The sequence below is a fragment of the Gigantopelta aegis genome, chromosome 10, assembly GCF_016097555.1.
Source record: "Gigantopelta aegis isolate Gae_Host chromosome 10, Gae_host_genome, whole genome shotgun sequence".
In the NCBI taxonomy this organism is placed as follows: Eukaryota; Metazoa; Mollusca; class Gastropoda; order Neomphalida; family Peltospiridae; genus Gigantopelta; species Gigantopelta aegis.
The window spans coordinates 27,425,863-27,497,951 of record NC_054708.1 but is presented as its reverse complement, the minus strand read 5'-3'; the positions used below and the strand labels follow the sequence as shown (position 1 = coordinate 27,497,951).

General features: G+C 37.6%; 2 protein-coding genes across 5 annotated transcripts in view; one reads left to right on the top strand and one right to left on the bottom strand.

Moving 5' to 3' along the window:
* Window positions 1-3,657, top strand: part of LOC121384516 (DNA ligase 1-like) — a 40,147-nt gene extending 36,490 nt beyond the window's left edge. For all 3 annotated transcript variants that reach the window (XM_041514933.1, XM_041514931.1, XM_041514932.1), the window contains 3 exons: window positions 144-1,276; window positions 2,346-2,423; window positions 2,997-3,657. In XM_041514933.1, the coding sequence (XP_041370867.1) occupies window positions 144-1,276; window positions 2,346-2,423; window positions 2,997-3,247 (1,462 nt within the window). In that variant the 3' untranslated portion in view covers window positions 3,248-3,657. The remainder of the gene's footprint in view (window positions 1-143; window positions 1,277-2,345; window positions 2,424-2,996) is intronic.
* Window positions 3,658-28,499: 24,842 nt separating this feature from the next.
* Window positions 28,500-55,766, bottom strand: LOC121383015 (NHL repeat-containing protein 2-like). 2 transcript variants are annotated; one of them, XM_041512750.1, is made up of 10 exons: window positions 55,588-55,766; window positions 48,026-48,586; window positions 44,425-44,556; window positions 40,485-40,617; window positions 38,881-38,965; window positions 36,220-36,439; window positions 35,429-35,545; window positions 34,146-34,355; window positions 31,210-31,285; window positions 28,500-29,526 (listed from the first exon to the last, which is right to left on the bottom strand). In XM_041512750.1, the coding sequence occupies exons 2-9, from the start codon at window positions 48,167-48,169 to the stop codon at window positions 31,226-31,228; spliced, it is 1,101 nt and encodes a 366-aa protein (XP_041368684.1). In that variant the 5' UTR covers window positions 48,170-48,586; window positions 55,588-55,766; the 3' UTR covers window positions 28,500-29,526; window positions 31,210-31,225. The 2 variants fall into 2 exon arrangements, with proteins under 2 accessions (XP_041368684.1, XP_041368685.1); XM_041512751.1 differs by having other exon boundaries at window positions 55,473-55,593.
* Window positions 55,767-72,089: the final 16,323 nt, after the last annotated feature.

Below are 72,089 nucleotides of genomic sequence, written 5' to 3'. Positions count from 1 at the left end.
AATTATCTTTTCTCAGTGGAAAATGCTTAAGCCTACGTTTCTTTCTTGCACTACAACCAACTTATTGGATAGGTTTTGTCTACAATGTATGATCACCATTATCATGACTTATTTTAGCTAAATTTGTTTTTGTTTCACTGCAGCGATGGTCGAAAAAAGACCAAACGTCATCAGCATGATCAAGAAGCAAATAAACAGAACAAGGAAGAAAAGAAATCCAATGGTGCAACGGACGGTCCTAGACATTTAGAAGGAAATGATAAAATGCAGCACGGCAAAGACCAGTACCACGAACAAAGCCCTAGACCAAAAGAAAAGCCAGTGGATATATTTCATGCCAGTAACCCAAACAAGGTACAATCACCCTCTGTCGAATCTCCATCTACACAAAGAAAGGTTAAAGTACCACAACATAAACCTAACCCTGTAGAAACGCAAAAGCATTCTCCTGTAATTAGTCCCGATTCAGAAATAGAAAGTAAACCAATGAAGCACAGATATCAATGGCGGGCGGACTTCCGACAAAGCGAACCGCCAATTCATATTTCCGAAAGAGAAAGCAGACGACAAGAAAGGGAGCTAACCCACAAGCCGACCCTCACCGACATTAAGGATATTTACAAGGCGTATATAGGTGTTACGAAAAGGAACATGAAACACGACTACGACAGAAATAAGACTTCGCACTCGGATTCGGAGTTTCTCGAACAGAAAAGGACAGTGCCTTCAGAGAAAGAGCACATTCTAAATCCCAGGGAAACGCATTCGTGGATCAAAATACATTCTGTGTACGGGTCCGATTCGTTTAAGAAACAAAGGAAACAGTGCTTTATTGATAAATTAGCTAAGGTTGAGATGGACATGATTAAACAAAACCAGATTGAAAATAAAGAGAAGGAAAAACGCAGGAACGAAGCGAAGATGCGCCAGCAGAGACAACTCATGTTTGTTCGAAAACGTTTCCAAGAACAACAATGGCGTCGCTTCCGGACGCAGTACGTCACAAGCCGCGTTCTTGAGCACGAACTCATGAATCGGCACAAATACGGTTTGCCGGAAGCCTACGGAGATGACACAGATAATAATAGTGCCAAACCGAGACGTAAAAAGAAACCAAATGTTAGTGATTTCGACGAGAATAAAGCCAAGCAGAAGTATGAGAAGAAATTCAAGGACATGTTCGATTACAACGCAGGACCCTCTTGGGATTCTAGCGGGAAAACGCCCAAGATGGAAGGCATTGACATTGTGGTAGTTGAAGTGCACGATACGGAAGGTTAGTGTTGAGTGTTTTAAAGCTGAAATATCAAAGAAAGAAAGAAAGAAATACCGAAAGAAGTGCTTTATTTAATGACGCACAACATTAATTACGGTTATAATGTTTTATATGGCGTCGGGCATAATATGGTTACAGTCCAGGGCTACTCTTTTTTCGATTAATTTCGTAGCAAGAGATCTTTTTAAGGGATTGTGCATATCACAGCCTTTGTTACTTACAATATCAAAGTTGCAAGTGTCATATTTCGCTAATTTTAAAGTTATTTGTGACGGATAACTACACATTAATCCATCCCATACATAATATTTGTGCTGTAAAATTAACTCAAGAATATCAAAATATTGATGTGCTGTCACTCAGCATACATATTTGCTTTCTTAAGAATTCTGGATAAAAATAGTAAAGATTAATTTTATAAAGTATAGTAAAGTTTGTTTTATTTAACGACGCCACTAGAGCACATTGATTTTTTATCTTATCATCGGCAATTGGACGTCAAACATATGGTCATTCTGACACTGTTTTTTTAGAGGAAACCCGCTGTCGCCACATAGGCTACTCTTTTTACGACAGGCAGCAAGGAATCTTTTATTTGCGCTTCCCACAGGCAGGATAGCACAAACCATGGCCTTTGTTGAACCAGTTATGGATCACTGGTCGGTTAATTTTATAAAGTATATAAATTAGCTCTTAGCTCTCAAAGAATGTTTGGAGAAATACATGATACCTGAAACGTCAAGTGCTTTTTAAAACCTGCCAGTCATCCTCAAAATATTTCGTTATAACGTTATGCTTCTTTTTCAACATTAAAAGTAGATGTAGTTATTGAAAGATGTACTTTTATTGTTCTGTGTCCTATGATAACTCGATAATACTGGGCTGGCTTTTGGTATTTCCCCTTCTACCTACCTATATATCTATACATGCATCCATCCATATGTATGTATGTATGTATGTATGTTTTTTATTTTTTTTTTATATATATATATATATATATGTATATATGTATGTATGTATATGTATATGTATATGTATATGATATATGATATATCTTTGTTAATTACAGGGAATGTGAAGCATCAAAAGAAGGATGTAAAGAAAATAGTCAAAGAAGCTAAAAACGCAATCAGTGTATCCAAGTCAGGTATGCATATCATTTAATATTAAATTAATAATTAAATTCAGTGGTTTGGGTGCTAGATTGGATGGGGACGTCATACTAACAACCAATTTAATCAATACATTGGTCGGATAACTGGGTTTTTTGATGTAGATTCCAATTGTTCTATATTACTATAGATCTCTAGAAAATACCTTCACCTGTCCTTGATATTTAAAGGCGCAGTCCCTAGTTTCAGCCCGTGAAAATGGACACTAAATTTATTCAATCCACAAACATGTAACACACATTTGGATAAGGTTATAACAGAGAGAGAAGCTAAAACCTGTGATGTTTAAACGGAAATGCCGTCTAAAAATAACCAGCGCTTGTCTCGTTAACCATTACTTCTTAAGACGAACGTGCCTTTTAGAAACTAGGGTCTGTCTCTTTAATTGGCTAGCAGTCATAAGCATAAACAAGAACGTATATCCGGCCTGGACAAAACTCCTTCTGTTTTTTGTTGTTTGTTTGTTTGTTGTTGTTTTGTTTTGGGTTTTTTGTTGGGGTTTTTTGTGATATTTTAATTTTATATATAATATTGTTTGTACATATCAGATGATGACGTTACGGACAAGTCTAAATCACGACTGACGCCGGGTTACCGACGTAGTAGGAGCAGGAGCAGGAGCAGGAGTAGGAGTCGAGGTCGGAGTGGTGACAGGAGCCAGAACAAGAGCAGGAGTCAGAGCTGGGGTCGTGTTTCGTTAGACTCTTTGGATCTCGATGACGATGACGACGATGATGACATTTTTGAAAGAGCCAGAAGAAAATACAATTTGAGCGTTGACGATGAAGACGAGGTCTAAAGCAGACGATTAAACTAGATCAGTTATGTAACTGCCTATTTAGAGTCCATTAGCAGTTACATGCCAAAGAATAGTTCTTAATTTATTTTATTATTTATACAGTGTTTTATACAGTGATACGTATGCATTAGTTTGTTCGTGAATCAGATTAGGTGGACCAAACCAACGATCGGGATGGGTTGGGGGATCTTAAACCTACTTCATATAAAAAAATTGGGAACGCCCGATTTCCTGTTAATTTAGGTTAGTGCTTATGTCTAAATTAAAGGTTATGATACACTTGTAATGGACCTTGGTTATCTGAGATGTTTGTTTGTTCAGGATACAGATTAACTGGTGGTGGTGATAGTGTGAGAGAGAGAGAGAGAGAGAGAGAGAGAGAGAGAGAGAGAGAGAGAGAGAGAGAGAGAGAGAGAGAGAGAGAGAGAGAGAGAGAGAGAGAGAGAGAGGGGGAGAGAGACGGAGACGGACGGAGACGGACGGAGAGAGAGAGGGGGGGGAGAGAGATAGGGCGAGAAACAGAGATCGAGATAAGATGGGAGCGAATGATGTAATGACCTTACATTTCAAGAGTCCACAACTGATCTAAAAACCCACTCTTGGATGGAAGCTGCACTAGACTATGAACACAACATCTAACCTAATGACTAAACCAGTGCTACTGAAGCCACCATATACATTATGTTCGCAAAGGGTCTTTTCTGATCAGACATTGTGAAACAAATTCAGCATTTAGGACATGAACTTCAAATCAGCACGTGTGTTCAGAAGGCTGCTCGTGGAGTACATGTGTTCGAACAATTCCGCCAAATTTGTTTAACCTATAAAAACTATATTTTCCTACCAAAACATAGGGGTGCTAAATCTATTTCGCCAGGCCAACGAATGTATGTATATATAATAACATAGTGCTAATTATTTTCTTGTGGATTCGTTTTGTAGTCAACTGTTTTTGTTAAGCACTTAATGTAACTGAAGGTATATCCTGTAACATCATCACCAAGAAACTATGTCAGCACAAAAAAGAAAGAAATGATTTTTATTAATTCATTTGATCCTTTGTAACAGCTTTCTTTTTCGATGTAGCATGGTATATTGCCCACGTAGAATACTGACCCCCAGTCACCTTTTTTACGTCATAGGAGTCCGTCATCTACAGTAAAAAAAAAACCACTCTCTCCTGAGAAGCCCGTAATACTACGACTCACGCACGTTGCAAACTGGACACCACCACCCTCCGCCCCCGTAGACAAAGGGGGCAGCTTTCTACGGAGAAAAGTGACTGGGGTCAGTACTCTACGGGGTCAAAATACCACGCTATACTTGCTGTTGCAAGCTATAAACCAATTTAACACACTAGTGTTTTAGGTTCAGGACTGTAATTAGTGGGGAAGGGGCGAGAATTGTTGTCTTCCTGGCAACACAGTTTAAAGATGCCATTTTAGTATAGAAGTTCCCTTTTTCTATTTAGAGAATGCCCTGTATTACTATGATGGTTGAGGCATAAATGTGCACTTTTAAAATATTTGCCTGGAAGTCTAGCCACCACTCCCCAATTTCTAGCTATGAAATTGCAAAAGTAAGATAACTATAGTCCGTCCCAGCAACGTCGTTTTCTTACTACTATCCTAACGTAACTATGGTATGCATTACAATCTATTTGTTTCTGAACCGACTGCCTTATAATTTTTTTTTTTTTATTCATTTACAAAACGCCTCTTTCTGTCAAATGGAACTGAATATAATAATGTTCATGGAGGCTGGGAATGACTATAGATGTTAAGACAAGCCAATCCTTTTATAGCATCATTTTCGTCAATTTCGTTTTTCTCTATTTTCACCTTAAAGCCAGTTTAACAGATCTTTATTTCTATTATGTACATGTCAATTGTCATTACACCTTATATGTCTAAACTAGTTGTTCTCATTAAAATGTTAGTCATTATATTCGACGAACTTCATCTTGTGTTATTAACAAAACGTACTCACAACAGTTGCAATATAATTCAGATGCATTGTAATGATGACATCATGTGAACAACAAAATCACAAAATGCTGTATCAGTCAATCAGTCAAAATACAATATTAATGCACCGAACTTTTGATAGAGAAGTTAACACCACAACTCCTATGATTGGTGGTAAATGTTAGTTTGTTGATAAAAATAGTTTCATCTGGGCAAAAACATGTATGCAATTGTATTTCATCTAGTACCACTGAGCTTTGTGCTTGAAACGTATGGGGTACCTGTAAAAAAAAGTACTCCAATTTTGTGCGGAACTAGGGTAGTCATAGACGCTACCCGTTATTTCTGAAATGAGTATCTTCACCCCAAATTTAAGGTTGAGGGGTGGTAGTACTTATATCCGTGGTGTTTATGCCGATTGATACGCTGCAGGTAGGAGTTTTAGCCACATGTTACTATTGTCGTCTATGGGATTTGATTTGGTAGTGTACACCCTTAAACCTCTGTATATAATTTATCATTTCAAAGAATTAAGCGTTATTACAAATCAAGTAAACCTATTATAACAAAAAAAACTAACAATAACCACGAATTTGCGTTTCTTTTGGTGTTTAGTATATTTGTATTATATCTGTGATATAATAATATATAAAAACTGTAACTTTGTGCTGCCTACTATTTCGAAACAATGATATAACGGTAACGAATCTCTTGAGCAATGTCTTGTGCGGATATCATTTTGAATGTGATAATAGTTGTTGCGATTATACTTGAACACCACAACTCAAATATACCTCATTCAAGTCGCGATTTGGACAGTTCAATGTAATATACTGATGAAAAGAAATGATGGAACGCATAGAATTGTAAACAAAATTTATTTTACAGCTAGTGTAGTAATATATGTATTTCATAAAGTTGTAATGTGTGACTGAATGTCAGTACACGGTCATCTTCAGACTCTATGGAGTGACTCTAGTGGTGTCGTTAAACAAAACAAACTTTAACTATGGAGTGAGAGTTTTGGAAGGAAGGAAGGAAATGTTTTATTTAACGAAGCACTCAACACATTTTATTTACGGTTATATGGCGTCGGACATATGGTTAAGGACCACACAGATATTGAAGGAGGAAACCCGCTGTCGCCACTACATGGGCTACTCTTTTCGATTAGCAGCAAGGGATCTTTTATATGCACCATCCCATAGACAGGATAGCACATACCACGGCATTTGATGTACCAGTCGTGGTGCACTGGTTGGAGCGAGAAATAGCCCAATGACGGGGATCGATCCCAAACCGACCGCGCATCAAGCGAGCGCTTTACCACTGCGCTACATCTCGCCCCTGAGAGTTTTGGTTGCAGTCATCAATTATGCTGTTTAAGCCCGTGTGCAGGAATCGTAGCGGGGGGTTGGGGTCTAGACTGGCGAAAGACGTTTATAAGGGATTAAGTCATGCGCCGCCGTGAAATATATTGAGAAAAAAATAGATTTTTGCTTGGAGCAGGGAGGTGTTTAGACCCACCCACCCACCCACCCCACCCCACCCCACCCCCACCCCCCGGACACGGACCTGCTGTTACTATTTATGTGTTCCCTTATTTCTTTCCATCAGTATATATATTTTTTTATTATTTACAAGCACTACAGTGATATACATATAGTCTAACCCCCAGTGGGAGCCGTGTCATGCAAATTGTTAACATCAAATATACATGGAAAGTTCGGACCTACTCAAAGTTTTGTGTTTATCAGCAGAACGAGATTTCCTATCAGCCAACAAGCTGCTATATACATCGTTTGTCAACGAACACAAACATTGAAAATGGTCCAGCGTGCCGGTTATTGATTAGAATGTACCCATAAATACATTTATACCCACGTTTTATGGTTGTAAATTACACAGTAATATACACAGTGCACAATCAATTATCGAGCATTCAGGGTAGAGAACGGTCGCTGTCTGGTGACCTTTTCACACTCATGACACAAATAGTGTAAGTTATATACTGACCGTAACGTGTGTGTGTGTGTGTGTGTGTGTGTGTGTGTGTGTGTGTGTGTGTGTGTGACAAAAAAGAAAAGAAAAACAATCGCCCAAACCTCTTAATTAGACATAATTATCATAAAAAACAATACTTATAACACAGGATCACTTATTATATCATTATCAATCAAATACAACAAATATGCAATTTCCACCAGTCTCTACTCAAGATTAATTGTCTGATTTCCCCGTGTTTTTTTGTCGATGCATCATCATCCGGTATCATTGCTGTTTTCAGTATCACGTTAGTGGAAACATCCCTTCGAGTCTATATTATATACATATATATAGCTATGATGATTTGTATCCACATACATGGCTGTATGAAGACGACAGAGGAACAAAGAAAACCATACGTTCCTTCTTAAGCAGGCCACAATTTTTCGATCCATCGTTTCATCCGAGACTGTCTTAGACTTGGATCTGGACATGGAATTCGTTTCAAAATAAACAATGTTGCCACGGTTTCTGCAGTCTCAGAGTCTGAAATCTAGAATATATAATATTCCATAATATCGTTTTCGTTGACTGACGAGAAAAGGTTACAGTGTTTGTTCAAAACGGGAGCCACCAACTGACCAAGGCCGTAACAGATTTGGAAGAACCGTCTTTTTTTCATTGACATCCTTTCCATTATAGTCCTTAAGAACGTTTCATCCCATTCTAACAGAATCCATTATCTGTTGATTTCACACTGTACGGTTCCACATCACTTCAACCACGACATACATGTACACCTGGGGCCTAATTCACAAAGGTCTCTTAGGCTCTGCTAGACAGCAAAGTGTCCTCTTTACATGTCTTTTAGAATTGCACTGCGAGATCGCAAAGTTGCGAGAGTTTAGTGAATTAGGTCCCTGTTTCTTATAGTCGTGCACAAGGGCAAAGTTGATGTAGCCTGTACAGAGCACACGTAGCACGTGCTACGGCCACGTGCTTTAGAGGGCCCCGCGGTGATGTGTACATTTATTTCCCTAGGTTGCAAAATATATATCCTTGGATGGGATGTTATTTGTGCTACAGGCCCCGCAGATGCTTAAACCGGCTCTGAGCCTATACAATTGATTGTAGAGTCCGCAAAGAGTTGTAATGAGCTTGGCTTATTAGCTAAAGCGACAAAGATAAAAACAGAGAACAAATGCAACAGTTCGTGCGATATAATGTCCCCGGCTGTAAATAAATGAAGATCGATAAAATATACCACTTCGACAACACACAAAAAGGCACTTTCCAAACTTCCGAACAGTTTGCCTTATGCATTCCACGATTTCACGATCCTTTATCCTTGGACTGCTACACACATGCACTGCTTTGTTTTAGACACCGGCTGCAGACCAGTGATATATTTGGTGCCAGCAAGACAAACACCCATATTGGAGTAGTTTGTTTTACGTTTTCAAATCCTTCATCTTATTTACAAATACGTTATTCTCAACAGAACTGTTATAGCTCCGCACGTCAGCACACAGATGACTACCAAGTAATAAAATATCTAGTTCGGTTTAACATATTTTGCAAATGGAGATCGTTTATCTATGCGGCACTCGCAAGAGACTCTGATTGGTTGAGAATAGAGTTCCCATTCGTCCGTCAAAACCTGGTCGCCATTTTGAATCACCAGCATGCAACTTCCCGCCTTTTTTCTCAACATTGTCATGTGCATTACTTTCTGGTGACACAACCCGTGAGCTGCAAAAGAGAACACATTAATGTACAACAAAGACAAATAACATAATCATGGTGTGTAATTAACTATGATGCGATGGGAAAATAATGTTGGTTAATAATATATCGATAAATTGTTTAATTAGACGCTAATTCCAAGCGCGCGCACACATACACACACACCCGACTTTGTGCGCGGGGGGTGGGGGGGGGGGGGGGGGTGTTTAACGACACCACTAGCGCGCCACACATTGATTTATTAATAATTAGCTATTGGATTTCAAATATTTGGTTGTTTTGACATTTAGTCTTAGAGAGAAAACCCGCTACATTTTTTTTGCCATTAGTAGCAAGGAACCTTTATATGCACCATCGCATAGACAGGACAGAGTATACCACGGCCTTTGATATATCAGTCGTGATGCACTGGCTGGAACGAGAAATAGCTGCACCGCACCGCTAATATGGAAACACACTATATTGATTTAAAAAAAAATCATTTGAATTTTCCTTTTCCTTTTAAACTTATTTTCATGCATATATCCAATTAATGTTCAATCACGCTATCCTGGGCATACACCTCAGTTGTTAAACTCGCTCTGGGTGGGAGTCGGTACCAGAAGGCGAACTCAGTACCTACCAGTCTTAAGTCCGATGGTTAAACCATTACACTACCGAGGCCGGTTTATTGATAGCAAAAGATTTTTTTTTTTTTTTTTAATGCACCCATTTTCTACGTTTCTACATCCCATGCCGCAAAGAAATAAAGATTCAATAAATCTCTGCTGACCACATTCATTCGTTACACGCGTCTTGAGTATGTGATTAGCCGTCTAAAAAAAATATTAAAAGAGAGAGAGAGAGAGAGAGAGAGAGAGAGAGAGAGAGAGAGAGAGAGAGAGAGAGAGAAGAAAGAAAGAAAGAAAATAACAAAATCCACGATATCCTGAACTTACGTATGGTGCCAGCAAACAGGCAGCCCTTGTCCGTAGCATGGCAGACGGCTTCGTTGATAATACGCGGGAATTTGTCGTCGCTTAGCGTGGTGGTGTGAGAGCATGTTGTACACAAACTCAAGTATCCATCCGTCGTCTGTTCGCCACGTGACGTGCAATACTCTACCCTTGATACAGCTCCTGGAATAAATGGTGGTATCGTGGTTAAGCCATCGGACATAAGGCTGGTAGGTACTGGGTTCGCAGCCCGGTACCGGTTCTCACCCAAAGCGAATATTAATGACTCGATGGGTAGGTATAATACCACTACACCCTCTTCTTTCTCACTAACAACTAACCCACTGTCCTGGACAGACAGCCCAGATAGCTGAGGTTTGTGTTCAGGACAGTGTGCTTGAACCTCAATTGGATATAAGCACGAATATAAGTTGAAATGAAATGAAATCAATCAATCAACCAATCGATCAGTCAATCAACGAATCAATCAAGCAATGAATGATATCTGTCTCCATGAATGGATGGGTGGATGGATGGATGAATGAATACCCAGTACAATGATACTGATGATTTATTTCCTCAGATTTGGAGATTGAAGCACGCTATCCTTGGAAGGCACCTCAAAGTTAATATATATTCAAGAACGCAATCATTGGAACATACCCCAGATTTAATAGAGATTCAAGCAAAGTATCCTTAGAACGCACGTCAAATTTAATAGAGATAAGGACGCTATACTTAAAACGCACCTCAGATTTAATAGTTAAGAACCGTATCCTTAAAACGCACCTCAGATTTAACAGAGATTCAAGCACAGTATCCTTAAAATGCACCTCAGATTTAATAAGAGTTAAGAACGCTATCCTTTAAACGCAGCTCTGATTTAATAGTTAAGAACGCTATCCTTTAAACGCAGCTCTGATTTAATAGTTAAGAACGCTATCCTTAAAACGCACCTCAGATTTAATAGAGATTCAAAAACGCTATCCTTAGAACGCACCTCAGATTTAATAGAGATTCAAAAACGCTATTCTTAAAAACGCACCTCAGATTAAATAGAGATTTAAGAACGCTATCATTGGAACGCACATCAAATTTAATAGCTATTCAAGAACGCTATCACTGGAATGCACCTCAGATTTAACATACATTCAAGAACGCTATCATTGGAATGTACCTAGCTGCCTAGATTGTCTATCTAGGATAGACGTAACTAGTCTTTAGAAATCAAAATAAAAAGAGTACAGATAAGGTACATGGTAAGCCCTTCAAAAGTAGGTCGCGGTGACCTGATTATGGTGTGCCACACACCGCTATTCCAAGTAGTACTGGCATGCAAGGTTTCATGCTCCTATATTAATTGATAAGGAAGATATGGCCCGGACATGGATTTTTTTTAATGTGAAGTAATGCGTGAAAAGTATGTCGCGGTGACTTAGTTAAGGTATGCCACACACCACCATCCCCAGTTTGATGATACAATACGAACTGATAAGAAAGATATGCTCCAGAAACGAAAAGTCTATAAACTTATAAAAACGGGTCGCAGCTGATTAAGATGAGAGAAACTACTCTCTTTTTTTCAGTATACACTGAAAACTTCATCAATGAGAGTAATATATCGTATGATATTTAACTTCGAAGTTTCTGATCAACACTGGAGTAATACATCAAACACATCTTTCAGTATGCAATTGCCATCAAAATGTAGTCAAATCCAAACATCACATATGTAGGGCGGTTAATTTGAAATGCACGATCTGACTGCTAAACGTAGTTCTTCCTACATGTACATCCACTGAAATTGTCCAGGGTTAAATAACATATATAATTATAAAATGTAAAATAATATTATGTTTAAGAATTTATATTTGTTGAACAAACAAACTTAATATTCTACTGTAAGCAACAAGTGTTTGTATTTCTCAGTCAAACTGAGCGACCATGATGTTTTCCAATAACTTTACTCGTCTTTCCACAAGTGCCTTTTTGCACCTCCCTCATGAGACAAGTTAAATATGACCCTGCTACAATGAACTTATTTTTAGAATAACACAATAAATGTCTACAAACGCCAGGCTATTGGATGTAAAAGGCATACATACGGATAACAGATTTACCTGTAGAGTCACGCTTTATTCGTTCATGTTCTGTATAAAGTTTGTGAGCCGGAACAACCTGGTCAAGAATATGTTTTGGTATCCAATTTCGATTTTTCAGCAGACCATTCCTTCTTCGATGAACATTTCTGTACCAACCATTATGTGTTCGTCTATGTCCCACTTCCGGTTCCGGTTGCACTTCCGGAATAACATGTTCAGCAGAATGGTCTTTTATATGAATCCGAGAATTCGATAATGATATTTGAAAAATATTTTTCAATTCAGTTTTATTCCAGGATACTTCGAAAGGAGTCGCATCTCGCTTCCTCGAGGTTCTCCTTGATGAATAAAATTCAGCGTATGCCTTGTCCAACTGCTCGATGAGTTTTGCTTTCGTTAGTGAATAATTCAATTTCCAGTTTTGGGGGTGTTGATGTGAACTATGGACCTGAAAAACAAAAACAAAAAAAGGACGTAGGTTAATTCAAAACCAACAAACCCTTGTTACCCTTGAGAATAAGGGAGATTTACCACGAATGTCATCATATTTATTTGCTGCTTTCACTTTGTTGCCAATTTAAATGTTACCATAGCAAACCATAAATGCTTGTGAAAGTGTAATAATTGTTCTTTAACACACACACACACACACACACACACACACACACACACACTATCTCTCTCTCTCTCTCTCTCTCTCTCTCTCTCTCTCTCTCTCTCTCTCTCTCTCTCTCTCTCTCTCTCTCTCTCTCTCTCTCTCTCTCTCTCTCTCTGTCTGTCTCTGTCTCTAATACGATTTTAATAACTTGTTGAGAGCATCACAATTACCGTATACATTCCATTTAAAGACATCATGTTTTTGAAATTTCTGGAGGCTTCTGTTTCTTTGACCGCCATATACTGAGGAACGTAGCTTCCTCCTCCATCAGTCAGGACGTTTGACAGATCATCGTCAGAGAGCTTTATTTTCCTCATGGCGGGTAGCAGGTTACACGGAACGGCCCTGGATATGATGGGCGTTGATGACTGAGCACCACTGGTTTTAGGCGACGTGTTAGGAGGTGTCGCTGCCGTTGATTTAGTATTTAGGTAAGGGAATATAAATCCTTGGGAGTTGAAATGAAAGTGTTGTTGCAGGGCTGATGGTAATGTCGGTATCCGCGTTGGAGAAATCGTCGGCGACGGCGGTTCGGCTGTTGGAATTGGATACGGCGTCCTTGATGCCACACCTAATAAGGGATCTGGATGGAAACGAAAACAAAAATGCAGTTAGGTTTTACACAGGGTTGGGGGTTTTTCCCAGTATAATGCGGGATTGGATGTACCTTAGTGTTAGATGCTTCGCTTGAAGTGCAATGGATTCCAGGATCGATCGCCTTCAAAGGACTCGTGTTTTCCCCGGTCCCGTCCAGTGATGCACGACTGGTATATCAAAACCCGTGGTATGAACAGTTCTGTTTATGGAAAAGCGCATACAAAAACATTCCATGCTGCTTTATCGATAGGAGTAGCCTATATGACTGTAATGGTATTAGTGTATCTCTATTGACTAAATGTAGAAATTTAGCCCTATGTAAAATACCAAATAGCTGTAGTTTAAAATGCGCTGACGTGTCATTAAATAAACGTCTTCTCCCTCTGATTAAAGGAGAATGGAGAAGAAAAGCAAGAGAAAGAAAAGGAGTGGAAAGTGATGCATTGAGGAAAAGAAACAAATCGCAGGATAACGGAAGCGAATAGAGGGTAAAAGAAGAAGAAATAATAGAAGAAAGGAAAATATTGATTGAACGTGTATCTCTTCACAGTTGACCGGCCTCAGTGGCGTCGTGGTTAGGCCATCGGTCTACAGGCTGGTAGGTATTGAGTTCGGATCCCAGTCGAGGCATGGGATTTTTAATCCAGATACCGACTCCAAACCCTGAGTGAGTGCTCCGCAAGGCTCAATGGGTAGGCATAAACCACTTGCACCGACCAGTGATCCATAACTGGTTCAACAAAGGCCATGGTTTGTGCTATCCTGCCTGTGGGAAGTGCAAATTAAAGATCCCTTGCTGCTAATCGGAAAGAGTAGCCCATGTAGTGGCGACAGCGGGTTTCCTCTCAAAATCTGTGTAGTCATATAACCATAAATAAAATGTATTGAGTGCGTCGTTAAATAAAACATTTTTTTCTCTCTCTCTCTCTTCACAGTTATTAGCAACAACATACCCCGAAACAACAGCCGTATTATTGTACGGCATTATATGTTACTTTAAAGGGACTATCCTCAGTTTACTGCATTGTAAGATGTGTTCGACTAGTAAAATTTGGTAATCACTAGTATTACATATTAAATATATTTTCTTGTTTAGAATAACATCAGTGTCTCTATACTTTAGGTGTTTTTGATCGTCCTAATATTTGTAAGTCGGCCAAACTGGATTTGGTATTAGTATAATTCCGTACGTACGAAAACAAAACTGTACATGTATTAGGAAACGAAATGAAGTTTGACCTAGTGCAAATACTAGGAAGATCAGAAACAAGTTTAATATATAAATACAAATATTTTATTTAGAAACATATATTTAATATATACTTACTGTCGTTAAAAAGGTTCTGTTGGTCGACATCATCTTAACAATCGCCGAACACTCACGATAGTTCCTTTAATTATCCATTCACACCTACCCAATGACATCTTCATAAATCAAGGCTAATATTCGTTCCTCGTATTCAGCCTTGATACATGTAGGCAAGATTACTGATATCCACTACTAGCGCCCTCTATTGGAAAACAATTTGTAACACCGATTATGTCCCTTACACGATGACATCGCTGACCAATCACAGCATCGGTAACATGTGACAATCTTGAAAGCAATATCAAAAATTAACCGCCGAAACCTTTTTTTTAACATATCGTGACAAACACGACAAGTTTCCACGGACGCTGACGCTGCCATCTTTGTTTACAATAACAAGGGAATCTATAAGGAGCGTTGCGATTCGTTGCAATCAGATCTCATCGCATCCAATGAAATTTAAGCATTTTGTGGCACGATTTCTTGACGACATGTATCAAGGCAATCTAATTAAAATTAGCTCCACTATTACATGTGGATCTAAAGACAGCCAGTTGGAGCTCATGTCCACCAATCAAAACCTTACTTGCAGAATCCTGCCAGTGATTTAAAAATAATTTGAAAACATTCCGAATTATCCTGAGGGTATACGACATGTTTCGTGTGAATTACGAATGCTTTAAAACATGTTTTATTTTATAAAATAAATAATTTGTAATGTAAAACTGAAGACTGATTTAGTTTTTTTTAATTTTATAAATAAATAAATAATTTTTAATGTAAAATTGAAGACTGATAACCCACCCCGTACGTATTGGTATAGTTCGCTGTACTGCGGCCACTAAAATAGACTCGCCCGATATTTTTAGAATTTGTATGCTCCCAAATAACGTTATAAAAGGCGAAGTGTGATTGGTTAATATTTAAATTATTATTTACAGACGAAATGTTACCTGGACATTGGGGACTACGCAGTGTTGTTAGTTTTAAATCACTGGCAGGATTCTGCAAGTAAGGTTTTGATTGGTGGACATGAGCTCCAACTGGCTGTCTTTAGATCCACATGTAATAGTGGAGCTAATTTTAATTAGATTGGTATCAAGGCTGAATACGAGGAACGAATATTAGCCTTGATTTATGAAGATGACCCAATGAAGGAACGAAGGAAGGAAATGTTTTATTTAACGACACACTTAACACATTTTATTTACGGTTATATGGCGTCAGACATATGGTTGAGGACCACACAGATATTGAGAGAGGAAACCCGCTGTCGCCACTTCATGGGCTACTCTTTTTCGATTAGCAGCAAGGGATCTTTTATATGTATCATCCCACAGACAGGATAGCACATATCACGGCTGTTGTGGTTCACTGGCTGGAACGAGAAATAGCCCATGGGTCCACCGACGCCTACCAAATGACGAAAAATGCAAGCTTGCTAACAGTCTCTATAAGATTGTTTGGCGGACAGTGTACTTACGGACAACAGACTTGGAGTTTACGTCACCTACAAATACCAGTAGCATCACTGCAATACACATTATTTTATTCATCGGCATCTACAAAAATGGAAATGGAATGAAATGAAATTGAAATGAAATAAAAATGAAAATGAAATAGAAATGAAATAATGTGTTTGTGGCCGTGTGCTAATGCTTGTATCAGTTAGATTTCATTTTTACCATAATATATATTTTTTTTTTTTCCTACATACGAAAATAAAATATAATTTGGGCTACTACAAACATTAGAACGACAACAAACACCTTTGTTTTATACATATACTGATGTTCTACAATAGACAAATAACTTTAATATGTAATTGTACTCATCAAAAAGGATATGTTAGTCGTTAAACATGTTACAATGGAAGCGAAATCAGAACGGCCCCTTCAAGAATGTCTGAAATCTCTCCTCGGTTCAACGGCGGTATGTTGGTATGTCTGTTTGTCTCAGATGCAATGTCAAATACCAGGTCTATCTTCAACACGGTAGTACAGTCCGATCCAGTGCACATGTGGAATCAGGAAATGTGCCACTCTGTGTACACAGCTCACGTTCAAAGGCGGCTGTTTACGTGTAGCTAAAGTGCTTGTTTGTATCAAAATAAGGATGTATCGGCAAAACGACTAGACAAGTTTTAATGGAATTTTAGATAAGTAATTTACTACATGATATATTTGCATATATGATTTTAATAAACATTATAAAATAATTCACAAAATAAATAAACGAAACACAGTAATTTATTCTACATTTAATTTTGTTTAAATACATAGTATTAAATATGTAAGTTGTGCCAACTTTACTAAACAACTATGATTATTCTGCAAATTAGTTAAATTTGCAGTGTGTTTGAAAAAAAGAAGAAGCAAGATATATAAAAATTAAAATGATGGTTGTACAGAAACATTATTTTTCTGTGAAAATATCGATTTTGATATAGCTCATTAATGATCATAATTATATGTTTCTGTTTTGAAATCGCGTCCCTTCGTTGTCTGTTTGTCATAGATGACTTGGCTGTTATTTTATTAATGTTACAAGAATGTGGTGGCTTTAAGCCTATATATATTTCCACTATATGTCGTCATACAAATCCGAATGTGAATCATTTATTTTAATGTCATCTTGCACACACTATCAACGTCTTGTTCATATTTAATTTAAATATTAGTTGCTGGACGTATGTGGTGTATACCTGTAGATTTAAAATGAAACATTTTTGTTTTAAGGTAATATCGTGAAAATATTTACTTATAAGATTTAAAACATTGTAAAAAAAAAAAAGTTCAATTATAATTATTTTGTTTGTATTTTTTGTAATTAAAAACATGTGGTCCCTACGCATACAATATAATTGTTTTTAATATATATTTAATTTAATATTATCGATCGCTGACAACCAGATATGGTTACGTCCAGATGATATAAAAATGACATTAGTCCAATATTTCGCAGGTGTTTTTTTTTTTGTGTTTTTTTTTTTTTTTGGGGGGGGGGGGGGTGTTCCAAAACGTAGTTTATTTTCAGAGAGTAGCAGTAGTAGGAGAGATAGAAAACTATATAATTTAAATACATAAATAAAACTGCTTTCTTTTAGGAATCTTCAGAATTTGTTAAATGTTGAAACTTGTTAAGCTGAAAACCACGACTAGTTCCGATTGTCAAGCCTAGTCATTATAATCCACAAACACATATATACATTAATAAATAATATATATAGACTATACCCAGAAAATATATTAATAGCGATCTCTGTTGAACATGACACATCCACATGTATTCACAATTTATACGTGTGAACATATAAAAAAAAAAAAAACTGATTCCGTATTTCAAAGAGCATGGAAATTATTGAACTTACCGTAAACATTGTAGAAAGAAATAAAGACTTCGTTTTTCACTTTACCCAAACGAGAAAAACTTCTCATGACAAGGGTTGTTGGTAACCCCGTGCATTTTCCCATTCAAATACACGTCTCTTGCACCTTTCGATATAACACAGACCCACAGCTACCAGCGGCCAAAATATCCCCCGGATTGCACCACATAGAGTGACTGACAGCTTAATTCAGGTTTCGTGAAAAATGTTAATTATATAATGCGACAGGGGATTATGCACCAACTACTGACTACAGATAAACTGTTTTTAATCTACTGTACACTGTAAAAATAATTTTTCTCTCTTCGACTGGTGAAAGGGAAATTTAATCTACGGAGGCATATTGTAATTCTGTCAACTATAGTGTCGAACATTCGAGACACAACAGAGAAAATAAAAAGAACATTCTAGACGCACCAGAGAGAATAAAAAGGAAAAGTGAAATGTTTGTTTAGTGTCACTGGCACATTTTAAAACACGCCTGTTTAGATTGTTATAAGTATATATATACATATTGATATTACAAATATATGATGGATGTACATTTTGTTAATAAAATTATCTTGTGTATGTATATATATCGTATGTGTGTGTATATGCTATGCTAATAAGCTCGTAGCAATAAACGAATTGAAGATATGATAATTGCAACACTTTAACCGCGTGCACCTCAGGTTCAATTTTTTTTTTTTACAAAAACTTAATTGTACCGATATGTATATATTTACGGGCGTTTGTAGCCTAAGAGAAAAAAAAGAACAAGAGAACAGCAATATAGGGCCTTCGGATAGATAAACAAACAAAAACAACAAAACAACAAAAACCTAGAAAAGAGCGGGGTTTCTATAGACAACGGTCCCTTTATCTCCACCCCCATTCTTGCTCGATACTGTATACAAATATGAACCAAAACGATAAAGGCTGATACATAGGAAACCTTTAATTTAAAGGTCTACGTGCTTAACATTTTTCTCACAGTATATACGATTACCTGTTTAGCATTATGTCTGGGATAAATCAGATACCCAGAAGTCAGTTCGACGTTATTGAAAGAATGCCATCTTAAGCAGGGCACTTACATTGATGGACGAGAAGGGTATTTTCAAGCAAGAGGCGTGTGTTTTACGACACCTAGACAGGTAAAACGGGTTCAGAAATTAATAACCCGTTAGCGAAGCTTTTAATATCGTATTTTGGGTGCATGTTTATTTAGGTAGGTAACTATTTTGAGAAATGTGTTCTTACGTGAAGGTGTGTACCTTAATACACTGTTTGACTCTCAGATAGACTTCATAATAAGATTCAAATAAATTATAACCAGAGATTTGTTGTTTCTTGGTTGATATATAAACTGGGTGTGTCCTTGTGTAGTGTTTAATTAGGACCAGCCTCGGTGGCGTCGCGGTTAGGCCATCGGTCTACATGCTGGTAGTTACTGGGTTCGGATCCCAGTCGAGGCATGGGATTTTTAATCCAAATACCGACTCCAAACCCTGAGTGAGTGCTCCGCAAGGCTCAGTGGGTAGGTATAAACCACTTGCACCGACCAGTGATCCATAACTGGTTCAACAAAGGTCATGGTTTGTGCTATCCTGCCTGTGGGAAGCGCAAATAAAAGATCCCTTGCTGCCTGTCGTAAAAGAGTAGCCTATGTGGCGACAGCGGGTTTCCTCTAAAAACAGTGTCAGAATGACCATATGTTTGACGTCCAATAGCCGATAAGATAAAAAAAAATCAATGTGCTCTAGTGGCGTCATTAAATAAAACAAACTTACTTTCTTTAATTAGATTTGTTTGAAGGTCAGTTATAATTCAATAAAAGATTTATCGAGATTAAAAAAAAAATCTTGCTCCTTTTTATATTATTTTGGTAATTAACAAGATGAAAACGTCCACAATGTTGGACACATTTTACTTTTCAGTATGCTAATATAATCATTAGGAATGCAGTTTCGAAAGTTCATTAAATTTGCACCCAGAAACCAAAAAAAGGAAAGAAAAGAAAGCAGGTAATAGATATACCCTGACTCACCGTCGCCAAAAAATAAAATAAAAGCTGTTCTACTTTGAATAAGATTCTGACTTCAATTAAGCGAGATTCTTAAAGAAATGTAATCATTAACTTTATAAAGGCAACTTCGAATTTTTGTGACAGTTACATCGCACTCGACTACTCGTCCATGGAATATATATATGCTCTTTAAAAAAAAAGTAGGGGAACCTGAAATATTAATGTTAATATCAACTATTAGACCGAACATACGTTTTGACCACAGACATGCTAGTAAACAACGTTCAGGTCTGTTTACCAACACACAGAAATACATTTCATAGTTTGCACGTACATCACGCAGTTGCCCCGTACACATGCGTGGGGTGTCATTCTCGATTTTGACCATTTCCAGGAAGGTCGATTAATCACTGTGGAACATTATTTCTGTTAATCTTTTTCATTCTGTTGATCATACAGTTTAATCGGGTTGCCAGATGCCAAACTTTGACATAATCTTGAACTAGGGTACATACAATGTTTTATGGTGGTTTTATGTCATTTAGGGTATCCTGAATCAGAAACTGCATGATGACACTTTGTCATCATTGAGCAATTTTGTTTACGGCCATTTTAAAAATACCTCCTCCAGGCTAAAAAATTAGAGTTTTTTAGTTAGGCCTACTGTGTCATGCCATAATGTCCTATAGGTACAAAGTTATTACAAGACCTCTACCTATTTAGATAACTTTTACAAACATTATATAATAAATAAAAAAATATATAGCAACATGTAAGTGGAGTTTACTGGTAGCCATCTTGGTTTTCAAAATGGCCGCCATTGCAAATTTAGTTTGTTCAATACTACCAAACACAGGCAAACCTAAACTTTGTTTTAAAGTGGTATAAAGGTAGTTAGACATGATTCCATGATCACTAGATATACAACCTGTATGTTATATATTAAAACTATTGTAATATAACAATTGTATTTATTGATTATATGTCCAAAAACAACTTGAAACAGCATCTTTCAAAAGAAATGTTACCCCAAAAAAATATCTCTTTAAAAAATTTAACAAGTAACTATATAAAATCATCTGCATCACATGTATGATATATAAGGTGAATTTTGTTACATATGTAAATGCAGGCATGTTAAAATAGACTGGTAGCTGTCAAATGTGATTGGCTAATATAACGTTTACGCGGTCACATTTTGCACATTAAACACGGTACAGATGAAATAACATATTTACGATAGTGCTTAGAAAGGGAAGTCTTTAATCTAAATCTGATCAATATTTTTGTAAAATATGTATGTGGTTCCTTGCTTTAAATATCATTCTATGCACATGTTTGTGCTCATTCAGATTTCCCTTTGTTTATGAAAGCTGTAGCGCATGTACTAGTGCATGCTAAAAGAAACGGGCAGTCTTACTACAGATGGTGTTGAAACCATACTCTGTAGACAAAACACTTTACAGTGATTCATGCTTGAATACACATTAATCTGCTAATGGCAGATTCGTAATCGTCACTTCACACACATTTAAATGTTGATACTACTTTTATATATTAGTAGGTTAACGCATATTTTTGTCTTTAGTCTTTTTAAAATAATCACCAAATTTTAATTAGTAGCCTCCTTCTTTGAAACATAATTTTTACTGTAAAATGTGATATGCATGTACGATGTCATTACTGTTCTTCATCAGTATAATTTTCATCATGCATAGTATTTAGGATTTATTTACAAATGTCCGGTGCAATACATTGTCAGAAAATCGTGCAATACATTGTCAGAAAATCGTGCAAGATAACTGTTGACATGAACAGTTATTCATGAGCAGGCATTTTCCCAAGTAATTGATTCAAAGGTCGGTCTCCTACTTATCCTGCTCTGGCTGAGCACATCACAAGCTAGCAAATCTACAAGACATGCTGTGAAAAGCTGCTGATCACCAGAACTGAATGTGAATATATCCGAAATTATAAACAGCATACCCAGTCATTGTACTGGTGTGTCTGCAGTGGTCCACCAGAGCTTATGGAAGTAATGGCATGTGTATGTAATACTAAAAATGCCTGCTTCAGGAATAACTGCTCATGTCAAACAGCAGAGTTAACTTGCAGCATTGTCTGTAAATATATGGCATAGGACATGCAACAAGCCTCAAACCATGCATGATGAAAATGACTGATGAAAAACAGTAATGTCATCATACATGAATATCACATTTCACTGTAAATTATGTATCGAAGTAGGAGGCAGCCAATTCAAAGTAGGTTGTTATTGTAAAGAGACTTCACCATTTAAACGAAACTTTTTTGTCCCAAGAAAATTGGTTCCAGTAATCCACATAACCAGTATAAAGATTAACAGAGTGTATGCAACACGATTGATGATTACAAATTGTCCATTAGCATATAAAAGACGATAACAGTATTTCTGCACAGATTTCAAAAGAGATTACGAAAGTTGCGAGGTTATACAGCCATATGCTAAACACCTTTATACAGCTTCCTTAAATGAAAGGACCTCTGAATCACCTCAGGGATGTGCACAGAACGATATTTCAAGCAAGGAACCATAAGAGTTTTAAAAAATATTTCTCAGATTATTTAGAGGAAAACGTCTCTATTATTATTTAATCTGTACCATATTTAAGATGCATAACGTAGCCATGCAATGCAAACATTCCATAGCAAATGAAATTCGACAGTTACCAGTTTATTCCTGCATTTACGTATGTAAATAATTTCACCTGATATCTGGTACATGTGATTTTATTAATTTAACAGTTACATTTTAAAAGTGCTGTTCTATCTCCAGGTTGGTTTTACACCAGATAACCAAGATATACAATTCTTTTAAAAGTATAGCCTGTTATATATTACAATATTTTTAATATATGACATATCAAAATTGGTAACATTTTGGGTGCTGGTTCTAAAGTTTATTAAAGGGACTGACCTGTTTTCAGACCTAGCAAGACTTCTGTTTGTTCCCATACGCGCACGTATCAGGGGGCAACTGCCCACCTTGTGCTGGAGAAAATCACTCAAATTTGGGCAAAAACAATAGAGATATTCGGGCAGAATGAGCTAGCCTGAAATGTATTTTCATCATTTTAACCACAATATTAGTTGTAATCTGTTTGACAGTAATGTTAATATAAATAAACGTTGGTATCCAGATTCGTGCATTTTTATTTAATTTGGGCAAACATCAGCCTGCCCCACCAACATAATAAACACACATCCTGCTTTTTCAGGTCTTTTAAAACACTATCTTACTTTAAAATGTTTTACATATAAAGCATTATACTAATAAATACATTCGTAATGACCTTTGGTCGCAATGTTTTAAAATTTCGTTTGGCTGTTGAAAAATATTATAAATATTTACCTTCAAAATTATTTTAGACAAAAATCAATATTGAGATACAAAACATTACAATGTCCAGAAATACATGAATTATAGAGATAATCATATTCTAAGCAAGAAAACATAAATTTTAATTTTAATGATGCATTAATATTTTATTTGTCGAAAATGTTGAAACGGCTACAAACTGAGGATAGTCCAATCCCTTTAATATAAGTATAGAATATTAGTCTGGCATAAATGCATGGAAATACTCTTAAAGTATATCATAGACATTAGTTAAAATAAAATCAATATTTAATTTCACAAATTATGCCAAAATATCATGTTCCTTGCAAAGTGTAAATTAGGTTAAATTGGGATTTTTATTTTTAAATCTGTTATTTTTAACTTTCTTCTGTGAAAATCCTCCACCCAAAATGTTACCATTTTTATTTTGACCAATACAGATTACAAATAGTCTTGCTTATGTAGTGAAAACATTCTCACCTACCTGTATATAACTTTAAACAATTGTTTTAGTTGCCTGGGTGCGGTAATATTGTAAAAACAAATGTTTAAATGGCGGCCATTTTGAAAACCAAGATGGCCGTCAGCAAACGCCCCTGAAATGTTGCTATAGTGTTGTTGTTGTTGTTTTGTATTATTCTGTAGTGTTTGTAAAAGGTATCCAAATACGTATGGGTCTTCTAATAATATTGTACAAATAAAACATTATAGCATAATGCAATGGGCCGAACAGAAAAAAAAGAAGTAATTTTTTAGCCTGGGGTGGTGCTTTTAAAATGACCGTAAAAAAAAAAATTGCTCAATGATGACAGTGTCATCATGCAGTTTCTGAATCAGCAGATCCTAAATGACATAAAACCATCATAAAACATCGTATGTACCCTAGTTCAAGGTATAACCCTTGTTCTGCCCGACTAGTTGTTATTGTTTTGTTTTTAGTCATTTTTATTGTTTGAATTTGCGATTTACTGATAAAAAAAACCCGTCAATTTTCAAATTTCACTTCTGACCCCAATCGTCCTTCAAGATTTTTGGTGGTCATAAAAGCTACTGTAATACTGAACTACCGGTTGTAATGTTTGCCCAGTTAATTCACTATTATCATACAACCATTCCCCACAGTTAATATACTTTACAATTTTGGCAACTGTAAATTCTTATTAGTTCCCCTACTTTTTTGAAGAGTATATATATAGAATAATACATTAGTTGCCGTTAGATACCATTTATCTCACGAGTTGTTTCAAAATGTGTCTAACGAGCGAAAACGAGTTTGATACGTTTTTAAACGAGTTGTGAGATAAATGGTATCGAACGGACACGAATGTATTATTCTATTTCTTACATATCCTCAAAAAACAGGTTTTAAGCAAATTTTAACATCTTTTTCGACTAAAATTTATTTACAGCCGTTGCACTTGTAGCTAACTTACGCGTAACAGACCCATGATTCTCAGGTTAACTATACGTCACAATGTAATCGATTTCCATCTTGCAATTTTTCATTGGATGTATGACAGTGAAGACCTGGTCATCATCTAAGAGCAGCCAGTTATATGACTTGAAATTGTTAACACACGTATGTGTGTAAACAACCATGTGTTATAAAAAATAAAATAATGCATGGTGTTCTCACCAACGGGTGAGTAAGAAAACAAATCCTTTCAGCTCAAAAATTGTATTCATGCGGTGACAATGACTCAAACTTGTACCGTTGATTTTTCCTTCTCAGTCACTCAGACGTTCTGTATTGAGAACATACTCAACGGTAGACTGTTTTTTGGGGAAGGGAATACAATTGATAAAAAGATACATTGGACCTCTTTGAGTTAAGGCGTCGGCGCGTCGCCACATGATTGCCGATTGCATAGCAACCGATAAAATCGTAATGTTGTCTTTTCACAATCGGCTATTCTCTGGCGAGGCATTCATATCGTATGACGTCAACTTTTGGCCCAAAACCACACCTGATCTGGATCGGACTGGCAAAGACACCATGTCTGGTGTATTTAGATGTAAGGGTCTGTAACTGTTACGCGTTTTCAATATACTAATGCGTTCATATTGCTGTGGCCGCGTCCCAAGGATATTAACAAAGTCCAGAGAATACAAATAACATCCACAGATGACAAAGACGAAGTGTTCCAGTTTTCAGAATTATAAATTTATTTAAAGGTGATGAGTAAATGGAAATAAAGTTAATGTTCACAGGTAAGTTTCCAACATATAGATACATCTCTTCCTTTCAGCTCTAGTTATATCAACCCAGTGATAATTGTATCTCCAATAAATGTAAACGTCGCTGAAGCTTACGGTTACTTGTAATTATTACTTCCATAAAACAAGCTGGACAAGGGGACATGAACTTACAGTTTGGGATGTCCGAGAAAGAGTGCTGACGTCCGGTCCGGTCAGGTCACAGGGTTTTACGTGCACATTCAGAACAAGCTGTTATAGCGCACGCCTGTCATGGGCACAAGAGCCGGCCTTGGCCGGCTCCTCCGTCCATGACAGGGTGGGTGGGGGGGGGGGGGGGGGGGGGGGCAGGAGGGACCGTCTGCATTGGCAGGTGCAAGGGAGCACCAGCAGCCCGACCAGATCGGTAGCAGGCGGGGTGGGTGTGGTGGTGGTGCTATGGAATTTTGAATGGAGCAATTAATATGCCAAAGAGAAAAGGTGCTGACGTCGGACTTTTATAGTTTTTAAGAAGTACCACAAGACGTCATAACAGCCAATCAGAAATTACGTTACGCAAGGAAGAGATCTACCTTTACAAAATAAATATAATTTCATTTAATAATTACGTTATGCACACACCTGCTCAATAAATAAAGTAATTGCTTTTTGGTCTAGCTTCCGTTTGCAGTTTACAGTTTGTAAATGCACACTCTAAATCCTAAGAAACTTTAACTTTTGTAAATACGTCAGTTTAGCCCCAATCTAGCCTCAGGATAATTCGGAATATTTTCAAATTATTTTCAAATCACTGGCATGATTCTGCAAGTAAGGTTTTGATTGGTGGACATGAGCTCCAACTGGCTGGTGTTAGATCCACATGTAATAGTGGAGCTAATTTTAATTAGATTGGTTTAGCCCATAGCAAAAGCATTACCAACTTGAAATAATTAATTCTGGGAATTTCTAAAACGCATAAACATAAAACTAACATTTCTTAATTGCTTTTTTAGTCTAAAATTTGCGTAAAACAATTTTACAGAAAAATCCTTTAGAATATTTATAAAAACATTATTATTAACCAGGCACAAACTTCAAAGTAATTGCCATAGTATAGATACCATACTTCACATTAAACAAAAACATGTCAAAAGATGCAACGAATAGCTGCAAACTGCCAATTAACCCAGAAGTGACGTAGAGAGTAAATGTTTTAAATCACTGATCCCATGGCTATTAGTACACAAAAAGTGGCTAACAGTTACTAATTTGACCTCCCAACAAGGGCGCCATGACTGGTATTTCAAAGGCAGTGGTGTGTGCTATCCTGTGTTAAAGTGCATATAAAAGATCGCTACTAATGGAATAAATGCAGCAGCTTTCTTCTAAGACCTGCCAGAGGGCTTCTAGAATTTTTACAAAATCCAGTAGCCATGGGATCAGTGATTTAAAACATTTACTAGCCACGATTAAAAATTCACTAGCCCTACTTTACTTTATACAATTTTACTAATAGTAATAATCAGATATGTTACCTAAAAAGGGAGATTGCGATTAATTTTATTTTTTTACATATTTACAAAATGCAGCATCGGACAACTTTTTTCACTAGCTGTCAGGCATGGCCGTAATATTTATTTACTAGCCCAACACTGACTATCACGAGCCATATGAGTGGGGCTACTATAATCTAGAAACCCTGTAAGACGATGTCAGAATTACCAAATGTTTGACATACAATAGTAAGTGGTTAATTAATCAGTATGCTCTAGTGGTATCGTTAAACAAAACAAACCTTAGCTTTAACAAGTCTTTAACAAACAACTCTCTCTTGGGGTTCTATGCATAATGGCATCCACTACCACAAAGGTAATATTTAGAGAATACTCGACGAGCTATGAGGCAATACTGTTTATCTTGCACGACGGAATTGATGTTGTCCTTCCCGAGACTTTGTCGAACACATTTTTAAATTATGGTTATATGGCATCGAACGTATGGATAGGACCACAGAGATAATGAGAGAGGAAACCCTCTTCCGCCACGCAATGGCTTACTCGTTTTGATTAGCAGCAAGGAATCTTTTATATTACCTCATAGACAGGCCTTTGTTACACCAGTTGTGAAGCATGTCAAGTCATAGGGTTTTACATGCACATTCAGAACAAGCTGTTGTAGAGCACGCATGTCGTGGGCACAAGAGCCGGCCTTGGCCGGCTCCTCCATCCATGACAGGAAAGGTGGGGGGAGGGGAGAGGAGGGACCACCTGGTGGTGGTGGTGCTATGGAATTTGAATGGAGCAGTTAAATGCCAAAGAGAAAAGGGTGCGCAATTTTGATTGAGGGAATTTGGCGCAATTTTGAACGGTCGGTCAAAAGGTAAATGGCCGAGCTAATATAGGTTTTGATATTAGTGAATCGAGAGTAGCTCGTTAATTTTAGACCTCTACGATGCTGTGGTGTCTCCCTAAGTTGCCCATAGGGCCCTTATAAAGGGCCTGACCACTTCTGGTCGAGGAATCACCAAGTACCAAGTTATTACCAGCAGCAAGTATTGGGGGTTTGGGTGGGGGAGGCCAATATTCTTTTGTTCAGCTTCCCCCGGGTGCATTGCAATTGTGTACTCGGAACGGGTATTTTTTTGTCCGGTTCCTTATTAGAGTACGTGCTGGGCCATTAAATGGGGGCGGGTGCATTATCATCATTAGTCAATGCACCCTGTGTACTGATGCAGTGAGCGTGTAGTCTGTGTGTGAATCCTAGTTTTGTGTTAAGGTTGTACCTGTCCCTATTCTAGTGCCCATCCCCCTCCATCCTTGTATAGCATTGAATACAATGATGGAGGGGGAGTTAAACTAGCCTAGCTATCTAATTTGAAGGGTTAAACCCTTATAAGTTATAGTGTAGGTATTGGTTTAAAAAGCCTAGTGCTTGGCATACTTAACTTTATTACCAATGCAATAAAACAAAACTAACGGTGTGAAGCTCTGGCCAGAACAAGAAATAACCAAATGGGCCCACTGATGGGAATTGATCCTAGACCAACCACGCATCAGGAGAGTACTTTGCCACTGGGCTACATTCTGCCATTTATTTGATAAAAGCATAGAAATAAACTGAAATGACTCAACTGTTGACTAGTTTTCATTGAAAAGACAATGTAAAATATGTAAATAGAGAATAATACATGAGTTACCATTAAGATACCATTTATAATTTTAGAAGTTATTTTGAAAAGTATCTAACGAGCAAATGCAAGTTGAATACATTTTTAAACAAGTTGCAAGATCAATGACATCTAATGGATACGAGTTGAGTATTCTGTTTGTAACATATCCTCCAGAATTTAAATGTCTTTTTCAATCAAAACTTTAGCTGACGTGCTAAAGGTTAACTATGCTTGCAGTTAATTTGTGCGTCACAGAGCAATCAGTTTCAGGTTAACTTGTACATCACAGAGCAATCAGTTTCAGGTTAACTTGTACATCACAGAGCAATCAGTTTCAGGTTAACTTGTACATCACAGAGCAATCAGTTTCAGGTTAACTTGTGCGTCACACAGCAATCAGTTTCAGGTTAACTTGTACATCACAGAGCAATCAAATTCTTAATTTATTGGATGGTATAGCTTTGGCATTTAGGTCATCACCATGGTGCAAACAATCAGATGTCTTTAAATGAGTATCACACATCCACTGGAGACCGTTGTGTGATACCACAAATCTCACACGATATCTAACATGTGCGTCAGACACATATTTTCACACCTGATCATAACTGACTGGTATCAAAATCAAACATCAAACACTGTTTTTGTCTGCCACTCAGCACAATATTCAGGGGTTGATCAATGGCTAGTTCTCACAGTGCATGTGTCATCTACCCGACAGATAAACAACTGCATTACCAGCATGACCGACATCTGTGTCAAACCATTTGTCTGACGAATAATGAACTCTGTTATCGGCTGCTGGTAACTCGTTTTCAAATGGCCTTTCAGAGTCTTCATGGGAGTTTCAGCAGGATCTGTAATTAAACCACACAGACTCAGTTACAACTTAAACAATGTCAACTATTGAAATTAAGAAATTTAGTATATAAATTGTCTAACAGACTCATTTGGTGCAGCATTATAGTTTTTATCCTGCAGTCACTGTGTACATTGGCAAGATATGATGACTAGATAAATCTCTATATTTTCGGTCACTGACCAAAAATATAAGTCACGTAACATAAGCCCGACTCGACTCAGTATTTCAGACTAGATTTTCAATAAACATAATCTTTAAATCATTGTTTAAGTACAGTAAATACAAATAACTTTTAGTTTTGTGATAACAATACAAAACTTGTATATTTATTTATGAATTAAGAGTTTAGAAACACTTTTTGAATGTGACAGAATGTAGCTAGCGTCTTACAAAAAATGACGTCATGTATCTTGTATTACGTCATATGGCAAAAGCCTTACTACATATGCGTACACAAGAATGAAATAAATAATGATTTCCCTGACTATTCCTGTAGGATTGCAGGATAAAAGAAATAACTGGTTACTGTCTTACGGTATCAGCTTTATCCTGCTCAGGTCGAATGGTGAATGCAGCTCAGAAGAGCCTCGCTGCATTTGCCATTCTAACCTTCGCAGGGTAAAGCCGATATCTTAGGACAGTAACCAGTTATTCCCTATATATCTGATTATTTTGAGAACATAAAATTATATAAAATAAAACATTCCATTACCAGAAGGCTTACCTGAAAAAAACCTATGTCGTGAATTTTTTGCAGTCCTACATTAAAAAACAATTTTGCTAAAATTTCTTTAAAAACTATCTCAACGATATTCTAAGATTTAGTTGCAAACTGTAATATTTCAGATGTCTGGTGCAGACCCAATTGAAATACATTTTCAGGAATTTGCTGAAAACCTATGAAAAATAACATTTGATATTTGAATTTGTTCAGTTACACACCTACCTAAATCCACAATTTTTTAGACATTTTGTGCAGACTTACTTGAAATAACATTTTCCCAGGAATTATGTGCAAAATTATTGGAAAAAATAATATTCAAATTTTTTTATTGTCCACTTAGCTAAAACAACTAAGGCTGACTTTATGAAGCCTATTTTCCATAAACGTAGGTGTTTAAGGAAAGAAAGAAATGTTTTATTTAACGACACACTCAACATATTTTATTTACGGTTATATGGCGTCAGACATATGGTTAAGGACCACACAGATTTTGAGAGGAAACCCGCTGTCGCCACTACATGGGCTACTCTTTTCGATTAGCAGCCAGGGATCTTTTATTTGCTCTTCCCACAGGCAGGATAGCACAAACCATGGCCTTTGTTGAACCAGTTATGGATCACTGGTCGGTGCAAGTGGTTTACATCTACCCATTGAGCCTTGCGGAGCACTGACTCAGGGTTTGGAGTCGGTATCTGGATTAAAAATCCCATGCCTCGACTCGGATCCGAACCCAGTACCTACCAGCTTGTAGACTGATGGCCTAATCATGACGCCACCGAGGCCGGTGTGTTTAAGGATAAATAAAATAGCTACACGCGTGTAAGTCAGTTACAGGCTTTGCTAATTTGGTATTCATAAATTCTGTGCAGACCTACATAAAACAACAGTTTTCCCGGAATTATGGTGCAAAGCCACATGAAATGAAAATTTTCTAGGAAATTGGAGCAAACCTACCTGAAACAATTATTTTCTAGGAATTTGGTGCCTTGTCACTGAGATGTTCCCCATTAGTTGGAAATATTATTGGAAGCTGAAACAATTAATGAAATTATTGTCAAATATTTTTAGCAAAAATTTGGAATTGGGTATATAATAAACTAAAACCCTTTTTTTTCTCTTTTTTTTTCTAAATTGGTTTTAATAATGGGGTGGTCCTAATATAAAAAACTTAATAGCAACAAGACAGATAATACACACTGTCACAAATATGTCAGTTAAATAATAATTAAAAAATACTTATACTACTAATAAAAAATAATAATAAATAAATAATAAATAAAAGGACACATACATGTAGATAGATACAGTATATCATAAAATATTAGCATTCTTAAAATTTAGGGACATCCAAAGAACAGACATATTAGTGACATAAAATTTTAACGAGGTCATCACATCAAACAATAAAAAAAAAAAAATAAGTTGTAGAATCAACTGAAATAATACTTTTAACCAATTTTGAAGTTATACAACTTACATTTAGTGGAAAATTGCAATAATGTGCAAAATAACTATTGTTTTCTATTAATAACATGTAATCAAGGTGTGTTCACTGATAAAACATTTGCACACACGTTTTTTTCTATTGTACATGTACCTCTATTTAAATTTAGCATCATGAAATATTGGTCTTTTGAATGGCCTTACTAAATTCGCTAAACGTTTTAGCTTGCTAACATTTCTTGATTTATAGTAGACAGACAGACAGACAGACAGACAGACACCCAGAGAACAACCAAACTGACAGACAGACAGACAAATAGATAGATAACAGGCACGTAGCCAGGGGGGATCTGGGAGGGGGTGGATTCCCCCCCCCCCCCCCCCCCCCCCCCGCAGGACTGAGAGTTCCGCTCAAGAGAACAAACAAAAATCGGACTTTACATATAAAAGTCCTTGTCCCCAAATGACCGGGATAACGTAGACGGGTTTGCTACCCGTCGAACTCTTCAATAACCAAATCAATTATAGCGGTATGGTTAAATAATAACAATGTATTAATGCTTTAGCACCATCGGGCGACTACATACACAGATCCATACATGCGTGATTCTATGTTTGGTGCTGCTAACGATTCATTATGACCAAGATATCGATGTCAGCGAGGTTGCAACATATTCGCCCAACAGTACCCGAGAAAAATGCAACTCGACTCTGTATTTATACAATGAAATGGTATGATCTTATGCAAGTTAGGGAGTTGGACGTAACAAGAACGTCTGTCTGAGGTTCCATTTGCTATAGGTTCGATCCTCCTCAGTGGGCCTGTTCGATTATTTCCCGTCTCAACTAGTGATCTGTAACTGGTCCATCAAAGGACGCTGTGTGTACTATCCTGTTTGTGTGATGTGGGAAGTGCACATAAAGATCCCTTGCTGTTATTTGGAAAGAGTAGCCATGTGGCGACAGCGGATTTCATCTGTGACCAAGTATCAATACCAGTACCATTTTAGATGCATACCACAACTTAATGCAAATTGTTAACATATATTCGCAACAAAAGTTAATGTATTATTCTCAAGTGTAACCGGCGTCATCACATTGTTTGGCAAGGGGTTCTATATTATATATATATATATATATATATATATATCTGGAGCCCCACCCGAGTCTATGGCTCCACGCCTTCGGCGCTCGTGGTTGATGAGTCCGCCTACATGAAATTTCGATCCCCCTCGCTAAACATGCTGGCTACAGGCCTGGATGAATAGATAAGATTGTTTTATTGTTAGAAATATTCAGTTGTAACATCTTATCTTATTACTAGTAATTACATCAGTTCCATCATTGTAGACCGAGTGCTGTAGAGATCAAGTCACAGGACTTAATGCTGGTATGTACTGAATTTGCATCCCAGCACCGGCTCCCACCCAAGTAAGTTTTAATTGCTCAGGACGGAGTAGAAACCAACCATTAACCCACTGTCCAGGAACAGTAGTCCAGATACGTGAGGTATGTGCCCAGCACAGCATGCTTGAAGCTTAATCAGATATACATGCATTCATAAACAAGAATTCTGTGGAATTAAATGTCTCGCCTACCATAAACCTTTTTGATGTGCTGTGACCAGCCTCGGTGGCGCAGTGGTTACCTACTACAGGCTGGTAGGTACAGGGTTCGCAGCCCATTACTGGCTCCAACCCAGAGCGAGTTCTTAAGGGCTGAATGGGTAGGTGTAAGGCCACTCCACCCTCTTCTCTCTCACTAACCACTAACAACTAACCCACTGTCCTGGACAGACAGCCCAGATAGCTGAGGTGTGTGCCCAGGACAGCGTGCTTGAACCTTAATCGGATATAAGCACGAAAATAAGTTGAAATGAAATGATGTGCTGTGTTAAACATCTATAGATGCAACTATAAACTGACCTAGGACTTACAGTTTGTAAGAATCTGATATAAATGTGAAATTTTAATCTTAAAACTTTAATGCAAAAGTTGATGTCACTGCAACCACTGCTGGAAAAGTAATACATAATAATCTTTTTACTAATTAAATAAAATCATATCTGGTGAAGGAAATATTTTATTAAAGATGCACTCAACACAATTTATTTACTGTCATACGGCGTCGGACATATGGTTAAGGACCACACAGATATTGAGGGAGGAAATCCGTTGACGCCACTTCATGGGCTGCTCTTTTCATTTAACAGCATGGTATCTTTTATATGCACCATCCCATAGACAGGATTGCACATACCACGGACTTTGATGTACCAGTTGTGTTGCACTGGCTGGAGTGAGAAACAGCCCAATGGGCCCACTGATTGATCTCAACCCAACCACACGTCAAGCAAGCACTTTACCACTGTGCTACATGTCGCCCCTTTTTGGTCAATGACAGCTCACTGTATACGTAGTCATTTATAGAAATAATTATCTTCTTACCTCTTTCAGTGTGTTTGTATTGAGATGTAACACTTTAATGGAGTGGTTGTTGGTGTCAGCAATGTAGGCAAGCTGCTTTCTTTGATTGACACAAATTCCACCCGGCTTATTCAGCTTCACCTCCAAGTGGTTGTCACTCAAGTGGTTACCTGGCAACCCACAACCAATCACAGTGAAGCACTCTTTGGTTTTCAGATCAACAGATTTAATCTACATGTATGTAGAAAAGGAAAACAAAAAATTACAAACATTTTATTAGATAATTTGTAATTCAGTAACTAGATGTTAGTCTTTTAGGGGAGGGAGATATTCTGAATTTATACAAGTATTAGTGTATTCTTTTGTTATAAATTTAAAGTTTTAGTGGTAAAACAATATTCTGTGTTGCATAATTCAACAACAAGCCATGCCTATATATGTTGTCAATAGAAACTGTTTGACAGAAGACAGGCCCAAAATTCAAATGCATAGCCAAAGGCACCACTGGATCAATTTTTAGAGTTGTGTACTCTGCTGTATTTTCTGCTATTTAGAGGCATTAAGGCAATAAATTGCATTCTGGTGCACTAATTTTTGTAAGGTGCTTAACGGACTGTGTGCATAAATTGTTTATAATGTAAGATGGAGAGCATTAGGTTATAAGTCTTGACATGCTAGAGGGAGTGGAAGGGGGTGGGGGAAGGCATTTGAGACATACAATGTTCGATACTGTGGATTTATTTTTTCAAATATACTTTTACAAAAAATCTAAAGCACAACTACAAATTTTCATTTTCATTTTTATCTAAGACTGTTTGATAATATAATTTATCCTATAACTTACCCATGATATCCATTGTCATAAACCCATGTGATAATTTACTTTATTATCCCGGTTAATAACGGTATGCAAATTTGCAAGGTCTCTAGGTAACGTGTTGCTGTGGATGGGTCATTTGCTTACAAGCCAACAAGACCTGTGTACCTGAGTGTAACATTTTCAAAGATTTGTTTAAAATGCGTGACGTCAACCTAATCTCTGCTAATTGTGATGACATCATATTATCAATGGTGGCGACTTTAGTACTATGATTTACAATTTTTTTTATTAAAATGTTATTTTATAAGTGTTATAGGATAAATAGAATTCGTTACTCGTGTTTTTTAATATGTAAAATATCAACCTCATCTAGTTAATCGGTATTTGTCTCGGCAGAGCCTCGACAAATACCGATTAACATAGACTCTGTTGATATTTTCCATATTAAAAAATACTCGTGACGAATCCTCTATTTAGCACGCACCTTATTGTTGTCAGAATCTGCTACAATTAGATGACCTTCTTCAGTGACCAGAGCCACACCCAGTGGATGTCGTAACCTGGCTTCCACGCCAACTCCATCCTGGTCTCCAAACAAATTCTGAAAGCAAGTAAGAAACAAAAAAAAATACACTAAATTCTATTGTGATATACCCAACATAGGCTAAGGTATTCTATTTTTAAATTCCATGACATTCCAGGCCTGGAAAACAACATTTTCAAATTCCATGACATTCTTGGCCTGGAAAACAACATTTTCCAATTCCATGACATTCTTGGTCTGGAAAACAACATTTTCAAATTCCATGACATTCTTGGCCTGGAAAACAACATTTTCCAATTCCATGACATTCTTGGTCTGGAAAACAACATTTTCCAATTCCATGACATTCTAGGCCTGGAAAACAACATTTTCCAATTCCATGACATTCTTGGTCTGGAAAACAACATTTTCAAATTCTATGACGTTCTAGGTCTGGAAAACAACATTTTCCAATTCCATGACATTCTAGGCCTGGAAAACGACATTTTCAAATTCTATGACGTTCTAGGTCTGGAAAACAACATTTTCCAATTCCATGACGTTATAGGTCTGGAAAACAACATTTTCAAATTCTATGACGTTATAGGTCTGGAAAACAACATTTTCCAATTCCATGACATTCTAGGCCTGGAAAACAACATTTTCCAATTCTATGACGTTCTAGGTCTGGAAAACAACATTTTCCAATTCCACGACGTTCCAGACCTGGAAAATGACATTTAAATGTTTACCCGAGGGTCTCGCTCTCCTCCAACCAAAGCCGTCACCGTTCCGTCCTCCAGTGAGATCTGTCGCACGCTGGAACTCTCGGCGTCGGCGATGTACAGTGTGTTCAGATAACCCCTGGGCGACAGCGACAGCGCGAGACCAGATGGCTGTGGGTAAATGTTGTTTTGATCCTCCTCATTACCCAAAACAGGAAACCGGACACAAATCTTAGCTTTGAATTGTCTGGAAAGAAAAAGAAACTGAGTGAATAACACAACGGTCAGGTGAGTTTAACAACTTCTCAGCACATTGGGAATGGAGTGGAGCTCTTGGTCAACACAGCCTCCAAAATACAGATAATCACGTGATGTCAACTTAGTACCTTACAGATAATAATGAAAAAGTAAATGCCCAGTTTAATTATTAAAAAAAAAGATGCCACAGATTAATGTTGTGAAAGGTTTTGCAGCGACACTGGTGATTGCTTACTTACAGTTCTTTGCACTGTGTTTTTATTTAACTTTTGAATTTTTATATTGATGTAGTTCATCATTTACTGTTTACATTTACCACAGTTTGACACCCAATAGCCGATGTCTTTTTCAAGCTGGGGTGTCGTTCAACATTCATCCATTCATTCACTGGGGGTGGGACATAGCCCAGTGGTAAAGCATTCGCTTGATGCATGGTCACTCTAGGATGGATCCCCGTCGGCAGACCCACTTGGCTATTTCTCGTTCCAGCCAGTGCTCCACAACTGGTGTAACAAAGGCTGTGGTATGTACTAACCTGTCTGTGGGATAGTGCATATAAAAGATCCCTTGCTGTTAATCAAAGAGAGTAACCCATGAAGTGGCGACAGTGGGTTTCCTCTCTCACTATCGGTGTGGTCCGTAACCATATGTCCGACGCCATATCAGAGTTCGACAAATCCGCTAGCCCGACGCCCGTGGCTAGTGATTTTTAAGTTCGGGCTAGTGAGAAACGCAAAACCACTAGCCCTGCGGGCTAGTGGTTTCTACCCCCCTCCTTATCGCGTTTTTCTTCTTCTTTTCTTTTCTTTTTCTCTCGAGTGAAATTTCGTTTAATAAATTTGATTGTGATGTTTGTCATCGAATAATATCAACAACGCAATCAGTATATAATAATAATCCACTTGAACTAGGTCTGCAAACTGCAGTAACATGCTATCTCTACATCGCCACAGTTACAGCATGCATTGTTTACTTTTCCCTTTCAAGTTTCTGGCACAGGAAATAAGTCTAATGACATGCGTGTTTTGATTGGTTCGACACGTCACGTGGTAATTAATCTCGCACATATGTTTTAGGCTGAGAACTTGGAAATCACCAATCGCGACGACAGGTTAATCTCAATCAAGTAAACCCCAGTCATGCTTTGAATTTCAGTGTTTGTTTTATTTACCTATTGTTTTCTAATTTAACACTTCGCTGACATGTGTTTATCGGCAATCAGGAAAATAATTTACTTTAATGGTAACCGCACATGCAATGACTCTGCTTGGCCTATTACGTGTAGCGGTCTGGATAATGCGTCACAGCTGCCGATACAAGATGATACCTTTTTTGTTCATCAATTAACAACGGATTTGATGTCACCGTTATATTCTTTTGATATCGGTCTGACACAGGGATAATGCCCTGTATTTAAGCAATTGACATCACCGTTCCTGACGACATAAATAATAGGGCCCTAAATGTATAACCCAAATCGAATACACTGAACCATCTATTACCGTGTGTCACAATGTCGTACCCTCATTTAAATTTAATTATTTTGATAGTGGCTATAAATATCAACCATCAGTTTGCTCAATTATTTTTCCCGGGGGGAGGGAAAAAGCGAAAACGGAACAATGACGATGGATCACACTTTACAAAAAACCAAACGTACAACACGACAAAAAACTGAAAGTTACAACATGATATAACTATAAGTGTTTGTTTTATTTTACTGTTCTACTCGTAAATGTGTAATGTTACAACATTTATATAAAAATCCAGTTATAATTGATCAGGAATTTGGGCTAGTGCTTTATCTTGGTGGGCTAGTGGTTTTCACAAACCCACTAGCCCTGTGGCTAGTCACTTTTCAAAATATCTGTCATACTCTGCATATAATCATAAATAAAATGTGTTGAGTGTGTAGTTAAATAAAACATTTCCTTCCTTCTTCTTCATTCATTCACTTGTGATTGCTGTCGCAACTTTCAAGAGCTGATTTACAATGTTAAGAGAAGGAAACCATTTTGGCCACACAAGTAAGTTTCCATTTGTCTTACTGCTACAGTATTTAGCTTACAGTCCTTAAATTCCCACGTTTTTCTTACTATGGTATTTGGACTACAAGTTATTTATTTCTGAACCAATTGTTTTCTAAATTGCACACACATTTCCAAAACACTTTTACCTTTCTTCTTATATTAGGAATAAAAATAATGTATTATGCTCGCCAGAGGCTCGCATAATACAATTTTTATTCCTAATATATGATATTGACGATACCGAAAAACACTCTGGTAATAACCTCTATGTATTATTTTTGTTCACTATGATATGCAAGCAACTGCATGGACCTGTGGAGAAAAAACTACACCATCAATATAATGTATTAACCCATATATCGCTTAGTTAAAATGACCAATTATTAACATTAAAACTCACTGGTTTCTGTACCAAGTAACGTCTTTGAGGAAATACACCCAGATTCCAGCCATAGCAATGTAGAGAACATCAGGCTCTTCTGAATCTGTATGACAGAATTAAACAACATACTTAGTTCAAACAAGAATTCAAAGAGCACTTCTGACGCCATATAACCGTAACTAAAATGTGTGTCGTTAAATAAAAACATTTCTTTCTTTTTTCTCAGAGCACTGCTAAAACAAAATACATGTTCCCTATCGACAGGTCTACATTTCATTTCATTTCAACTTATTTTCATGCTTCTATTCAATTAAGGTTCAAGCATGCTGTCCTGGGCACACACCTCAGCTATCTGGGCTGTCTGAACTAGTTGTTAGTGAGAGAGAAGAGGGTGTAGTAGTCTTACACCTACCCACTGAGTCGTTAAAACTCGCTCTGGGTGGGAGCTGGTACCAGGCCACGAACTCTGTACCTACCAACCTTATGTCCGATGGCTTAACCACAACACTACCGAGGCCGGTCAACAGCGCCATCATTTCATTTACACTTACTTTCGTGTTTATATCCAATTAAGATTCAAGCACGCTGTCCTGGGCACACACCTGGGTTGCGTGTCAAGGACAGTGTGTTAGTTGTTAGTGGTTAGAAGAGGGTGTAGTGGTCTTACACCTACCCACTGAGTCGTTAAAACTCGCTCTGGGTGGCAGCCGGTCCCGGGCTGCGAACCCTGTACCTACCAGCCTTACATGTGTATGTCCGATGGCTTAACCATGACACCAACAAAATTTCTCCTAAGTTCAAGGGCTATAACTCTTTCAAAAATGGGTAAATCCCCATGCAACTCAAACTTGATCTGTAGCTGTACATGGATAAAGCTATGTACACAATATTAGCTCCATGACTTGTGGAAAAAAAAAAGTCTGAAAAATTATATGTGGGACAAATGAGACAGATGGACAGACAGAAAGAATGGATATTAAACCTATAATCCCCTCCGGTTGGACAAGAAGGGGACTGATAATAACAATCATAATTGCGAAGTTAAAGTTGGTTTTGTTTAACGACACCACTTGAGTACACTGATTTTAAAAGTCACAAACTTCAGGATCATCAGGTCATAATTTAATAAGCAAATGTTATGTAATTCATGTCACCAAACAATTGGTTACCTAGGTGAAACTCACGCTGACAGAGTTCCAGTTACCTAAGATTTTGAAATGTTGTCCCATCCATTTGCTAATTCAACAACCTCATCTATTTGGTTAAAAATTCCATTTGTTTGCTACAGTAAACTATAAATTCAGCTGACCACTGAAAAACCAAATTTGCCAAATTATTACAAATACTTTCTAATCAGAAAAAATCCTAAACCAGGGCTAGCTTTGGCACTCATCAAATTCGCCAATAGCAAATTTTGAAAGCAGTCGGCAAATTTTATTTTAATTTGACAAAATAATTTCATGTAATAATTGACATTTAAAAAAACAAAAACAGTTGATTTCTGCAATTTTTAATGTTTAATAGACAATTTGGCGAAATGTTTTGCGCACCCAGAGCTAGCCCTGCTAAACATAGGCCTTGCCAACAATTTGTTTTAAAGATAACTGAGAAGCTCAACTCACGTGGTGATGTTCCTATGACAAGATCCCGGGGCGATGAAATCTCCTGAGAAGTCCCAGTCTTACCACCCTCCGTGTCATAACCCTGATATTCTGTACAAACTATCGTGTCCACTCTTCGTTTAACACGGTCAATCTAAAAGCACAATCATAAGAGAGTCATCACAAACTCTTTTAATATCAACACCACCATGATTTGCACCATGAGCAAAATCAAGGTAAGTGGAAAACCACTCTCATGAAATTAATTACCTGAAATTGTGCTAGGCAAGAAATCACATGAAGTCTCAAATAAATTTATTTTTTAATTTTATTAGATGCTACACATGATATATGATCAATTTGCCACTCTTCTAAAACTTCAACAACCTCATTTTATTTTCAAATGTAATGGGAGTGGGAACTATTTTCGCGTGCCCCTATCCATCATGGTTCAGGCACGTCCACCATGGATCCGCGTTCTGACTTCGTCAGCCCACGGTTCCATGGCGGAGGGGGGGGGGGGGGGGGGATGTATTGATGTGATGGGGACATACAATAATTGGTAAAACCATTAACTATGCATTTCTATTACCGGGGACAACTGTATTTAACTTTGCTTATGTATATCAAAATGATATATTATCTATATTTCTTTATTGTTTAGAAACACCATAAATTTTGTAGACAGGCTATATCATTTAATTACTTTTATTTTTAGTTGGTGTTGTTTTTGATCGGGCTGTTCCAATATTATTATTAAAATAATCATAAATTAAAACAAATTATACATTTAATTAACCTATCTTTTTAGCCCTAGAGGAGGAGGTTGGGTATAGGCGGGCGGGGCATCGCGTCCAATCCAGTCCGCGCGCAACCCCAGGGTAGGCCAGAAGCCGGCCGGATTTCCATGGGAAGGCGCGCCGGGGGGGGGGGGGAGGCCTCCTACCAGGCATTCTATTGGTCGAAACCGCTACGCCCTACCGCACCCAAAAACAGCACCCTACCAATCCCGCCTAACCCAAAGTTATCCATACAGCAATCTGGTCTAAATTAACGATGTTAGTATGAAAGGGAGGGAAGGAGGGAGGATGAGGGTAGGAATGATATGTAATGAGAACCCGCCAATCACGTCCGGACCGCCGAGGTGGAAACGTATCTCCGAACAGTTGTTTCAGTTATTGGCTCCGAGGTGTCCAAAGGATCTCTTCAGCATTCGTACGCCTACACCCGCAAGGGTGCGTCAAACCACCATACACATGACATAGTCATTGCTATATAAGCCCTAGGACAGTCCATTTGAATATGAAGCCACTTATTCGTCAGGTGGACGGCCCCGGTAGCAGTCCGGTTATTTTCATTTAATAAAATTAAATATGGACTGCTCAAGTTAATTTTAAAATTGTTATATAAAAGAAAGGAGTACATATATCATTAAAACAATACTTAAAAGGCTAAGAGGTAAACTCATACTAATATTAAAAGGGGAGAGGAGTAGTCCACTCAATTTAATCATACTGACCACTCCCTCCTCACGCTTTCTTCCCAGATTTACTCATATCATTCAATCCGGTCAGCCAACAAGCGGTGCACCCACTGCCAGGTACGTGCCCCGCTGCTGCCCGACCCGGATACCACTCATAACCATTCATTCATGCCAAATATTATGGCCAAATACAAAAATTCACACTCAGTAATTCACACCATACAATAAATATAAAATCAAACCAAAAACACTTACCGGGTTGGGCGCCGGCAAGCTGTGAACCAGTTGATTTCTTTGAGTCTTCCAGAAACCTGTATGTTACCGCCTCATTGTTTCCTACCCCGCCATCCACCACCCTTTCCAACCGCCAGCAGCCAGCGACCTCAAATTAATACCCCAATATGCTATTATCTTGATTCATATTCTGACACCTGTTTTTTTTCACATATATCATTATAGCTTTATTTATCACATTGTTACAATATTTAGGGAGGTTAAACATAATTATTGGGTTAAATTTAAGCTGTACTTAATAAAAATGTCTTTAAGTATATTCTTTCCCCGCTGTATCGAGTGCAGTAGATAGAAAATGACGAACATTGTCCACTCTACCGCACTCGGTACAGTTGGGTTTACTTAACTTGCTAATTCGTGCCCTGCTCTCGTTCAGGCCCATAGAGACTCCCAATCGGAGTCTAGTAATACTTTAGTAGTCTGGGGTCTAAAAAGGTGGGACTTTTACTATTTACTTTAGGTTTAATTAAATAGTGCCACAGTCTTGTTTTCCTGTCCCACTCAGTCTGCCAAAACGACATTAGTTTATTATGTGCTGCGGCCATAATTTCATTACAATTTAATTTAATATTAATATTAATTACTTTATGTGTAAGTGCTTTTTTAGCATTTAAAATCAGCTGTCTCATTCCCAGCGATGCCAACATGCGCAGGGATCCACTCCATCACCACGGTGTGGCCTCTGTCTATAATATAGTTAGTCAAATTAATAATTTGCGGTATCAAATAAGAGCTGATGGTCTTGCCAGCAGTTATCGCCTGTAATGAGCTCAGCGAGTCCGAAAGTATTAAAAAAAAATTTGGTTCCTTTAATTTATTTATAGTTGATAGGATCCATTTTAGTGCCGACAAGATGGCCACTAGCTCAGTTGTAAAAACTGACATTCGGTCAGTAAGCCGTGCTCGGCACGAAAATGGTTCGTCATTTACATCTTTATTAACATAGAAGGCCATACCTGTCCTACCGGATACCGGGTCCTTGGATCCGTCCGTATAGACACAGATATGGTCAGCATAAAAGTCATTAAGTGCTGCTTTAAATATAATGTTCTTAAAAGGCGGAAATTCGGTTTTTAGAGTTTCTTGTCTTAATTTTGATTTAACTATTACATATTTAAATTTATCCGGTATTTTTAACACATTACAGTTATTGCTGAGCTGCAGACCCACCAGCTCTAAATTACTAGCCATACGGTTAGTGTAATCAAGCACTGATCTATTTAATATGTTACCTACATTAGTATTGTCCTGTGTCATAAGAGACACAGGATGGGTTGGAACAACACTCCTAATCTTGTACCAGTACTTAAGGCATTGTTTCACTCTCCTCACACTCAATGGAAGTACTCCGAGCTCCACCCTGATGCTGTCATTGGCTGTGCCATGATGGGCCCCTGCCACTATTCTGAGGGCAACATTATAGGTGGCCTCCAATTTGGCTAATTGTGTGGGAGAGGCATTGCTAAAGGCCTGAGATCCATACTGGAGACGGGAGACAATAAGCGCCTCAAATATGACTAACAGAGTGCGCCTATCTGCGCCCCAAGCAGTAGCGGTAAGAACCCTGAGCATGTTTATATGTTGCTTGCAGGCATTGACTACTTCTGTAATATGACTATTGAATGAAAGGGATTGGTCGAAGGTTACTCCCAGAAACTTAACCGATAGAACCTGTGGTATAGAGGTATTCTTATATATAAAGTTTAGTTTAGTTTTTTTTTTGTTACCCTTGTTAGCAAAAATTATCGCAACAGTTTTGGTCCTGGAAACGGTAACCCCCCAGGTATCCGCCCATTTTTCTAGATTGTTAATATCTTTTTGAATGTCACTTTTAATTTTTTCGATACACTCTCCAGTTTCAAATGTAATGAACACCCTGTAATAAACAAACAAATATATATATGTTGCAGGGTACACAAGGGAGCTAACTGTATAACAAAAAAAGTAAAGTTTGTTTTATTTAACGACGCCACTAGAGCACATTGATTTTTTATCTTATCATCGGCTATTGGACATCAAACACATGGTCATTCTGACACTGTTTTTTCAGAGGAAACCCGCTGTATAACAGCACTGATACATGCATGTACTTCATGTCATAACTGATGGTTGTACATGTACTGCAGTTTCCTATATGGCTGTTCTGAACACAGATACTGACATAACAGAAATGTTAAACCTTACTCGTCTTATTGCATGGTTGTCCGTGTCTGCTACAAATATAAGACACCCCAGTGAAGCTGTGCCTTGTGGAGATGAAAACCTGGCTTCCTGGAAATTTCCATCACGAAAACCTTTCACACCCCCAATCTTCTCCTGAAATCACACAAGACTCAATATCAAGATACATACATGTACAAAATAAACTACATGTAGCTGCACAGAAGTACCTATAACAAGCATGTCAGTACATGTATTGTTAGATATAATACATAAAATGTGTACCATACTTGATCTGCATAAACATATGGATACATATACTTTCTTATTTGTCAATCTATGGTGTTGTGAACACAAGTACATGTAGATGTAGATGTGCATCTTGCACGTCCAACTAAATCAACAATCTTTACTTTCCATGCATTCTAAAAAAAACAAAGGTGGGATTTAACTCAGTCAGTTGAGTGCTCACTTGAGGTGCTTGCGTCACAGGATCGACCCACCTCGGTGGATCCATTCAACTGATTGGGTTTTTTCTCATTCCAATCAGTGCACCACAACTGGCAAAAGGCTGTGCTGTGTGCTTTCCTGTCTGTGGGAAAGTGCATATAAAGATCCCTTTCTGCATTAGAATTTTTTTTAGCAGTTTTCCTCTCTAAGACTATGTTAAAATTACAAAATGTTTGGCATCCAATAGTCGATGATTAATAAATCAATGTACTCTAGTGGTGTCATTAAACAAAACAAATTTCTAAAACAAATATCTCAAACTGCATTGTACATATATATTGTATATATACTTATAAGTTATTCATAAAATTAAATTTATTAATTACATCTACATGTACACTGTACATCTACCATTTACATGCTTATACACAGCTCTATAGGTGTACATGTACGGTAAACCATAAAATAGTTTGGTTACTATAGCTGTAGTTTCATTGCAAGCAAATTACTAGGTCACTAAGTAGCCTAACTTTAACATTTGGCTTAGGATTAGACAGGGCTTCTCGAATTTGTACAAAATCCACTAGCCATGGGATCAGTGATTTAAAAAATTTACTAGCCACGATTGAAAATTCACAAGCCCTACTTTACCCAATACAATTTTACTAATAGTAATAATCAGATATGTTATCTAAAGAAGGAAATAAAGATTAAAAACACTAAAATTGGGGTGTGGGGTTGCAGGCAGGATATTCATATTTACAAAATAGAATTAAATGCAGCATTTGATAACGGGGTTTTTTCACTAGCTGTCGGACATGGCAATTGTAGTTATTTACTAGCCGAACATTGAATATCACTAGCCATGGGAGTGGGGCTACCATAATCTAGAAGACCTGGATAAGAGTTTGAGAATAATTTTAAACTTGGGATAAACATCTTTTATTCTTGGTTATCACATGTGGCAGAATGTATATTTCCATATATATACTACTCAAAAGAATTTAAGGGTCAGACGATATTTTCGACATTATTTTCTGAATGTCAATTATATTAGCTAGACCATAATGTCACGCATGGTATTGTTCCATTTTGACGAAAGTGGGTCTAAGCAACCCATAAATGAATTAAAATCCACTGTCATTGACACTGTCGACTAGTTCTAATGGCGAAAACATGCTTACATTTGCACGTAAATTAGGGCGAAAGCGAAAGGTCTGCTAAGTGCCCATAACTTGCTTTTTCACAAAGCGCTTCATTTGCACGCTTTGCACGTGTATTCCATGTTCCCAATGCTGAATTTCCGTATAATTGGAGCTTGCGTTCGTGTACGGTGCACACTCCAAATTCGACAATGGTACAACTTTAACTGACTATCGAAGATCGAGGAAGGGCTATTGCTTGGCTTCAGGATGGCAATACGCAAAGAAATGTTGCTCTGAGACTTGGTGTCAGTCAGAGTGTCGTTGGCCGACTGTGGCAACGGTACCAAGCAACGAATTCTGTTCGAAATCATCCACGTTCGGGAAGACCCCGAAGCACTACAAATAGAGAGGACCGCTACATCACCAATATGGCTCTACGTCAACGCACAACCACTGCACGCCGATTATGTGACAATCTGCGGACTGCGACTGGAACTCGAGTGTCTGATCAAACCATACGCAATCGACCACCACTCCTACCACGTCACATAACGGCCAGACGTCACTGGTGCACGCTTCATCTGCGGTGGCAACGTGTTCAGTGGGGTCGAGTGATGTTCACTGACGAGTCCAGGTTTAGTCTCCAGTTCAACGACGGTCGGGTTCGTGTCTACAGACGTCCTGGGGAGCGCTTCGCTGACATTAAAATTAGACAACGTCACCGGTTCGGTGGTGGCAGCGTCATGGTGTGGGGCGGCATCTCTATCCACCACAGGACCCCCCTCTATGTGGTGGATGGCAATCTGAATGGAATCCGCTATCTGAATGAGATTACCCGGCCGTTGGTTCTCCCAGGCCTTCAGCAGATTGGCGGCGGGGCAGTTCTGCAGGATGACAATGCCAGACCCCACCGCGCCAGGGTGGTAACGGACTTTCTCAGACAACAAGGTATCGCCAGGATGGATTGGCCAGCATATTCGCCTGACTTGGCCCCAATAGAGCACACCTGGGACGAATTAGGCAGGAGAGTTCGGGATAACCATGCCCCTCCGGCCAACCTTCATGATCTGGGTCAACTTCTTATGGCAGAGTGGCAGGCCATTCCCCAAGAGTTCTTCAGACGTCTGATCAACAGCATGAGGCAACGATGTGTCGAGTGTATTCGCACCAGGGGTGGATTCACACACTATTAAACGAATGTTCTAATGTGTAAAATCCATGTTTGACAACCTTCAACTTTGACAGCATGTCATGTGACTTTCTTGTATACAGTGACGTTTATTTGTGGTTTTTTGTAAATATGGAACAATAAATAAAAAAATTGGTGTAGTTTACATCATCAATCTAATACACTCTGAAACTTATTCGGTTATAAATTTTTGACCCTTAAATTCTTTTGAGTAGTATATATATATTTATTTCCATGTGCACTCAATATAAGCAGCCAGTCAGTGAGGGGAAAGTGTACCGCCCGTTCCCCCCCCATTAGTTATCGATCTAAAGAGGGATTTTTTGATGGGGGTATATATATCCCTAACCCTAACCCTAACCCTAACCCTAACTAATATCATCATGCTACAAAACGACAAAAAAAAAAAAAAAGGAAACATTAATAAACTATTATAAATGATGGGGGGGAACGGGTGGAGCTCTTGCCAACCAATTCATCACGCTCTGTGACTGAAACCTTTCCAGGAAACTGCAATGGAGATTTCTGTCTCCTGTCCCTTCCAAAAACTGGGGAGATTGCATTTCCTTCTTTTCCATGAAATATTCCAGCGAAACCTCGACAAATTAAAATAAAAGATCCTTGCTTTTCTCTCCAGCAATAGTGACAAAAACTCTTTATTGGGACCTATAATTACAAATGTTGGCCACCAGATAACAATACATATATATTTATTTCTACATACACACAATATAAGCAAAATAGCAGCCAGTCAGTGAGGTGAGTAAAACTGCTGATGGCTGGAAATAAAACTTATAGCTACTGGTTAAAAACAAAAACACTGTGTAAGCATTGACGTTACCTTGACAAGACCATTGTAGGTGACAATCAGGATGCTATGGTTTCCTGTGTTCGATATAATCAATTCATCACGCTCTGTGACTGAAACCTTTCCAGGATAATGCAATGGAGATTTCTGTCTCCTGTCCTTTTCCTTCTTTTCCATTAAATATTCCAGCGAAACCGTGACAAATTCAAATAAAAGATCCTTGCTTTTCTCTCCAGCAATGGTGAACAAAAACTCTTTATTGGGACCTACAGTTACAAATGTTGGACAGCAGTTAATCTGCAACTGTTGCCATAGCAAAGCTTCTGAATCATTGACGACAGGGTGTTTTATGTCATACCGCAAAACAGCACTTAAAATATTACTAGTTGTCTTTTCACTGAGAAACTTGGCTTAATGGACTCCTATCACAACCAGACCATCCTGAATGGTGTGTTTTGTTTTCGAGTTCTTCCAGATGAGGTAACACGTGCATACAATTAATACAGCAGTAAGTAAAGAAATCCAGCACCAACAGTTTTCCCTCAAGATGATTGGACAAGGAGAGAGGTTCCGTCACATTCAGCCAATTAAGATCTGAAGAAAAAATTGTAAACATGAAACTAATATGAAATCGAAAAATTAATCGTTCACTTATAAAGATGAACACTTTCAAAAACCAGTATCAAAAACTAGTTAAACAGAACTCTAAACAATAAGACTTTTGACGCAAAATAATAATAAAATGTAGAATACACACCAAATCCATTCTATTTGCATGGGTTTTTTTAAATTTTAAAACAACATTATGTATCAATGTTCTAAATTCTATTCTATAAATATTTGAAATTGAAATAATACCATACATTCAATATTTGTTACTTTTACGAAACTTAGTTTAGCATTAACAAAACTTTTGTCCTTCTTTTTAACTTTGTTTGAAAGCATTCTCTATGGTGTGTGTTTCATGTAAAAACAAAGCTGTCAATTTTGAAATTCTGACAACCAAAGTTAAGTGTAGTTTTTAAAATACAAACGTTCCATAAATTTTATACCACAGACCTTTAGTTTCATTATTTTGAAATTCACTCATAGCAATAAACGTAAGATGTTTCTGAAGAAAAAACAGACACCCCTATACCCGAAACACAGTCAGCCATTTTCGGATAGGGGTGTAAGGTTTATTCTTGTAGCATATCTTTGTCACTAATGTTATGAATAAACTCTAAACTGACTAAAGGGATCAAAGTAAAGGTCCTTAGTGTTCAGGGCACAATATTTCACAAGAACCGTTGTTCTGCTCGCATGTCGGTTACACAACTTTAAAATCACGAGAACCCATCAATCGGTTACATGGTGTACAATTGAATGACATTGGAAAAATAAAAGTGCCATATATTAGTAACGAAAGCGAAAATCAGTTTGTTTTTAAATACATTTGAACCACCAATGTAGCATAGAACCGTAGTTCAAGTGTTTTAGGATTAGGTAGGTCTAACTCATCGGTTACGAGAACTACCTGCATATTCACATAATCGAACAATTGGTTGCCTCAGTAAAACTCATGTGAACTTACTTCCGGTTACCTTAGATTTTGAAATATTGTCCCCTGGTGTTGTTAAGTAAAGTATGTTTAAAATACAGTTACTAAAATTTGATGGCACAGACCTTTATATAGTTTTATTATTTTGGGGTTCACACAAAGCATTACAGCAGCCTTTGAAATTCAGACAAGTTTGCAACATAGGCAGTCAAGTGTCATTACACATGCATGTACAAGCTAATTTTACCATGTATTGTGACAGCAATTTATAACGAGTTCATACTGCAAACAGATATGATCCTCTGACATTGCATTAAAATATAAGCTTAGTGTTTTCCCTAGCTTGCTTTAGCATGATGCACCACCATGCCTCAATAGTCTAGCACCACCTTGCCTTAATCAGCACCATGCTGCCCTGAGATTAAACAAGCCTTTTTCTCTAATTAATTCTAAAATTGTCTTTATAAAACATCCAAAAAGGTATTAATAATTAATAAAATATGCCTTTTATATCTTTTGCCATTCATTTATTAATGTTTATTTCAATTAATTTTTGTTTATTTTTAATGAAAAACAAGTGCCCCTAAAATGGTGAAAATGCCCCAAAAGTGTTTTGTCTACCAATGTACCATGCCTTGCAAAACTAAATATGGAAATAGAAAACCATTGAAAAGATAATAATACAGGAAAATAAGACAATGTGTATATCATAGGAATAAAATAGGCACTTATTTTGTTTCAAGATGGCCTCCCAACACCCCTTATAGCCATCCCGATCCACCACTTTTTATTCAGACAATTCAGTGGTTGAATTTGGTTCTTTGGAGTAAGACTTTTAAAAAGCAACACAATGCAGTATTCCTTTTATGCTATTGAATAATACAAGTTACAAGGTCAAATTTTAACTCTGAAATGACAGGGGTGTTGACTGAAAAAACCCCACAAGACATTGCTGACCCAGTGACACCATCAAAAACAGCAGCAATGGCAGTGTGTGTGTGTGTGTGTGTGTGTGTGTGTGTGTGTGTGTGTGTGTGTGTGTGTGTGTGTGTGTGTGTGTGTATGCGATTGAATGTGGGTATAGACACTATTTTTAAAATTATTTTTCTCTTGGTAGATCAACTGGATAATATAGCTGGATTTAGTAGCTGTGTGCTAACTGAATTAGTAGAAATAAAAAAAAAGTAAAGTTTGTTTTATTTAACGACGGCACTAGAGCACATTGATTTTTTATCGTATCATCGGCTATTGGACGTCAAACATATGGTCACTCTGACACTGTTTTTAAGAGGAAACCTGCTGTCACCACATAGGCTACTCTTTTATGACAGGCAGCAAGGGATCTTTTATTTACGCTTCCCACAGGCAGGATAGCACAAACCATGGCCTTTGTTGAACCAGTTATGGATCACTGGTTGGTAGAAATATGTTAAATAATTATGATACTGCAGGTGTGCACATTTAATAGAATACTTGTTACGGTAAGCAAAGCACAACCTGCAAATGAGCACTGAAGTTCTACTTCCTTAGACACCATGCACCAGTATATCAGAGGTAACCCTAACAGTTTCAGCCTGACTTCGTACAATTTAGACGTGATGAGAAATGTGGAAAATGTAAGATATTTGCACAAACACCCACCCACCCACCCACACAATTTAGCAGTTGTTTTGTTTTTCTAGTTTTGAGCATTCAACAAGATCAGATATTACCAAAAAACAAACATATTCAGAAATTCAGAAATTATAAATAAGAGGACTTTATATTGCATTGTGAAAATTAATAACTGGAAGCCTGTAACCATGCATCCCATCTGCATATTCAGATTTCAATGACTATGTCATAGATATCACAATATGTCTCATAGCAAGTCATCTGGACCAAATGTTGTGAAGAGACAAAATATGGTGTCACTAAAAAAAAAAAAAAAAAAAAAAAAAAAAAAAAAAATATATATATATATATATATATATATATATATATATGAAACTGGTCAAAAGTGCAAAAAAAAAGGGGGGGAAAAAGGAATTTTCATCAAAAAGAGGGCTAAACAGGGACTCATAAAAAAAAAAAAGAGAGGAATAAATAGGAAAAAGTAGGATACTTGACGGCCTGCAGTAATCTCTATATTTGGTAAAACTGTTCATGTGTCTCTACTAATTATCCATTTTGTATTAATACTGCATGTTCATTTCCCGCGGTCGCGATCTGCATGCCTGCTCTTGACAAATGGATGTGAAATTAACAAAGACAAAAAAAATAAACAAGTGAGTTCAGTATTTATTGATGTGAACAATTCTTGGGTTTTTTACAAATAATTTATACCTCAAGATCAACTTGTGGGTACAATGTAATTGTATTGTTTAAGATCCGCAACAATGTCTCTTGACTGTGGAGGATGACCTATATTCGCACTGACTGTTTTGGGATAGCGTACCGGAGCTTCAGTACTTGTCTTTTGGCCCTGAACTACATGTATTAAAACTGACACACACTGTCAGTGTTTTATTTGGTTCAGACTTTACAAAGTTAGAATAACCAGCTACAGGACCAGGGCTTATAACACTTTCAGAGTCCAGACTCAATCTCTAAGGAAGTAACACACATACAATTTGTATGTCGTTCTCATGACATTCACGTCTCAGACTTTATTGGAGTCTCGAGTCTATACTAGTCTCTAAAAGTTTTATAAGCACGGGGCCAAATCTTTGCGTTCACTTTTCATACATTTCAACAAATGCTGTTAGAATTAATAACCGTAATGATTAAAATAAGCAAAAATCATTACACTGTATTCTGGGTGACAGTTTCTCGTTACCAGTCGCCAGACCGCTAATTGAATATTTGGTATTATTATTATGTTTGAGGTTTTAGATAGATTATGTAACTGTTTGTTCATATCAGAAGATATAGAAAATTGCTTTGCCAAAATTTTAGCCACTTGCAAATTTTATTAGCCTTTTTTTCTTCTTTTTTAATTAGTCATTGGCTAATTTGGCTACCAACAGTGTTTTGCCTTGAGAATACTGCAACAAAAAAACAAAAAACAGTTAGCAAGAATAATCATGGATTATTATTAGTTCTAAAATCCCAGTATTTGTTGGTGGACCAAGTATGCATCTTTTCAACGGGATCAGGTACCACTACCAAAACGGAATCAAGTCTTGTCTTTATTAAATGTTTGATAACGTAAACAATGAATGTTTTTCTGTGGACAATTGTCTGCATAAGGCTAGACGTCTAACTAGCTGCACTATTACATATACAGCCGTGTACGGTGTATCAGCGCACTTGGTATTTTGCTTAAGTACGCTTAGGAAGTTGTCATGTTGTCGGTGTTTTAGCGAATTAAAGCTCAGTTCCTTTTTCAATCGTTAATCGGCGGGTATATAAAAGACCATGGTATATGATATCCTGTCTGTGGGATGGTACATATAATCGATCCCTTGCTAAAAAAAAAAAATGTAGCGGGTTTCCAAGGCACATGTGCAGGGATTTCAGCGGGGTTGGGGTTATAGACTGTGTTGAGCGAAGTTTATATGGGGCCATGCTCCCCCAAAAAATACATTTCAATTTTTTTTAAGCTTGGGAAAGTAAGGGTTTCGACCTCCCCCTGCACATGCACCCGATTCCTCTCTAAGAGTATATGTCAAAATTACCAAATGTTAAGACATCCAACAGCAGATGGAAGGAAGTATAGGATATGTTTTATTTAATGATGCACTCAACACATTTTATTTACAGTTGTATGGGGTTGGATGATTATTAAATCAATATGCTTTATCTTGGATGTCGTTAAACCCCCCCCCCCCCCAACTTTACCCTTTCCAAATGAAATATTTATTTGAATTTGTTGATTTATCACGTAAAATTAAGAAGTGAAAACGTTCATTGTCTACTTTAGTATATTTTATTTTGAAAATATATACAGCGCCATATCAAAAGTGTTCGCGAAAATGACGTCAGTAACACGGAAGCGCTTTTCTACCTTCCGCAAAATGCTTTTTTTTCCCAAGTTACATAAAACCAAGCCTTTTGATACAATCCCTATTTATATATTTTTTTACGTAGCTACACTGGTGACGTCATGAATTAGTCGTCTGCTCCCTTGATCTAGAAGCAGATGGCGTTTTGCAAAATGGGTCGCAAATCCACAGATCACACTACGGAGAAAAAAACAACTGATTGTTGACTTAAAATCGCATGGCCACAGAAACCCAGAAATTGTCAAATTATTGACGGTGCCCGAGTCTACCATTCAATCAGTGTGGAAAAAATATTGTATAAGTGGAAGTGTTGAGAACGCCAAAAGAACTGGTCGATCACGAAAGATCACAATTAGAGGAGAATTATGTTTTCTTCAGTGTCAAAACAAATCGCGGGAAAGTTCTTAGAGATATAACTGCTGATTTTAATCAAGGTAGGAGAGTGAAAGTTCATCCTGTGACAATTCAAAGAATTTTACACAAAAATAAGATTTTTAGGCGAATTTTTCGAGAAAAAAATGAGTATCCGTGAAGTGAACAAAAAAAAAGCGACTGTCGTGGTGCCTGGACAGGAGATGGTGGGATGTTAATAACCAGTGGAGTCAAGTGATATTTAGTGATGAATCTCAGATAGTAATTGGCAAAAACCACTGTGTTTTTGTTTGGCAAACTGCACATGAAGCATACCGTCCCGAAGGCATGTCTGTTCCAAGTCAACAAAGGGTGTCGATTATGATCTGGGGCTGCATTACATGGCATGGTGTCGGAACTTTATGTATGGTTAATGGAAACATTAATGCTGAAAAGTATCGTGAAATACTCGACAATCATCTCTGGCCTGTTTTAGCACGACATTTTATCGATAAACCATATCGTTTTCAATATGACAATGCACCTTGTCATAGAGCTCGATTAATCGCGGCATATAAACGTGAAAATAATATTCGTGGTATGACATGGCTAGCCCGAGTACTCTGACTGTAAGAGAGCTAGACGGACATTTGGACATAAACACGCTCTCATTACAGTCAGAGACCAACCTATGTCTTTTTTTGGCAATTCCTGACTACCAAACGGTAGGCAACGAGTCCCGCTCTAATACCACAACAATCCTATGTTTGACGTCAAATACCTTTACATCAATCATTTTCGAGTTAAGTGATACAAAAAAATCCACATATTAATCACTAATACACTTACTACAGAAAGAAACCCGACAGCACCCACATTCAGGTACGCTTCGTGACACTCCGTCGCAACAATTGCAAAGCTCGGCGATCTATTTCGAGACGTAGACCACGTGATCGCGCACTGGGCGATTCCGCCTTGTGCAGCAGTTACAGGGGCCGTCTCATATCAAGCGAAGTTACAACATGGAAGAGTTGGCTAATGCCGTTTTGGATGAATTTGGATTTCATTACGTCATTAAACCAAAACAATTACACATTATTGATTCCATTTTGAATTTGAAGGATACATTTGGGGTGTTATCGACAGGATACGGCAAAAGTATGTGCTACGTACTGCCTCCTCTTATGAGATGACCCCTGTAACTGCTGCACAAGGCGGAATCGCCCAGTCTCGAAATAGATCGCCGAGATTTGTAATTGTTGCGACGGAGTGTCACGAAGCGTAGCTGAATGTGGGTGCTGTCGGGTTTCTTTCTGTAGTATGTGTATTAGTGATTAATATGTGGATTTTTTTGTATCACTTAACTCAAAAATGATTGATGTAAAGGTATTTGACGTCAAATATAGGATTGTTGTGGTATTAGAGCGGGACTCGTTGCCTACCGTTTGGTAGTCAGGAATTGCCAAAAAAAGACATAGGTTGGTCTCTGACTGTAATGAGAGCGTGTTTATGTCCAAATGTCCGTCTAGCTCTCTTACAGTCAGAGTACTCGGGCTATGACATGGCCTGCTCAGTCACCAGACTTGAACATAATAGAAAATACCTGGCTAAGAATAGAAATACTGCAAAACAAGGCCTAGTTCATAAAAATAAACTCGAATGTAAGCAATGTGCATTTACATTCGAGTTTATTTTTATGAACTAAACAAGGCCCAAACCATAAAAACGTCTGAAGAGTGTTCGCTGCAGCTCTTGACATATATGGGACACTAGAGGCACTGATTTTCCGCGATCGCGGAATCGCGGAAATACCTATCTGAAACGGAATTCCCGATTTTTTTCCAAAACATTATTTAACTTTAAATAGCGCATTTGATTAATAAAAATTAATTTTTCGAACTAGAAACTATGGACGCCGACATGTGCCTGTGCTACGCTACGACACAAGTACCTTTGTATGTTACGCCAAAATTTAATCTTTAATGTAGAGTATCTAGACGTTTTACCAGTCGTGTTTTCTTCGCTTATTCTCGGCGATTTAATGAGAAAAACCGAACATTGTGAGCTCGATATTTACTCAAGTGAAAGATATATTATGTTATGTTTGCTTATTAATTTTTAACATTTGCGGCTGTCACGGGGATTCTATAATTCCCGTAACTGAGTAAAACACGATTATCAAAATATCTCTCCTAACTGTATATCTATTAGATCTCTCTGTAACAGGCTGTTAAACCTAGTATGGCTCGTCTCTAGGTATGATCAGAGATACGATCTTATATAAAGTATATATTATTATAGCACGTTAGTTCTCTAGAAAACACAACAAAAACACAATACACTTTGGAATCTGTATTATCCTACGCTGACAAATGTACAGCCGTAGTAGTAAATTAATAACAACAATAATAACAACCCAGAACTGATCACTTAATTAGTTAATCTCTAGGTGTCTAGTTACACAATATGCGAATCACTTCACCGTTACACCACACCCACACGTGTGATAATTGAGAAACGCTTACAGGAGAAGTTAATTAATAAAGGAATTACAACACCATTCCTAACTGGTTAATTTATAATTAACCCTTACTACTCGTTCAGTAACGTGTGATAATTTAGAACGCTTCTTGGGGAACTTAATTAATAAAGGAATTACAGCTCTATTCCTAACGGGTTAATTTTTAATTAACCCTAACTACTCTTTCAGTAATCTTGTAACACAGAATTAATACTTATCACAATAAAGACAATAACCTACAGTTTACCCAGGTCGGCTAGGATGACTGGCTAAGCTTTATATTACCGAATACTCATATAATGTTAGAACAATAAGTCTACGATTTACTTCGTCAGATGACCGAAGACACTGTCTAAAGAATATCGGTATAATACAGTATTAAAATATTTAAAGTCACATCAATCACATCAAGGTTATACACAGAGCAGAAATGATATTTACCAAAGTCCAAACGGACTACGTTCCCTCGAGCCGTCCTAAATTCGTTCTCCTAGATATCTCTAAATCCTAGCTATTTATTATAAATTCAGAATTGGCCTGGGAGTACAAGGCGGCACCTCACGTATCATCTCATATTTCATCTCTACTAGCGTAGGTATTATTTCTCTCTGATCGTCAGACTTACTGACGCCATCGTCGCCAAATCACGGTTGTAAAACCGCACTCGCAGAGGTATTACGTAACTACTCGCCACATGGCCTCCACAGCGGGACTAAGTGCATATTGGAAAGTCCGACGTGCGAAGTATTACGTAACAAGTTGCCCATCTGGGCTACGGGCAATAAACTGCACACGGCCCTCTAACACAAGTAAAATCGCCACAGGCGAAAACAAATTAAGAGCATGTACCGTGACACACCCCCACCTCAAAAAGGATATTTCCTCTACTCTAGGAATAGGGAAATATACTACATTAAAACAAAGGGGTGCGTTAACCGACGCATACGGACATTTATAACACATGTAATAATAAGGTGACTACCAGTAATCACACTGAGTCTCTGAGTCCCTGGTATACAAATAAAATATATATAAACAAAACAGAAATAAGGAATGTCAACACATTATCATAACGTTCAACTTCGGGACAGGGCATCAGCGATTACATTGGATGTGCTCTTGATATGTTCAAGGGTAATTGGGTATTCTTGCAGAAGAAGACTCCATCTCAAACTCTCTGGTTGGAGGCTTTCATTAGGATGGTCCAGTCCGTCTTCGTCTTCTGGGAACAGCACAGCTCCAGCACCCACGTCACTGGCATCCACAGCTAGCTTGAAAGGCATTCGGTAGTCTGGTGCTGTCATCACGGGAGACGAGTAGCGCATCTGCTTGATACGGTTGAATGACTTCTCGCCTTCACCTGACCAATGGAACTTCGTTTCCTTCCTTTTCAGCGTCGCACGTTTTCCAGGTTTTCTCCGATAGGCATGCTGTCGAATCGGTGTAGCGTTGGGTTCCAAGCGCACATCTTGGCTTAAGGTATTGGTAACATTGTCTTGTTTCAACGTAGTCAACTTTGCTCGCTGGGGGTTCAAGTCTGCTAGAATCTGGCCGTTGGCCAACTTGACCTCCGCAGTCTTGACGTCATCACAGGAAATTGAGTGTCTCTCAATTTGGACCGGTCTCTCTGGAACTATCGGCAGTCTGTCAAAATAACCTTTTAGCAAATTGATGTGACAATACCTACTTTTCCTAACCCTATCAGGAGTGTTTATCACATACCCTGTCTCATTAACTCGTTTGAGCACAACATAGGCCCCGAAATACCTGTTCTGCACAGAACCCCGTTTAATGGGAAGGTACAGCAGCACCTTATCCCCTGGTTTAAATTCCCGACTCTTAGCCTTCCTATCAAACACTGATTTTATTTTGCTCTGAGCATGGCTCAGTTGCTTCCTAGCCTTCCTATCAAACTCTGATTTTATTTTGTTCTGAGCATGGCTCAGTTGCGTCCTAGCTAGTTCGGTCGCCGGCAACCTCCGATCTCTAACTCTCTTATTTATTAATACTCCCTTGTCCACAGTTAACAAGGTAGTGCGAACTGCCAACAAATTTGGATCAGCCCCCTGCTCTAGAATTAACTCTTGTCTATTACAAGGTAAATCCCCTCTATCAAAGACAACTGGTTCAATTCCCCTCTGCGGGAGATCAACAGGTCCCACCACATTTAATTCCTCAGTTGACTTGTCTACAATTTTACTGATAACCTCATCCACTCCAATTTCATGGCTCACACACGTATCAGACAAATCACAAATATCCTCTGCGTCTTGTGCTAACCTACTGGTCATATCCCTAGTCATTACACACGCAGGATATTTAATCTCATCAGCCTCACACTCTTCTATTGGTAACGTGCTGTCTTTAATTAACAGTTGGTCACATTTCGGCTGACAACACTGACTAGTCAAATAATTTCCCAACAAAACTCCTATGTTTTCAACAGGCAAGTCCTTCACAACACCCATAATGACTGGTCCCGTCACAAACTTCGAACACAAGAAAACCTTATGTAACCTGACAACCATATTTTCTCCAGTAACCGAGGTTAAAACCAAACTACGTCCTATGTCTGAATTTTCAATACCAGCTAAACACTCTTGCGTTATCAGACTCTGACTACACCCGGTATCTCTATAGATTGATATTGCCTTAGGACACAACTCTTGTTTCACATCACAAACCATACCAGTGGACACATACGGGTTTACTTTCTCTGCCATGGGACTAACCATTAACTCTCTCGCTAACGGAGCTGACCTCACTAAACCGACCACTTGCGCATTATCGCGTTTCCTTTTAAAACAGTCTCCGATAAGATGGTTATCCTTTTTACAGTAACTGCAATGTGGACGAAAAGTTCGGGCATTGGCTGATAATGCAGGCCTATCCTTACTTTGCCCACCAGGTGCATTCCTTGCCTGACTAGCTGACCAACTAGATGACTCTCCCCGATAGTTACTTTCCCGGGAAAAACCTGGCTGAAATTTCTTCTTATCACCCTGTTGTAAAGAGCTACCCGGTACTGCCTGAGCCTTGTGTATTAACACGTAATCATCTGCCACTATGCCTGCCTCCTCTATCTTTTTGACATCACGATCCTCTAAATGAATACGTAAGCTAACTGGTAATCCATTTTTAATGTCCTGTAAGATCAACAACTCCCGTAACTCGGTATATGACTCTACCTGATGAGAAACAACCCATTTATCAAACATCCCTGCCTTCTTAGCCACAAACTCACTATAAGACTGACCCTGCGTTTTTCTCAACTCGCTATACCGTAAACGATAATCCTCAGGTCGTAATTCATAAGCCCTCAACACTGCAGCCTTAACTAAGTCGTACTGACTTGCTCGCTCATCACTCATTGAATTATAAGCTATACTAGCCTTCCCCTTAAACTTAGACACGGCTAACAATGTCCACTTAGACTGCGGCCAATTTAGCTGCTTAGCGGCCCGTTCAAAAAGTTGAAAGAACATGTCTACCTCCTGATCGTCAAATACAGGCACTGATCTATAAGCCTCCGACATGTTAAAACCATTTCCTGCCTCACGTCTGACTTCTTCTGTATTCAACTTTAACTCATGTTCCACTTTTAATTTTTCTAACTGGAATTCTCTATTCCTTTCTTCTTTCTCTCTATCCCTATCTTCTCTTTCTCTCTCTCTCTCTATCCCTCTCTTCTCTTTCTCTCTCTCTCTCTCTATCCCTCTCTCTATCTTCTCTATCTCTATCTTCTTTCTCTCTATCTCTATGTCTATCTTCTCTATCTCTCTCTTCTCTTTCTCTCTCTCTCTCTCTATCCCTATCTTCTTTTTCTCTCTCTCTCTCTCTATCTAATGCACGTTCTTCTCTTTCGTACTCAAGCTTTTTAAAAGCTAACTGTTGTTCCATACTCAAGTCACTTATCTCTATCTCTGGAACAATCTCACTGTCTTCCATAACAGGCCTATCACCAAAAACTTCCTGGATAATAATTGTCCTTATATCTCCTAAGGTTTTAGCTGATGTTAAATCAATTTCTCGCTCACCCGCGATTTCAACTAACTCGGCCTTACGTGCTCGCTTAATCTCCACTACACTGAGCGTAGGCCTATCCAGCAAATTCTTATCCATGTTTAGATATGACGCACTTAATATTAATTAATTTTCTAGTGAACAACGTGCTACTTCTGGTTAATTTGTAAAATTAATTTATAAAGCCCCCATTTACAAACAATACTTTTTTAAATATGCATGTCCCGTTTCAGATCCCGGACGAGCGCCCAATTTTCTACTCCTGTCACGGGGATTCTATAATTCCCGTAACTGAGTAAAACACGATTATCAAAATATCTCTCCTAACTGTATATCTATTAGATCTCTCTGTAACAGGCTGTTAAACCTAGTATGGCTCGTCTCTAGGTATGATCAGAGATACGATCTTATATAAAGTATATATTATTATAGCACGTTAGTTCTCTAGAAAACACAACAAAAACACAATACACTTTGGAATCTGTATTATCCTACGCTGACAAATGTACAGCCGTAGTAGTAAATTAATAACAACAATAATAACAACCCAGAACTGATCACTTAATTAGTTAATCTCTAGGTGTCTAGTTACACAATATGCGAATCACTTCACCGTTACACCACACCCACACGTGTGATAATTGAGAAACGCTTACAGGAGAAGTTAATTAATAAAGGAATTACAACACCATTCCTAACTGGTTAATTTATAATTAACCCTTACTACTCGTTCAGTAACGTGTGATAATTTAGAACGCTTCTTGGGGAACTTAATTAATAAAGGAATTACAGCTCTATTCCTAACGGGTTAATTTTTAATTAACCCTAACTACTCTTTCAGTAATCTTGTAACACAGAATTAATACTTATCACAATAAAGACAATAACCTACAGTTTACCCAGGTCGGCTAGGATGACTGGCTAAGCTTTATATTACCGAATACTCATATAATGTTAGAACAAAAAGTCACATCAATCACATCAAGGTTATACACAGAGCAGAAATGATATTTACCAAAGTCCAAACGGACTACGTTCCCTCGAGCCGTCCTAAATTCGTTCTCCTAGATATCTCTAAATCCTAGCTATTTATTATAAATTCAGAATTGGCCTGGGAGTACAAGGCGGCACCTCACGTATCATCTCATATTTCATCTCTACTAGCGTAGGTATTATTTCTCTCTGATCGTCAGACTTACTGACGCCATCGTCGCCAAATCACGGTTGTAAAACCGCACTCGCAGAGGTATTACGTAACTACTCGCCACATGGCCTCCACAGCGGGACTAAGTGCATATTGGAAAGTCCGACGTGCGAAGTATTACGTAACAAGTTGCCCATCTGGGCTACGGGCAATAAACTGCACACGGCCCTCTAACACAAGTACAATCGCCACAGGCGAAAACAAATTAAGAGCATGTACCGTGACAGCGGCATTGCCACATTTCCGATCTCACAAAGGAATGCAGTAATTGCATATTGTATGTCAGGCTTTGTTCAAAATAAATTATACAAGGGAAGTGGTCTATAGTGTGATCGTTTGTAATTATTTTCCCAATCATATCGTAAAGAAAACCGAAAATGTCCGAAGTCTGTGTCGTGGCGTATTCACAAGGGGATGCAGTCGATTCGTCCACTGGACAATTTGTCCACGGACGATTCGTCTACTGAAAATTCGTCCACTGAAGAACTCGAGACGATTCGTCCACTACACAAAATCAGTTCCGGACGATTCGTCCACTGGGTTTTTATTTTCCCAGTACATTTCGTCCACGGCTTAAATAATGTGTACTACATGTACGTGGGGGCTAAATAAATTATTAGATATATTTTACCCCGTATTTTTTTTGCTGTGTCATAAATTTACAAAGGTGAAAATAAATTATATTGCATTAGATTACGCTTGGTAGATGTTTTTGTAACAATGCTCTGCAGACATAATTCTTTGGTGTTTCTATTTATTCGGTTATTATTTGTTTCTATAATGTACGCCTTTCACGCTACATGTCGTAGGATGTTTTTCGTACAATATGCCCAGTAAAGATAATCTTTAGCCCTTCCCTTTCAACTTGTATGGTTTCTGTTTGCTTTACCAATTAAGTGTACAGGTGTGCCTGAACCCTTGTGGATATGGGCACGTAAATAGAGTTCCCATTCCCCTATTTACCACATCGTGTACGAGCGAGTGGACGAATCGTCCGTGGACGAATCATCCGCATGATAATGAATACAAACAGTTAATAAAAACTGGATAGTAATGTTGAATTCTAACTCTATTTTACTTTTTTGGTTATAGTATACCACAAAATAATGTTAAGAAATGATTACAATGTCAAAGAAATAACTATTAATATGTTTGAAAAAAATGCAGTCATCGAGTGGACGAATTGTCCGAGGTGAGTGGACGAATCGTCCGGTGGACGAATTGTCTGTGGACGAATTGTCCAGTGGACGAACCGTCTGGAAAGCTTCACAAGTTAAATTCCTGGTTTTTTTTTCAAAATTACAAAATGCTTTCTGCTAAACGACGTCGCACTTTGCCCGTTCAAAAGATAACCCCAGATGCAAGACTTTGTGCAAGTTCACTTTCATGACAAGTTACTTGTTTAAATTTAAACCAAAAATAAATACAAACTACTGACATGTTTTGCCTCATTGCATATTTATTTCTTTTATACCAGCAAATGCAATTAATTGCGGTGTGTGTGTGTGTGTGTGTGTGTGAGTGAAACAAAAACAGAATTTGTTTAATACTGAAACGGAAAAGGAAAAAATATGAAACGGAAAATCAGTGCCTCTAGGACACTTAACCAAATATTGAGGTATGGTTATTAATTCTACTAGTCGAATTTTGTTTTTAAAATTTACATACGGACCCGTGTTTACGTCGGCCATTTTGGATTATCGCGAAAACTTTTGATACGGCGCTGTACATGATTAATGTGTTACTAGTATACAAACTAAACTTTGAAAGTTCTACTAACACTTTATAAAATATCCATTCTGAAATAGGAAGGTACGACTGTCGATAATACGTTGTCAAGATCAAACCGGTTTTAACTAAAGACTCTAGTACCGTATTCTCAACCGAACGTTCTTCGTACAGCGCAAGATTTTTCTTTTATGTTTTTTTAGACTAACCCTACAATTTGAAATCGGCAAACGCACGTGTTAACTGAAACTGACAACAGGCTGTCGTTTGTGCTTTGCCGAGCTATGGCGGCACAGGCGACGAATCAAGCGTATACTTTTGACGATCTCTGTTCATAGCGAACACACACAAGTTTTTTAAAAGTGCATTTGAGCTTGTATTTCATATTTGTACATGGTGTTATAATATGGTAACCAGAGACTGTAACTTTAACATGGATTTATGTAGATACAAATATACCATTATCAATTAATTCTATGCTTCTTTGTTTTGACCAAACAATGAATTACTGATAATCCACCAATTTAAAGAATACTGTATTTATACCAAATGTTCCATTTTGTGAATCCAAACTAGTGTACACATACAATAAATACTGTGTCAGAGAATTGTTCAAATAGCATGCGCTACAACAGCTTGCTTTGAATGTGCACGTAAAGCCCTATCACCTGACCATCTTGCCGTAATCAGCACCATGCTGCCCTGAGATTAAATAAGCCTTTTTCACTAATTAATTCTAAAATTGCCTTTATAAAACGCCAAAAAAGGTATTATTAATTAATTAAATATGCCTTTTACATCTTTTGCCATTCATTTATTAAAGCAAGCACATAAATTACATTAATGTTTATTTCAATTAATTTTTGTGTATTTTTAATGAAAAAAAGTGCCCCGAAAATGGTGGAAATGCCCCAAAAGTGTGTGGTCTACCATGCCTTGCAAAATTTCTAGGAAATCACTAATGTGTGTGTGTGTGTGTGTGTGTGTGTATATATATATATATATATATATATATATATATGTATATATATATATATATATATATATATATATATATATATATGTATATATATATATATATATATATATATATATATATGAAACCATATACATATATAGATATATACATGTATATACACACACACATATACACATTATACTGAAACCGGGACACACACCTACCCTCTGCACCAAAGTAAATACTAAACACACGGAGGGGGGGGGGGGGGGAACGACCTATATTTTCTTACTGCAGGCCTGCTACAGACACATTTGCAAAAATAAAAAAATAAAAAATTAAAGTTTAAACAAGAATTTAGGCCTATATTATAATTATTATATGTGTGTAATTTAGCAGTATAAACTTTTATTTTAAAATTAAAAAATAAATAAATAAGATGTAGTAGCTGTGGTATGGCACAATAAATACAAGTATAGATAATATCCAAGCAAGTAAGATTAAATGAAAAATAAAGACCACACAAATGTAATGATAAAGGAATATACTCTTTATTCAAGAACTGGATGCATCGTTTTGTTGGGGGGGGGGGGGGGGGGGGGGGGTCATGGAAGACGATGGAATTGTGTATTTTATTTACAGTATAATGTGGGATTTTTATCACTGCACATGCTTTAACCATTTTGTTTGCTAAATTAATCTCTGTTGGTGTCAACAAGCAACAACATTAAAGTCAACGTAGTCACATTCTGTGAGGGAAGCCATGGAATTCCATCACTCATCAGGTTTGTCGTTTTAATGCCCCTACCCACAAGCGGCGCCTAGTCTCTTCTTTTGGAAATTTGTTAAACGATATTTTTTTTAACATCATGTTATGGTTTATGCAGCCAACTGCACAGCATGTTAGGGATCGTGACCGTTAACTGTTGTAAATGATCGACCAAAGTTGCCTCGTTTCACTATCAAACCATACGTAACTAAGGAGAAGCTTCACCGCGTCACGTGATAAACAATGGCGGCCAGGGGACAACTCGGCCCCGTTATTAGACTGATAGACTGCTGTGACACATTATATGCGTGTTAAGTATGATAGTTGGCCATGTCGTAGTAATAATAATGCATTATACTGATAGATACCGCTAACTATATGGTCACCATTAAGAATGACAATTGTGTATGTCGTAGGCGCATATCGTATAGTGTCGGATGGGTTTCTAGAAGTATTGTACTATAGAAATAACGCAAAAGACATCATTTGCCAAATACCCACATTTATTACATTAAATACATACGCACATACCAACAGAACACATATACATAAATAGTTATAATAAATAAATAAAACACCAATCACCAAAAGAACATAGAAATAAAACATCCAACAAAAGATAAAAGTCAGTGTGCAACAGGGGCGTACAGCTTTCCACAGGCAGACAGGAATATCGAAGTGGACACTTCACCATCTGTGTAGCGTCCCCAGTTCGAATATTTTCCCCTGCAGATTCCTGAAAGCCTTCCTCTGTCGCCGTCGCATCTTCCTCTCTGAGACGAACCGGCATGTCAGAGGAACCAGCCTGGCTTCAGTGTGGAGCATGGGAACCAACTTGTAGAAGGGAGGGGCTGTTCCAAGGGCACGGTGGTTCAGTCGGTGATGCCAGCCCTCCACATCGTTGTTGGTCCTCACACTCTGGTTGAAGACTGACCAGGCGTTCACAGACCACACACTGCTCCTCATCCAGGTGCGGTCCACATAGTCCATGAGGGTCACCAGTCCTTGAACTTGTGTTCCTCTTCTAAGACCGTCGAAGGCTAAATGGATCAACAATTTATCAATTTAACAAAAAACAAAAAACATATTCTTTTATTTCTGTAAGAATACTTTAATTTAAAAAACAACACTTGTTCAACAATATTGTTCAACTCCGGGCCGAGTTGTCTCGCGGTGGGCCGGGTTGTCTCAGAACTCTGGGCCGAGCTGTCTCGACGTGGGCCGAGTTGTCTGGGCCGAGTTGTCCTCCGGGCCGAGTTGTCTGGCATTCGGGTCGAAGTACCCGTATGTTCGGTTCCGAGAAATTATATTGGGAAGCAGGATTCGTACACTACAAAATCGCCGGTGGAAAATGGCTTCAGGACCCCCATTTCTATCCATCATTTACGTATGCAGATCTGATAAATTACCTGATTTTTAGCCAAGCTCTTTTTATACGCTGAAGGACTTCCAGAATTATAAAAGTTTGGATGCATATGACCGTTTTGTGTGTGGTTGGGTGAGGAATGTTGGTGTTTAGTGATTCAGTCCATGTGATACGTGCAAGGGTGATGCATTCACAACGGCTTAATAACACATCGCCTTATTCATGGATTATTTTCGATAAAGCTAGTAAAGTTCTTTGTGCCCATTGTAATTGTAAAGCAGGACTTGGCGAATCATTTTCTTATATGGCATCCACGTTATTTTATATTGAAGCCAGTGTAAGGTTACGGGAAAGCAGCACTGTGAAACAGGAACCAGCCTACTGAATGTTGCCTTCATCACGAACTTCTGTTGACTATGCACCACTTAAAAACATTAACTTCACTACATCTAGAACTTTAAAAAAAACCCAGCTGGTGAGCAAGAAAAAAGTATCAACTGCTGTCCAGTCACTTGACACACGTTTTAATGTGGAAAATGAAAAATCCTCGGAGTACTTTGCTCAAAGACTGTGTACCAGAACTGCCGACTGATCCATCAATTCTGGTGCTACACTTGATAAATCAGATGAAGATCCAGCACTATATTGTATTTGTGATTATTCAATGATCGCATGCGATTCAGGAGACTGTCCCCACAAGCCATTTGAATGGTTTCATTTTTCTTGTATGAAATTAAAGAAAGCACCCACTGGAAAGTGATATTGTATTGGCTATAGGAAGGGAGTGGCAGTGAAGAAAGTGAAATGTTTTAATAAAACTAAAAGAAAATAACTTTTCAAATACAAACTACTATACACATTTACAGGTATTTAGTATCACTGGTGATGGATTTATGAACATTGAATTTAATTATAAAACTATGTGAACTATGACAAACTCACCAAAAAACACGTCTGCAATTTTCATATCAATACAAACTGATATGAAACCCAAGCTGCACTGATGAGCCCTGTGAGGGCGAAACGTGTACACAGTCAAAAAAAATTGGAAAAAATTACAGGCCTCGATATTGCAAGTTAAATTCAGTTATGATGATTATAATTTAACAACACTTTTTTAGTGATTAATTATTTTGTCAGCACCTATATAGGTGTCATTACTTTGTTACATAGGGTCTGGGATGTAGTCCAGTGGTAAACTGCTTGTCTGGTGTGAGATCGATCCCTGTCTGTGGGCACATTGGGCTATTCCGTGTTCCAGCCAGTGCACCACGGCTGGTATATCAAAGGATGTGGTACGTGCTATTCCTTGCCAGTGATAGAAATAAGCACAATGTTTTACTAGTCCACAGGACAAGTACATCTAGAAATATACTTGTCCACCAATATTGTCACCTGTCCAAATAACTGGTTTGTTTTATTCAAGTAGATGGACATTGGTTTTGATTGTTCAAAATGAAGATGCATTGAACAATACACAGGTACATTTTACACATACACACACACCCTCCGAGTAGATTTACACTTGTCAGGATAAACGGATAAGTGTTGATTTTGTACGTGTCTTGCTACTTGGAAACTAGTGGGTTTCCTTTCTAAGACTATTTGTAAAAATTAACAAATATTTGACATCCAATAGCCGGTGATTAATAAACAATATGCTCTAGTGGTGTATTTTGAATGGTGTTTATTAAATGACTAATGACATTTTTACTTTTTGGTGGAGGACATAGTCGGGTTTTTTTTTTTTAAACTGTTTCAAAACTGGGCAGCACATACCACTCATATGGTAATCAATTTGTTTTTAAAAAAAAATTGCGCACAAGTACTAGGTAGAACACAGGCGACCAATATTTCTTACACCATTACCTAGTTCATTAACATGTTTCGCCCCTCCCAGGGCTCACCAGTGCAGCTAGGGTTATTCACTAATCAATGCCTGAAAATTACCAATATTCTCAAGTGATTATTTTTGTTAATATATAGAGTTCTTTTTGGAGATAATTATTTTTCAATTGAATCTGTTTTGAATGTATTTTTTCCCAGGGTATTCAGATGCTAATTATAAATGTCCTAATAAGACATATTTACAGGTGTGTGATGGCATTTCCATTCTTCAGTCAAATGGAACTGATGGGTACATATTTGTAACGGCACAACACACACACAATTTTATCAAAAACTGGGTTTGAACTGTCAGTTTTTGTTATAAGATAATCAATAAGACATGTCCTAGGTCCGATCGATTTATAGCTGAAACTTAAGCCAAAATGAAAAGTTGTCTTTCATTTTTTTCTTTAGTTTCTTCACCCTGGTGTTGATGCCTTCCAACATGGCCGACCGCTATGGATCGTGGGTAATTTAGAATGACGCGTAACCCTCTAACCTGTTTTATATATTTTATCGTAATTGCACTTCGTATCCCGTTTTTATAGGTACAGTTGTTTAAATTACATTTTTTATTTTTCAAATACGATCAGATGCATTGGTAATTATAAAATTTAAATACGAAGAACATAGACAAAGGGAGATAATTTAATCATGCACTTTTACAAAAAAGTAAATACGACTTCTATATTTTCACTGTAGCTAAAATACAGTGAAAATATGACTTTTCACAGGATATGACTTTTATGGTTTCCGTAGATCTATATATTTCATTGTTATGTATATAATAATACCCAATACTTTCTGAAGCCCTGACTCATGGGTATTTGTGGGCCTGTTTGCAAGCAGGATCTAGGCTAATTACTGTCGATATTAACTTAAATAAGCTCACCGCTTTATTGTATGCAATACTTGACCAATTACGAAACTCAGTTTGGAACAATTGGAAGGGGCTTGTGTGAAATAGAAGTTTCATAATATAGTTTACTTAGGATTTAATTGGCCTGCTCATCATACTGTGATATTCTTAATTCAATAAATATATGTGACTGGCATAACAGCAAGTGGTCAGCCCAAGAGAGGAATATCTTTGATGATTGAAACACGATTATGAGACTATATTTAACTGTTATTAAACCTTTCCTTCTCTGACAAGGAATATAAACGAAGAAGTAACCTAGCCATCTTAGACTGGAATGAAAACATTGGTCGCGATTTTACCTCGATGATAAAAAAAAACATTCTAACGTTGCGTGCAATCTAATTAAAATTAGCTCCACTATTACATGTGGATCTAAAGACAGCCAGTTGGAGCTCATGTCCACCAATCAAAACCTTACTTGCAGAATCCTGCCAGTGATTTAAAAATAATTTGAAAACATTCCGAATTATCCTGAGGGTATACGACATGTTTCGTGTGAATTACGAATGCCTTAAAACATGTTTTATTTTATAAAATAAATAATTTGTAATGTAAAACTGAAGACTGATTTAGTTTTTTTTAAGTTTATAAATAAATAAATAATTTTTAATGTAAAATTGAAGACTGATAACCCACCCCGTACGTATTGGTATGGTTCGCTGTACTGCGGCCACTAAAATAGACTCGCCCGATATTTTTAGAATTTGTATGCTCCCAAATAACGTTATAAAAGACGAAGTGTGATTGGTCAATATTTAAATTATTATTTACAGACGAAATGTTACCTGGACATTGGGGACTACGCATTGTTGTTAGTTTTAAATCACTGGCAGGATTCTGCAAGTAAGGTTTTGATTGGTGGACATGAGCTCCAACTGGCTGTCTTTAGATCCACATGTAATAGTGGAGCTAATTTTAATTAGATTGCGTTGCGTGAGTACAGCTTTCTTTCTTCGAGGCCACGTGTATTTGTTTAATTATAACTCATAGACTGTGACCTTGTCGCTAGTCTTAGATCACGTGATCATTATCTCTGGCTTGAAGCTCCGCCCATTTTATTGTCGGTAGGACCCACCGCAAGCGCGGGTTTAACTATTAACAAATGAAAATGTGGTATGCATATCAACCAATCAGAATTCAAATGTTGAGTATATTTCAGTATTAAATGATCTCAGTCCATATTTTGAACAAAACACTTAATTCAAACAATACTGGGATAAATATTTAGAATCAAAGCTTAAAACCTATGTCATGGAACCTCTCAGACAAAATATTATCTCAACTCTTTGGACAAACAATAACTCTGAATCAATAAATATGTATACAATTCGCCGCAAACAACACGTGTAACAAATATCCAGGTTTAGTGGTTTTTGCGTGATGATATAATAGTTAGTAGTGGTATTGGGTAAATATTGGGTAGTATTGGGTAAATCGTCGCACCCGTTATTTCGTATCAAATTTGGTTGTTTCGTGCCAGAGTTATTCGGACCACGGTTATTTAGTACCATTGCAAATGTTGTCCACTTCAGGTATATCATTCAGCTATGGAATAGTCTCATACTTTGGAATCGTGGTCGTTTTGAACCTAATTTGCTTGATTCCTAAACGAGATGGGTCATTTTAAGTGTGTATAATATGTGCAGTCATTGCATGCTCACAGTCTTCAATTTGGGAATAGTGGTTGTTTTGAACCAGTTTTCGTGGTTTTGCTCTATTTTAAATTAAACTGTATAGCATATATATTTTTAACATTATCCATATGCAAACGTGATCAATTTGAATAATCAATTAAAGTTTGCGTTGTTCCTAAACAGGGAAAGGTCAAAATGTATGTAGCCTATATTTATAATAATTTATCTACCACTTGATATTCTATTTCTGATGTAACCATTATATATATGTACTTTTTATGTTGTTTAATTTGTGCAACTGTATGATTCATATAATACGAAATAATTTAAGCGTATTCTGTTTCTATTGGGTATTTAACGAAAAAAAATAAATATATATATATATATATATATTACTCATGGAGGGTAAATTCAGGGAGGCTTATAGGTTCCATTAGACCAAATCAATTCCTATTGCCGATAATGTTAACGTTTACTAATAAAACTGATATAAGCAGCGTTTCAACACACCCAGGAAGTACAGGAATAGAAAGTGTGGCACCTCACATCTAATCTAGCTGCAAGAAAATGGGGGGTCACGTGTCATTTAAGAGATTTAATTTATGTTTTTAATAGCAACCGTCATTTTTGCTGAAAATTGCAGTTCCATTTTTGGGGGTACCCCACATTAGTTTCAACCTCTGGTATATACTGCATAACAACTGTATAACAAATCAAAGTGTATTTATTTATTGTCAATGGATAATAGTATTTGCACAAATAATCAATGTCACATATTACTACCAATCACACCCACAGCTGCTTTTACTCCGTAAATATTTGATACTATGCAACCTGTAGGACTGTTTCCCAACCATCCATGGGTTCAAATGTCATTGTTGATAGAGTTGTCGATCATTCAAGAACCATAACTCTGGATGAACTCGGTCTAAATCGGTCCTCTATGTAAACCGGACTATTTCGACGGTACGAAGTGAGTCCGGTTTAGACAGAGTCCACTGTATATATATATATATATATATATATATATACATAGTCAAACCTGTCCTAGCGGCCACCTGTACTCAGTAGTCACCTGCCTTAAGCAGCCACTTTTTTCCCTCCCAAACGCAGACGCGGATCCAGGGGGGTCGGGGGGGGGGGGTCGAGGGGGTCTGGACCCCCCCTGCTCGTGACCAACAAGCAGGATTTTGATAACGGGAATATAC

Coding starts and splice junctions, on each gene's coding strand:
- LOC121383015 (XM_041512750.1), bottom strand. CDS start 48,169: ATGGAAAAGAAGGAAAAGGACAGGAGACAGAAATCTCCATTGCATTAT. Junction 44,557..48,025: donor CCTACAATGGTCTTGTCAAG/GTAACGTCAATG, acceptor GTGTGATTTCAG/GAGAAGATTGGGGGTGTGAA. Junction 36,440..38,880: donor GTTACTTGGTACAGAAACCA/GTGAGTTTTAAT, acceptor TTTTCTTTCCAG/ACAATTCAAAGCTAAGATTT.